We start from the raw sequence: 60948 nt of genomic DNA, 5'->3' as shown, positions 1-60948 counted from the left end.
TACATCACGGAGTGCCCATAAAGTTCGATCGTTGCACATACCTCCTACAACATGTTACATGATCCAACACTCCAAAATAGCAAAAACCTCACTTGAAACAGATTTTAACCGTCCAATATCCAGAAACAACTTACCTACATTCTTCATTAATGTGCATCAAATCTCTACAGTTTTTCTACAAAACTCATTTATGATGAGATCTACAAGACAAACGGTCCAGATCATCACGTGGTGGGACAGAAGGCGGCGAGCGAGTAGATCGGACAAGCATACCTAAAGCTCCTTCCTCTCTTTCTCTACGCTACTGACACTATCACTCCAAAGGCAAAAAAGGAGGAAGAAAGCAGAGAGAGAGAGAGAGAGAGAGAGAGAGGAGAAAAGGGCAGAAGAAAGAAGAAGATGGGCCTGGGCTTGGGCCTAAACCTCCTCCTACTCCTAGCAATGGTAGCCACCAACATCCTCTCTCTCTACCATCTCTCCTCCTCCCAAAACCCTACCTCCTCCCTTTCTCCTCCTCCGCCCGTCCCCGACTACCTAATCCACCAGCTCTCCACCATCCGCGCCACCATCAACCACCTCACCCGCCTCCGCTCCTCCTCGTCCTCTTCCTCCTCCTCCTCCTCCTCCTCCACCACCACCCCTCCGCCTCCTCCCCCTTCCGAGCTCCTCCTCTACGCCCATCTCTCCCCCATCGGCTCCGCTTGCCGCGACAACCCTTCTCTCCTTCACCGCTTCATGAATTACACCCCTTTCTCTCTCTGCCCTTCCGACCAGTCTCTCGCAGAATCCCTCGTCCTCCGTGGTTGTCATCCCCTCCCTCGCCGCCGATGCTTCGATCCCACCCCTCGCTCACCTCCTTCTTCTCTACCCACTTCTCCTTTCCCTTCTTCCCTCCCCGATTCCGCTGTTCTCTGGACTCCCTACTCCTGCAAGAGCTTCTCCTGCCTTGTCCGCAACGACAACCTCGGCTTCAATCTCAAGCTCGAATCCACTAAATTCTCATCTTACAAAACATTTCTCGATTTGCCCATTTCCCAATTGTTCCAATATGCCATGAATTCGTCTTCCGTTCTTCGTCTCGCCATCGATGTGGGCGGCGGGACCGGGACATTCGCCGCCAGGATGAAGCAGCATAATGTGACCGTTATCACAACCACCATGAATCTTGGCGCGCCTTATAGTGAGACGGCCGCGCTGAGGGGCGTCGTCCCCCTCCACATCCCACTGCAGCAGCGATTCCCAGTGTTCGATGGGGTGGTCGATCTGGTGCGGTGCGGGCATGGCATCAATCGATGGATCCCGACAGTGGCGTTGGAGTTCTTGTTGTATGATGTCGATCGGGTGCTGCGTGGTGGGGGGTTCCTGTGGCTGGATCACTTCTTCTGCAAATTGCCTGATCTTGAAAAGGTTTATGGGCCGCTGATCGGGCGATTGGGGTACAAGAGATTGAGGTGGGCCACTGGGAACAAGACAGATTCCAAGAATGGGGAGGTCTATCTGACTGCACTGCTGCAGAAACCATGGAAGTGAGGGATGAAATGAGAAGAGAGGATTTTGTTGCTGATTCAATGGGGAAATGATCCAATGTTGTTGTATGTATCTCTATTTTTAATTTCCTGTGATGGGTTTGTGTTGGTTTGGGGAGGAAATTATTGGAGAATTTTGTAATGGTTTTGGATTAGGAAATAAGGAAATGGTGTTACCAAACATGTATTTTTGTTACCTTGCAATGTGGGATTCTAGTGTAGACTCTACATAGTTTCCAATTCTCACTCAAATTGTAAAAGGAATTACAGTTCTAGATTGTAATGTTAAGGGAAATACCATTCATCTGTTGGTTTCTTCTTCTTTCTTGTTTTTTGTGTTTTTGGGTTTGAGTTAAATCATTTGGCATGGTGAAATTCCTCTGCAGCTATGGAGATAGAATTCCATTTTGGAGAAGAGGTTGAGCAGCTGTAATTCCTCTGTGAGTTCGGATTTTGTTGGTGATTTCCTTTTTAAAGGTTCAATTTTCATCACATGTGGCCCACCTGATGGGTGGACCTGCCTGATTTTCATTCCACAACATATCTGACAATGGGGCGCAACTGGTGGATGGTCCAACGCACGACATACCACGGCAATCTGGACCATCAAATAACAAATTGTGGGGCTTGGATTATCGTAAATGTTTGATTGGACACCACAAATAGCTGCTTAAAAGGAATCAATGGCTACTCAAATTCTTAAGATTGTGCTGTCCTCCCACATATGGGGTTCATGATTTGGATGATCTAAAATGGAATGGCATGGTAACTTTCTTGCCCAAAGGTTCTATAAAAAGTGGCCAAGGTTTACATTCAAAGTAAGCATTACGCATACTCAATAAGCAGTCCAGCTGGAGGGCCCACCTTATGATTGGCAAGGAACTCCCACATTAGCATGGCTGTAGCCAAAAGGTTGTAATGTACGGTTCAGATTTTCAGATTGTAGTGTGGACAAGTTGGGCTCATGGTTGATCAATCCAAGTAGTTAATGGGGTCAATGGCCCATCCACCATAAACAAACAGTTAGAAGAATCCTAACCCTTCAATAGGTGGTCAACAAATATACAGTCGAGAGAGAAAATACAGCAACAGTTACAAGCTCAAACATAAAAGTCCAAATATCACACAGCTATGATCTCCCAACATGAGGGATTTTTGTTGCCTTGAACATGTCTCCCACTTGAAAGAAACCTCCTTTGGCATGCGTGGGCCATCATCCCTCTTCAAGTCCAATGTTATAGTCTTCCTACAAATTACAAATACACCAATATTCAATCCCTCTATCTGTTTTCAACTATTCCCAAGCAAGATGTCTTCTACACAACCTACCTCTTTCAACTGCAAACCCAACTCATCCAATAATCTATAAATCTCTCTAGCTTGAGGATGCAACTTCCCACCAGCCACAAACTCATGTACCACACCTTCTACTTCAATCAAACTACATCCGGGTTCCTTCCGGACCCATTTTTCCTTCATCATCAGCCGCACATCCACCGCATCGCTGAATCGACTGGCATCCGCATAAGCATTCGACAAAAGCACATAGCCACAGCTATCGCCGGGATCCAGCTCAATCATCTGCTCCACAACCCATTCACACATTTCAACATTTCCATGACTCCTGTATGCCGAAAGCAAAGACCCCCATATAACAATATCTGGTTCAATGGGCATGTTTTTCATTAGATCTTCTGCCTCTTCAAGATGCCCTGCTCGACCTAGGATATCGATCATGCAACCATAATGCTTTATCATGGGTTCAATTTTGTATGTTTCAATCATTAGTGAAAAATAGTGGCGTGCTTCATCGACCATTCCAGAATGGTTACAGGCTGTTAGAATCGCTAAGAAACTAACAGAATCCGGCTGCAAGGAGGATTTAAGCCTCAAGAAAAGCTCCATCGCTTCCTTCCCACGCCCATGCATCCCTAGGCCGGATATTACAGAGTTCCAGGATGATAATCCTTTTCTTGGGGCCGCCTCAAACACCTGGAGAGCCTTATTGATGCAACCACACTTGCAATACATGTCGATAATCGCTGTCAACACAATCACATTTACCTCAATTTGGTTCTTCTCTATATAAGCATGAATCCATTCCCCCTGTTCGAGTGCTCCCAAGTGAGCACAAGCACCTAACAAGCTCACCGTCGTAAACACGCTCACCTCAATTCCATCTTCCTGCATTTGATGAAAGAGATCCAACGCCTCCTTAAACTTCCCATTCCTAACATACCCACTGATCATAGAATTCCAGGATGCCATACTTCTCATTGGCATCTTATCAAACAAACGTCTCGAGCTGTCGCAATCTCCACTTCTAGACAAGCCCAAGATCATAGAATTCCAAGAAACAACATCGAAGCTCGAATCCTCATCAAACAACTGATGCGCAGAGGCCAAGTGACCACAAACTGCATACATGAAAATCAAGGAGTTGTGGATGAAGGAATCGGATTGGAGCCCAAGTTTGAGAATCCTCCCATGGAGCTGGGCCCCTTCATGGGCCAGACCCAATTGGGCATATGCTTTGAAAACAGAAGGGTAAGTGAGTGTTTGTGGTTGGGTAGGAGAGTGTAGCATTTGGTAGAGAAGAGAGATGGATTGGTAGGGATTGGAGCTTTGTGAGAAGCCTCTGATGATGGTATTGTAGGTGAAATGATTTGGGTTTTGGATGTGAGAGAAGAGAAGCATGGCATAGTTGATGTCTCCAAAGGGGGAAGTTGCACAAAAGGCCAGGACTCTGCTAATGGCAATGATGTCTTGGGAGAGGCCGGTTTTGATGAGTTGGGCATGGAGCTTTTTGAGGTCCTTCATGTTGTTGCATCTATTTTCTAGCATGGATAGAGATGGATGGTCAGAAATGAATTTGGAAATGGAGGGTGATGAGGGGAGTGCACAAACACATGGGTGCATCTTTTTTTGGCAAAGAAATAGAGGGAGAGTTGCTCTGGTGAACTTGGATACTAAGGTAGATAAGGAGGCAGCAGGGATCGAAATCTCGGTACTGGTCGGTTCTGTGGGCCCCATCATGGTGTATCTGTTTTATCCATGCCATCCATCCAATTTTCAGCTCATTTTAGATACCGAGCCTAAAAATGAGGCAGATCGAAATCTCATGTGGACCACACCACAAGAAACAATGGTGAATGAATGCCCAATCATTAAAAATTTCTTAGGGTCCAACGTAATGTTTATTTGCCATCTGACCTGTTGATTAGGTCACACAGACCTGGACCAGGAATCAAAAATATAAGCTTGATCCAAAACTTTTCTGACACCCATCATGAAGTTTTTAATGGTGTGTGTTTAATCACCACTGTTTCCTGTAGTGTGGTCCACCTGAGACTTGTATATGACTTAGTGTGGCCTAGAATGAGCTGGAAAAATGGATGGACGGCATGGATAAAACACATACATCGTGGTGGGGCCCATAGAACCGGCCAGGGTAACTACCCAAATCAGTCCACAGGAGGAGTTTTATCCGAGGAAAGTAAAAGAGAAAATGACCACTGTAGACAAAACCTTTTACCCAGCGGTTTTTATGAAGGAATACAAACATAAGTTACCAACTTAGACTAGGACGGGCGGACAGCGACTTTGAGGACGTAACTACCTTTACTTTTCACTGCGAAGACGAGCGCTGACACTCCTCCATCTGAGAGTTGTACGAACGGCTTAAAAGAGATCAAAGTTACATGGCCCCACAGCTATGTATTTATTATATCCACAACGTTCATCCATATTTCGAGATCATTTCGGAGCATTATAAAGAAAAGAAAATCATATCCAAAGATCAACTGGGCCACACCACACAGAGCAGCGGAAAATTGATTTTCATCGTTGAAACTTTTGTAGGGCCCACCATAACATTTATTTTCCATCTAATCTATTCATAAGGTCACAAAGACCTGGATGAAGAGGGAAAACAAATTTCATAATGGTCCAAAACTTGTGTGGCCCCTAAAAGGGTTTCAACGGTAGACGTTCAAGCAGAATGGTAATGGCGTATGCCCAAGGATACGGATATAGCTACGGTTATAATCCATAGCCAAAACAGTAGCTTGGCAATCATTTGCGGACCCCACAAGTCGCTGTCCCTATCGGCGATTAATCGCGGATTCCACGATTCCACCCCCAATCTATGGCTACGGATTATAACCGTAGCTATAGCCGTATCCTATGCTCTTTCTTTTTTCTTTTTTCTTTTTTACATGGAGAATTTTATTCTACCTACATTTTTTTCTAACACATATTTATATAAATATATAAATATAAGTACATAATAAAAAAAAAATTTCTCTTTTTTTCATTTCTTTCTTTATTCATATAACAAGAATATTTTCTAAACCAAAATTAGTTACTTGACGTACCATATATAATTTTAGGGCTGAAAGTTGGGCGGGCTCAACCCGACTAACTTGTGACTGACCCGACATTGGGTTGGGCTTGGGTTGAGATCTTGGGAATTGCTGGAAAATGCATGGAAATGACCGTGAAATGCATGGAAATGACCATGAAATGAAGGAAAATGACAGTGAAATGCATGGAAATGACCATGAAATGTATGAAAATGACCATGAAATGCATGGAAATGACCGTGAAATGAAATGGAATCGCTGGGATTGACCGTGAAATGCATGGAAATGACCGTGAAGTGAAGGGAAATGACAGTGAAATGCATGAAAATAACCGTGAAATGAAACGGAATCTCCGGGATTGACTGTGAAATGCATGGAAATGACCGTGAAATGAAACGAAATCGCCGAGATTGCCCGTGAAATGCATGGAAATGACCATGAAGTGAAGCAAATTGACCGTGAAATGCATAGAAATGACCCTGAAGTGAAGGGAATTGACCGTGAAATGCATGGAAATGACCGTGAAATGCATGGAAATGACCATGAAGTGAAGCGAATTGACCGTGAGCGAGGGAAGCTAGAAATTCAGCGAGGCAACCTAAAAATTGAGCGAGGCAACCTACGAATTGAGCAAGGAACGCTAGAAATTGAGCGAGGCAACCTACGAATTGAGCGAGGGAACATAGGATTTGAGCGAGGGAAGCTAGAAATTAAGCGAGGCAACCTAAAAATTGAGCGAGGCAACCTAGGAATTGAGCGAGAGAAGCTAGGAATTGAGCGAGGCAACTTAGGAAATGAGCGAGGGAACATAGGATTTGAGCGAGGGAAGCTAGAAATTCAGCAAGGCAACCTACGAATTAAGCGAGGAAAGTTAGAAATTGAGCGAGGGAACATAGGATTTGAGTGAGGGAAGCTAGAAATTCAGCGCAGCAACCTAAAAATTAAGCAAAGCAACCTAGGAATTGAGTGAGGGAAGCTAAAAATTGAGTGAGGCAACCTACGAATTGAGCAAGGAAAGCTAGAAATTTAGCGAGGGAACCTAGGAAATGAGCGAGGGAACATAGGATTTGCGCGAGGGAAGCTAGAAATTCAGCGAGGGAACCTATGGATTGAGCGAGGCAACTTATGAATTGAGCGAGGGAAGTTAGGAATTGAGCGAGGGAAGCTAGAAATTGACCGAGGGAACCTATGGATTGAGTGAGGCAACCTAAGAATTGAGCGAGGGAAGCTACAAATTGAGCGAGAGAATCTACGGATTGAGCGAGGTAACCTACGAATTGAGCGAGGGAAGCTTGGAATTGCGTGGGGCAACTTAGAAATTGAGCTAGAGAACATAGGAATTGAGCGAGGGAACCTAAGAATTAAGCGAGGGAAGTTAGAAATTGAGCGAGGCAACGTACAAATTAAGCGAGGCAACCTAGGAAATGAGCGAGGAAACATAGGATTTGAGCAAGGGAACTAGAAATTCAGCGAGGCAACCTAAAAATTGAGCGAGAGAACCTAGGAATTGAGCGAGGGAAGCTAGGAATTGAGCGAGAGAACCTAGGAATTGAGCGAGGCAACATACGAATTGAGCGAGGGAAGCTAGGAATTGAGCGAGGCAACCTAGGAATTGAGCGAGGGAACCTACAAATTAAGTGAGGCAACCTAGAAAATGAGCGAGGGAAGCTAGAAATTCAGTAAGGCAACCTAAAAATTGAGCGAGGCAACCTACGAATTGAGCGAGGGAAGCTAAGAATTAAGCGAGGGAACCTACAAATTAAGCGAGACAACCTAGGAAATGAGCGAGGGAACATAAGAATTGAGCGAGGGAAGCTAGAAATTCAGCGAGGCAACCTAGGAATTGAGCGAGGGAAGCTAGGAATTGAGCAAGGGAACCTACGGATTCTGCGAGGCAACGTAGAAATTAAGCAAGACCATAGGAATTGAGCGAGGGTAAGTGTAAGGTGAGATAGGGAAACTTGAAATTAGGCCGGGCAAACTAGAAGTTGAACAAAGCAAGCATGAAAGTTGAGCGACGGAAACATTTACACGTTATGAAATTTAATTCATTATAAACTTTCCTGAAGTACAAATTGTGGGGTAAATATACAACATTTCACAAAGTTATCATTCTCATCTCATGCCTACGACAAGTATCATTTACAGGTTACAGACAAACAATCATACGCTATCGACTTCCTCCAATGTATAGTGAATTTTTGCATGTCTGTTCCCTCCAAGGTGCGACCACTGCACAGTATATCAATGAATTTTTGCATGTCTGTTCCCTTCAAGGTGAATTAAACAACATTTCATTTCAATTAAATGCTCATGATATCTCACTTGAAAACTATCACGGAGCAAGCTAACAGCGCTTGTTTCCCATTCTCGTAGGGTGAGTTCATAGTTCTTTATTAAGATAGTCTGCAAAAGAACCCAGACTGATGTTAATATACAGAGTGTAAGTGTCAAATCAAGCAAAGTGAACAGCGAAAAAATACATATACTTATAGCTTCACTCTTAAAAATTGCATATATTTTGTTGTACCTCCAACCCTTTCAGCCTCAATATTGAATGAAGCGTGGAATCATTGGTCATTTTCAAGCATTTCATGGTCAATTCCCTTCACTTCACGGTCATTTTCACGCATTTTACGGTCAATTCGCTTCACTTCACGGTCATTTCCATGCATTTCACGGTCATTCCCAACCATTCCGTGTTGATTCATGGTCATTTCCAAGCATTTCACGGTTAATTTGCTTCACTTCACGGTCATTTTCACGCATTTCACAGTCAATTCGCTTCACTTCACAGTCATTTTCCTACATTTCACGGCCAATTCGCTTTACTTCACGGTCATTACCGTGCATTTCATGGTCATTTTCATACATTTCACGGTCATTACCATGCATTTCATGGTCAATTCTAGTGATTCTGTTTCATTTCACGGTCATTTCCATACATTTCACGGTCATTTCCCTTCACTTCACAGTCATTTCCATGCATTTCACGGTCAATTCCGGCGATTCCGTTTCATTTCACGGTCAATTCCCTTCACTTCACGATCATTTTCATGCATTTTTTCTAAACAAACAAGCTAAAATATAGGACAACTACTCCATTACAAGTCGTATTTTGTATCAAGCAATTTATTTGGGAGAGGAAAATCCGACATATCTTGTTAGCTTGAGGGGAGGCATTGGAATTTCCTTTGCCTTCAACACAAATGATTTGCACTCAATTATAATTAATTTATAAGGAACTTATATCTTAATCGAGTTCGTGTTGGGTCAATTTCCAGTTTGTCCCGCTTAATTTTCAGTTTGGCCTGCTCAATTTCCAGTTTGTCCCGCTCAATTTCCAGTTTGGCCTGTAGTATATCCACGCCGTCCATCCGTTCTTCCATCTAATTTAAGCAGTTTAGCCCCAAATTGAAGCATATCAAAAGATCAAGTGGATCATACCACGGAAAATAGTGGGCATAATGATTTCCACCATTGAAACCATAGTGGGCCCAACAGTAATGTTTGTTTGTTATCACATCTTACTTTTTTAAGAATTATATGAATGAACCACTTTGAACATAGAATAAGTAGCCTAACGTACTTTTTTATTGTCTATATAAATTGGCCTACCTAATCACTATTGGTGAAGAAAAAAGAGTCTATATTCTTTAGCACACATATAAATATCATGATCAAGTATACCTTTCAAATGATGCAAAATCTTTTTCCCTACTTGTAGATGAATCTAACTTAGAAATTGTATGTGGTAGTTAAGTAATTCCACAATATACAAGATGTTTAGGCTAGTATGAGTCAAGTATTTAAAACTTCTAATCGACAACTTGAAGCCCTTTAGGATCTATTAGATTGTTTTTCTTGTCGTTGCTCAATTTCAATGTAATTTCCATGAGTATGCATACTAATTTAGAATTTTTCATCTCAAAGATTTTTAGAGTTTCATGAATATACGTGTTCTCAAATATAAAAATTACATCATCTATTTAATTTATCCTGATTCAAGATAATATGCCATAAGACTCATATTTGTCATTTCAAATATACGAAGTAGCCTTTATAAACTCATCAACCATAACACTATCATTGTCTGTGAATATTAGATCACCAATGTATAAGGATGTCAATAATACATCACCATGGTCATTGTGTTAACATGGATAACATGCTCCTTGGGATAACTTGTTTGTTTGTTATCAAACCTATTCATAAGATCATACATACATTGTTTTCAATTATGTCTGATTTTGTCCACTATGTTTATCTTGTAAATTTTATGTTTGATATGTTTTTCAATTCATCTCTGCAGGCGACAAATATTCTGCCGTAAGGTCCAACCCAACATCTAGGTGTACACTAACATGGTGGTTTGACAAGGTGAAGGGTGGAGTGGAGAAGCACGATAGCGGTCCTATGCTATGTACAGAAAGAGGGAGCACCCCCTCTTTCGCCTAACTCTGAGGACTAGTAGGCCCTCATGCCGCCCCTTTTTGTGGCCCCATCCCTAGCATGGTGTCATCTTCTCCCTACGGGGAGTTCACGATATGTATTGCCTAAGTTTAGCTTCCCGTTATGTAATGAAAATGAAATCTCCTTTTCTTCATGTTATTAATGGTGTGGGCTGATAGTACTTCTAGATAAATTTTGCTTTCCATTTTGCACTGCATTATTTCAGCCATATGCAAACCGCTCATCTAGTGGACCATTGCTTGAAAAGCGGCTGGGTCACTTCCATTATCCTATTAAGTTTGTAAATTCTTTCATTGAAGAGGAGAAATGTTCTGGCTATGTGTAAGAGAAATTTGGGCCATTCATCATGCCAATCCAATCATATATACACAAGCACACTGTAGAAACAGTCAATCTGCGCATTTTGTGATGGACTCTTGTGCCGAACTTTATAATAGGAGATTACATAAGTTATGATTCATGCAAAATATGATGAGATTGCATATGATTTGGTCAATAATCCATTGAAAAATAAGGTAATGAGACATCAAATAAAGTCTTCCTATCTCTATCTGACTCATGTATGAACTAATTGATCGAGGTTTCACCATATTCCAATATGCTAGGTTGCATGGAAGTTGGGATAATGTTGCTGTAAATTGTAAGTACATGAGCACTAGTATAGTATTGTTTCTGTAGTAGGATGTTATTTGCAATGGTAACAGCTTCAATCCCTGCTTCCCTTCGTTGGAGTTCGAATTGAATTCCAATCTGGTTATTGGAGTTTGGATTATCATCCATTTACAACATGTATATGCCCATGCAGATTCTAGTCTAAAACTGCCCTCATCACTTATTTTTCATGTAGTGTGCTTGGATTGTATCCACTAGAATGAAACTTTCATATTTTATTGGGCCCTTTCTTCCCCAAAAGGACTTTTACTAGAGCAGATTAAATTTCTTTCATCATTCATATGCATCTCAAGAATATGGAGTACTTGGTGGAAAATGCCTTAAGAGTGGTTTGAGACATACCTCTCTTAGTTCCTTTTTGTACAAGAACTGCTAGTGAAGTAGCTTACTTGTTCAGGATACAGTGGAGGCAATTAAGTTTACCGTGTAATCAGAATGATTAGATGAAATATCTGTTAGTGATTGAGTTATTGTCCTTTTTTTAAATTTTTAAATTTTTAAATTTTTATTTTTAGAGCAAAAAATTTCATGCTCAAATGGTTGGAATTTTAAAAAATAATTAATAAAAAAATAAAAAAATCTTCCCCTTGAAATTTCTGGTATTGAGTGGGAGCAAAAATTTGGAAGTAACTTCTTTTGAGGAATTTGGAACCGATGGTGGGGCATTTAATTTAGTGATTCTTAAGTTGGGTTGTAGTGATTTTAGTTATTGGATGCTTTTAGCGGTGTGGTTGGTTGTTTATGGACAATCTTTTGGAATTTTCTTATTTTGTATACGGACAAATTTTAAATTCATTTTCGTGGATAATTAGAAATTGACAATGAGGTTTTTAGTGGAGTGGTTTTTGGAGATGTGTGTTTCTTCTTCTTCTTCTTCTTCTTCTTCTTTTATAATTATTATTATTATTATTTTAATTTATTTAAATTTTGTTTTGTTTTATTTATATAGCAGTGTGGGTTTTCAATCAAAATGTTTGTTGAGAATTCAGCATAGATACTGTTTTTAGTGAATTTTCTGCAGTAAACTAGTTGTTGTTGGACAATTTTTTTCCCCTTTCCTTCTGAATCTCTACTTTTGATGCTCAATTTCCAGTTAGTCTCGCTTAATTTTTCAATTTTCAGTTTGCCCCGCTCAATTTCCAGTTTGGCTTGCTCAATTTCCAGTTTGGCCCACTCAATTTTCAGTTTGTCCCGCTCAATTTCCAGTTTGCCCCACTCAATTTCTAGTTAGGCCTGCTCAATTTCCAATTTGTCCCGCTCAATTTCCAATTAGGCCCGCTCAATTTCCAGTTTGTCCCGCTCAATTTCCAGTTTGCCCTGCTCAATTTCCAAACCCTCTATTTTTCTAATTTCTCAACTTCCAAACCCTCTATCCACATCTTCCACAACCATCATTTCCATCTGGGAAGTCAATGTATATATTGTCCCCTGATGTGATGTTGACATGCAGGAGTCTACATGTGAGAGGAGTCATCGAAAATGATGTGGACCAATAAAAGCAGTCGGCATTTGAAATTTTCGTTGCTTTCAACACAAATGATCTGCACTCAATTATAATTAATTTATAAGGTACTTATATATTAATCGGGTTCGTGTTAGGTTAGGCAACCCGAGACCTCAACCCGAGCCCAACCCAAGTTTTATTGGGTTGGTGTTTGTATGGCCCAACCCCAAAACCAAACCCGATACATCCTGCCTAAGCCCTGAAATCAAATATGGTACGTCAAGTAACTAATTTTGGTTTAGAAGATATTCTTGTTATAAACATTTGAGAAGATAGAGACTCAATATTTTAAGTTCTCTAGGAGATTGCCTGCATAACCATGAAACCTAGGAACAAAACCTAGGTCTCCATTAAAAACTTTTAGAATGATCGTTTGAACTTAGAACCAAACTTAGGAATTATGGGAGAATAAATAAACTGCTATGATGTATATTAGATTAAACAAGAATGTTCCTTGAACTTGACCTTTGAATTTTTCCATAATTTTCCTTAGTTGAAATGACATTGTGAAAACACTCAATAGATAGTAGGTGAAACGAGTTTAGGCATTGTAAGCAGTTCCTTACCCATTACATTATACATTAGATCAAATTTAAGCACTCCCTAAACTTAAAACCCGCACTAGGAGTTAAAAATGAAAATTCGCTAAGAAATCTCATTAGTTAGAGATGATATTTCTCATAACTTTTAGTAATTAGCACTAACTAGAAGCGAATTTATAAAGGTTTGAGAAAAAATTTCAGCTCTAAATGGAGCATATTGAGACTAGGATTTTGTATTTTGAATCCCCAAATACATCTCGTTGATCAGAAACAACATCTCTCATATGTTCCAACAATTAGAAATAATTAATAGTGAAAATTTAGGTGAAATTTCAACCCTAGACTCTTCTTGTTGAGACTAGCTTTAAAAATTGATGTAAGTTTAAGATATTTTAAACCCAAATCCTCATGTAGAAATGTTAGGTTCGTATTTTATTTTTTTTTGAAAGTGTACTAGGCCATGATAGAATTGTCCCTTGTTAAAATAGAAGACTACATGGATATTCCATGATAGATAGCGTCGCTGAATTTAACAAGCACCACATGAAATTATTCGTATCTCTAAATTTGTAATCCATATAAGCTCTTCTTGTTTATTTAAAAAATTTAACGCATTACTTACTCTTTATTTCCTTAAGCTCTGTATCATCGTCATCTATTATGAAACGTACGTGAGTAATCGGTCCTCTATTATTTAATCGAGTTTTGTCATATGGCAAGCTTTCATTGCTTAATGATTCACTAATATAATGTCATTGTAATGGTTTGGCCTGCTCAATTTCCAGTTTATCCCGCTCAATTTTCAATTTGTCCCACTCAATTTTCAATTAGGCCCGCTCAATTTCCAGTTTGGCCCGCTCAATTTCTAGTTTGTTCCACTCAATTTCCGGTTTGTCCCGCTCAATTTCTAGTTTAGCCCGCCTCAATTTTCAGTTTGGCCCGCTCAATTTTCAGTTTGTACCGCTCAATTTCATGTTTGACCCACTGAAATTCATATTTGCCTTGCTCAAATGGATTTTCCACCATCGACCCAATGGAATCTTAGAAAATAACTAGGTTGGTTGGTCTAGTGTCGATAGTTCCAATCGACCAAATAATTCAGGATACTTTATAGGATCCATTAAAATATTTAGTAGAATCTCGATCATTAATGAATTACCATATAATACATTGCAAATTGAAGAATATCATGATTATCCCAAGTTAGAGAATGTTAGAATCATTAGCCATTTTCAAGCATTTCACGATCAATTCCCTTCACTTCACGGTCATTTTCAAGCATTTCACGGTCATTTCCACGCATTTCACGGTCATTTCCGGCCATTCCGTGTTGATTCACGGTCAATTCCAAGCATTTCACGGTCAATTCCCTTCACTTCACGGTCATTTCCACACATTTCACGGTCAATTCACTTCACTTCACGGTCATTTCTATACATTTCACGGTCAATTCGCTTCACTTCACGGTCATTACCATGCATTTCACGGTCAATTCCGGCGATTCTGTTTCATTTCACGGTCATTTCCCTTCACTTCATGGTCATTTCCATGCATTTCACGGTCAATTCCGGCGATTCCGTTTCATTTCACGGTCAATTCCCTTCACTTCACAATCATCTCCATGCATTTTTTTCTAAACAAACAAGCTAAAATATAGGACAACTACTCCATTACAAGTCGTATTTTGTATCAAGCAATTTATTTGGGAGAGGAAAATTCGACATATCTTGTTAGCTTGAGGGGAGGCATTGAAATTTCTTTTGCCTTCAACACAAATGATCTACACTCAATTATAATTAATTTATAAGGAACTTATATCTTAATCGGGTTTGTGTTGGGTCAGGCAACCTGAGCCCAACCCAAGTTTTATCGGGTTGGTGTTTGTATGACCCAACCCCAAGACCAAACTCGATACATCCTTCCCAAGCCCAACCCAATGTCGGGTTGGTCACAGGTTGGTCGGGTTGAGCCCGCCCAACTTTCAGCCCTAAAATCATATATGGTACGTTAAGCAACTAATTTTGGTTTAGAAGATATTCTTGTTATATGAATAAAGAAAGAAATGAAAAAAAGAGATTAATTTTTTTATATGCTTATATATGCATATTTATATAAATATATGTTAGAGAAAAATGTAGGTAGAATAAAATTCTCCATGTAAAAAAATTAAAAAATAAAAAAGGATAGGGATACGGCAATAGCTATGGTTATAATCCATAGCCATAGATCGGGGGTGGAATAGTGGAATCTGCGACTGATCGCCGATCAGGACAACAACTTGCGGTGGAATCGTGGCTCCCATGATTGATCACCGAGCTACGGTTATCTAAAAAGCAGGGGCTACGGATATAGCTATGGTTATGATTTGTAGCTATCGAAAAACCGTAGTCATGGGTTCCTGGTTTTTTATTTTTATTTTTTTTTACTGTTGTAAGCCCCACCGCCTTTTGTGGGTCCCATCATGAGGTCTGTGTTATATCCAAACCGTCCATCTATTTGGCGAGCTCATATCAAGCTTGAGATGTAAAATAAGACAGATCTAACTATCAAGTAGACCACACTGTAAAAGGCAGTGAGGAATTGAACGTCTACCATTGAAACCCTTTTAGGGGTTACAGAAGTTTTGGATCATTATGATTTTTTTTTTCCTCTTCATCCAGGCCTTTGTGACCTTATGAATAGATTGGATGGAAAATAAATGTTATGGTGGGCCCTACAAATTTTTTAACGGTGAAAATCAGTTTTCCCGCTGCTCTTTGTGGTGTGGTCCAGTTGATCTTTGGTTATGATTTTTTTATTTTTTATTTTGGATGATGCTCCGAAATGATATCGAAATATGGATGAACGTTGTGGATATAATAAATACATAGCTGTGGGGCCATGTAACTTTGATCTCTTTTGAGCCGTTCGTACAACTCTCGGTTGGAGGAGCGTCAGCGCTCGTCTTCGAAAGGAAGGGAGGGGTATTTTCGTCCTCAAAGTCGCTGTCCGCACGTGCTAGTCTAAGTTGGTAACTTAAGTTTGTATTCTTTCATAAAAACCGCTGGGTAAAACGTTTTGTCTACAGTGATCATTTTCTCTAACATACGTTACATTTGAAAGGGGAGAAATTGACCGACGCCACCTTTTACCCAGCGTCTTTTCAACACGCTCCCAAACTTTACTTTCTCAAAGTAAACCATTCTGTACGGACACACTATACAGATGAAGCTACTGTCCATTTCCAACTTATGGCTACGGATTATAACCGTAGCCATAGGTATTTAGCCACCATGAAGGCTCAGGCACTTTCATCTGCAAATAGTATGTCCGTACAGAATAGTTTGCTTTGGTAAAATAAAGTTTGGGAGCGAGTTGAAAAGACGCCCTCTAAAAGGTGGCATCTACAGTGGTCAGTTTTAAAGGATATTATAGAGCCGTCTCCATCGTAGGATGATAGATTCCCCATCACACCATCCCAGTGGCAGGGTAAAAAGATGGATGGATCGGGACGGTACACCTGGAGAGGCCCACCGTGTATGGACCATGACTTTATTCAAAATGAATTATAGATGAAATCCAATTAGTACTCTTCAAATGAATAGCAAAGGGCGAAAATCATTGTTGACATTAGGGACTTGATGTGAGAGAAATGGATGGCTATTAAGATGATCAAATTATTGTGGTTTCCGTACCATCGACCATAAGGAGGAGCCCAGTAGGTGGACAGTCCTAATCTGCCCTATCCCTACCATAGGACCCCATATTAAGATATGGGTTAAGAGTACTTTGATGGTCCACCCTTACTTTTTGGCTGTGGTGTCTCATCCATGTTAGAGACGGTACCCACGCACATCAATCAAGGTCATTCAAATTGACGGCTTCCATTGTAGCTAGAAATGCATGATTGTCAAAAGATTTTAACCATTGATTTTCCTTGTTGAATTTACATCATTACCTGTTTTAATTTTTAACCGTTCATTTGATATCCACCAATTGGCGCCTTCGATTGTTTGATCGTAGTATTTTGGGCCCTCGCTGCACCTATGGTAGGATTTAGACGGTCTGGACCTGAGGCAGCATATTGATAAATGCCACGTAACTGATGGTGAACTAACAGGGATGTCTTCGTCATGGACAGTGACGGACGCGGATTACCGACCTGCCAGGAGCGAGAACCTACTGGTCGACGCTCTGTGGGCCCATGATGTATGCGTATTTTTGCATATCATTTTAGTGGATGAGCCCAAAACGGAGGCAGATCCAAATTGCAGGTGGACCACACCACAAGAAACAGAGGTGGTTGAACGCCCACCATTAAAAAATTCTTAGGCCACGAGTTTTGGATCGAGCTGATATTTTTGCTTTCCCTTCATCTGGTCTGTGTGATCTAATCAACAGGTTGGATGGAAAAATTACAGTGGGCCTTAGGAAGTTTTTGATGGTGGGCGTTTATTTACCACCATTTTCATGTGATATGGTCCACCTGAGATGTGGATTTGCCTCCATTTTGAGCTGATGCAATAAAATGATCTGTGAAAATGGATGGACGGTGTGGATAAAACACAAAAATTATGACAGGGCTCACAGAACACCAACCATGCAATCCGCGTCTATCAAGGAAGCCTCGAGCAATCGGTAAAAGTGGATGACTAACCTGTACATGTATATTTTTAAATGAAGTGCTCGGTGCAGTGATGAATTACAAGGAAGATAACATGAATTTTTTAGAATCAGAGTCTATAAAGTGTGGTACGGAGTTATATGCAATATGGCTTCTAAGACAAAAAATAATAATAATAATAATAATAATAATTAATAAATAAATAAATAAATAAAAATCCATTTCATTTGCAAATATATAAATATCATTTTTATATAGAAAAGTTTTAATGGATCTACAGTGGCTGATTTAATTGAATTGATTGAACTTTTGATTTAATCAGAGACGAGATGATAATGTTGATTAGATTGTCAATTTGGCCGACAATTCACTGATTTAACTATTTTGTTCGTTGGATAGTTTTTACAGTTCTCAATTGGATTTTCAATTTGATAGGTAAGACTTGTTGATTCAGTGGACTCAATTTGATGAATTGCCAATTTTTATTTTTATTTTTTGTTAGCTTTTTAGTACACTCCACTATCAGTTGACACTTCACTGTTAGCCACCCCCACTAGGGAACAATACCGAGACCTCAAGTGTCAATTCAATCGACAGTCTTTAATTTCTTTTATTGGGTGAATCATTTAAAAATATGTTGTTTTGGAACAAAACAAATCTTTAGGATTAGGTTTGCTATGCACCTCAATTTACTTGTCTTCAAGCTTGATGATACAAGTCTTCAAATTTTCAATTATATTTATCTTCTAATGATAGACCAAACAACTTAAGACACAAACTCACGTCATTGACAAATCAAGACTAACATATACATGTGTTTCATCTACATGATCGGTCCATTTTGCCTGCTCATTTTAAGACATGAGCTCAAATATAAGGCAGATCCAAAGCTCAAGTAGACCATATTACATGAAACAGTAATGATTTAACACTTACCTTTCTAAACTTATTGAGGACCACGAGTTTTGTATCGAGCTGATATTTGTGTTTTCCCTTCATCCAGGTTTATATAACCTTATGAACAGGTTGGATGACAAATAAACAACACCGTGGTCTATCGGAAGGTTTCAACAGTTAATGTCATTATCCCCACTGGTTTTTGTGGTGTGGTCCACTAGCTAGTGTGGGTTCGCCAACCAAACCGCCTCCGCTTTTATCTATGGTAAACCCAAAGATATCACTTATTCCTTTGTGTAACTAGCAGATTGGCGGATGGTCACATCCTCTAGCTTGTCTTCTAGCAATCCGCAAAAGCGGATTGGGTACTACCCTGCCTGTTCCGAGCTCAGGACGGGCTCGGGCTCTGAGGGGCTACCGTGATTCGTGGATTCTATCCACACCATCCATCCATTTTTCCATATCATTTCAGGAAATAAAACTAAAAATAGGCATATTTAAGGCCCAAGTTGACCACATTAAATGAAACAGCTGTGATAATAATACCCACCATTGAAACTTTCCTAGAGTCCACTGTGATATTTATTTTCCATCCAATCTGTTCATGAGGTCATATAGACCTGGATGAACGTCAAAAACAGATATCAGCTAGATCCAAAACTTCTATGGCTCCCAAGAAGTTTTCAACGGTAAGCATTTAATCCCTACTGTGTGGTCCACTTGAGCCTTCGATATATCTCATTTTAGCATTTATAACCTATAATGATATGAAAAATGGCCGGACAGTGTGGATGAAATCCATACATTACGGTGGCCCCTCAGAGCCTCAGCCTGTCCTGAGCTCATGACATGCCAGGGTAGTACCCAAACAGAGAGCTGAGATAACTGTTGAGTTATTCAATGTATTGCCGGGCTGGCTATTCAACGGTCCGGTAAGAGAGAACACCTAATTATTACCAAAACAGAGCCGAATTTAAATTTGGATTTTGGACCATACAGAACTTGCCATACCCTAAATGCTTGAACCCATTCAGGCCTCTCTCATGGGATGCGGATTGTGTACCATCCCTGCCTGTCCGAGTTTGGCACAGGCAGGGGCTTTGACCGGCCACTGTGATGTATAGGTTTTATCCGCACCGTCCATCCATTTTGCCATATGGTTTTAGTGTGGAAGCCCAAAATCGAGGCAAATCGAAGGCTCAAGTAAAGCACAAGGTGGAGAGTAAACGCCTACCATTGAAAACTTCTTCAGGACCACAGAAGTTTTGGATGAAGAGGATGTTTTCCCTGCATCCAGGTCTATGAGACCTTATGAACAGGTTGGATGGAAAATAAACATCACAGTCAGCCCTAGGAAGGTTTCAACAGTGGGTGACATTATCACCACTACCTGCAGTGTGGTCCACTTGAGCCTTGAATATACCTTACTTTTGGGCTTATGCCCTACAATGATATAGCTAAATGGACGACATGGTGGCCACTCACAGCCCCCTGCCCGTACCAAACTTGGGACAGGCAGGGGTAGTACCCAAGCTGCACACTCATTGATGAAAGCCTTTTAGCCTCTCTTTGGGACCATGAACAATGTGTACAACACCAAAAATCCAACGTTCATTCTTCTCGACCATGCCTGTCTGCGAATGAGGCAAAGACTGGGTCCGGCTCCGGCTCCGGCTCCTTGACTCCGTGGTAGACATATTCCTTTCAAAAACTGAGACTAGAGATCAAGTGCCCATGTGGTGCGAGTGGGTGTGTGAGCTTGAAAAACTCATGGGAATGTGGCGATTGGTGAGCTTGCAACAAGTCGTCTAGTAGAGTTCTAAGTGATAGAAGTTCTTATTTGATCATGTCGAACATACATGACACCACAGATAAGCAGAAGAAACTCATGACATGTTGGATGAGATAGGTCAGAAGTTGAAATCTATCAACATTGATGAAGATTTGTGCCATTCACCGAGGTACTGTGTAAACATTCCACAGACCAAAAATAATATTGATCAGCTGATCAGGCAGGTCAAACATGTACGAGAAAAATGAGCGAATAGAAAAATGTGCAATGGTCCAATTCAACATAATGTAGCTCACTTGATTAGAGTACTAACCTTATTTTCAGTATAGAGCACATTCGCAGGGAGCACAACCTGATGAATGGCCAGGATCTCTGACACATGTTCCGCCAGAGCCCCTCGTTGAATCATGAGCCTTTCAAATATAAATACACACAAGATAGAACTTCCATTGTCCTAGTCAAATTCATTCACTACAAATATATATCCAGAAATGGCTACATTTTCAACCAAGATATTGGGTGCACTAGTCATACATGGACAACTCATCAAAGAAGAAAAGAACTTGCACAAGCAACCATGCTGTCCTTTTTTTTTTTTTTCATTTTTGGGTCTGTAAATTGGGATTGAATCTGCACCTTGAGTTTACCACGTGGATGCCATCTGATTGATCAAGGGTCTTGACCCTTCAACATGCGATCCCTTTTTAGTTATCGAAATTCTGCGATCTCAAACACTCGAGCAGTCCTATCTAACGAAACTGAAACAAGGAACTCCCCATTGGCAGAGACAGCCAGCGACTGAATGGCATCAGAATGGCCATTGAATGTTTTCTTGCAATCCCCGGAGAGGCTGTCCCATACTCGTACTTTCCCATCTACGCAGCCTGTAGCTACATACTGAGATGTACCCAACCAAGACAAACACGCCACACCTTCCTATCCATGGCAGAAAACCAGTATGTCGAATTAGTACTGGGAAATAAGAGTTCAAAAGACAATAGAGGATTCCCAACAGACCTCATGTTCACATGTGCAGCGTAAAGCTGAATGTTGCAGATCCCAAATGATGAGTTTCTGGTCCATGCTTCCTGTTGCAGCCCAAGGGGAGCTGCAAGACAGATTGAAATGATAGTTAGATGTAGGTTGAGTCGCACATGAAAATTCACGAAAGAAGACAATCCAGGCCAGGTTTTATTAATTTCTTTCATCATCATTTAAGGTCTTTTGAGTTCGGAATAGGACCTCTAGCATTTTTGGACATTCAAAATACCACTTTCATTATACAATTACAAATTATATACCTATTCCTAAGCACAAATCTTGCTAAAGTTAATTTTTGAAAATATGATGGCTGTGTACAACTTATGTAACCATATGCATGTAGATCGTATGAGTTAATGCCTGACTTATAATTTCTAAAAATATATATGTGCTAAAGTCAAATTAGTGTCTTCATCTCAACTTATAAGATCTTTTTTTTCCTTTTCTTTTTGAAACATATAAGACCTTATTTATTATGGATAAATAAATCGCATGGACAAGATTCATTATAATCTGAGAAATTGAAAGTACATAATGCTATGGATAACATCTCAAGGACTATGACCAAAAACCAAGGGAGAAGGGTGTTCGATTGCAGGATCCGAGATTTGGGGAAATGTCTGCTAGTGATATTAGGATCAATTGGCTCAATCTAGTGGGGTAACCCTTTGTTTCTCCCTTCAGTTAAAACACTTAACTAAAGGAGGAGGATGTTCACGGGTTTCCAGCTTTTGTTTTAATTTTGCTTTGCTAGCGTTGTGTGCCAGTCGTTCGGGCACTTGCTCTTATGAAATTTCATTATTTGCTCAAAAAAAGGGGGGGCCTATGAAAAACAACTAACATTTGTTGAAAAGAAATTAAAGATATACTTACCTTCATCAACTATAACACTTATAGAATTTGAATGTAAATTATCATAAGACATGTTATCAGTTCAAGATATTGAACATACCTTAGAGATGTCCAAGATGTTATCAGTTCAAGATATTGAACATACCTTAGAGATGTCCAAGATGTTATCAGTTCAAGTTATTGAACATACCTTAGAGATAGTCCAACACACTCGATGGAGTCAGTGTGACCAACTAAAGAACTAATTACCTGAGAAGAGGAAAATGTAGTACCCATTAGAGACCATTTTTATGTGCAACACTTTAAACAATTTTCAATATTCTAATTGGAGATTGCACAATGCAGGCAACTTTCCTACTATATAATGATACATGTAGGTTGTATATAGAAAAGAAAAGATATGGTAATGCAGTTCTTTCAGATGAGAACATCCACTTCAGCATGTAGAAGTTTCACAAAGAAGGTGAAAAAGCAACAGAAATCAAACTCAAGCACCTCAATAAAGACGATTAAAGAAAATTTTGGGAAACTCTGAATATTAGATCAGACATAATCTTCACTGCTGCTGTTTCCTTCCTCGGCCCACACTGCCATGGCACTGATAGCTCCACCTTACAAACCCCTCAACTTGGTGCACAACACAGGTCACTTGTACGTGCAATTCATTCAGTACCCTCTGCAACAAAGATCTCTTTCAAATCAAGACAACAGCAATTACAATTGACATGGACTGACCATGCCACAAATAAAGGTTTGACTATATACAGATTTTGCCTTCCAGCAGTCATGATTGAAATTTCTATTCCAACTAAGATCTCTTTCCCCACAATTTATGCTTTCCTACTCTGACGAATTAACGAGCCAACCGTCTTCAACATCACTCAAGTAGCTCCAATCTAAGAAATGAAATTTCAGCATCCAGAAAATAAATTGCCACTTATTGGATCAATTCTCAGGAAACTGTCCTTCCAGTGACCCCCCTTGCTGACTCTGAAATAACGGTTCGGGATTGGTAGGACAGGTGTTCCCTCATAAACCATGTTTCATATATCGCCATTTAGTAATGCTCGTTGTGTTACTGTGATTGATGAAAAATCTTCTTGGTCCATTGTCTAAAATATGAAGATACCAGCTCCCAAGATTTAGAGGGTGGTCCAGCATCATGCAGCTCCAGGAGGTTATAGGGTCACTGCATGCTGAGATGTGGACTTGGTTAGGCAGATAGGGAACACTAAATGGGTTGAAGATCTGTTGACAAGAGGTGCTTAGGTGATCAGGTAGGATTTCATGGCTGTGCATGTGATCTGCAGATGATCAGGTAAACATGTCATTTCTTTTCATGCTACATGTTCAGGAAGCAATTCATTTGTTTTCATCGTCAAACCAGCAGGACTCAATCCCGGGGGCTTTCCCTCTAACAAGGTCACGCACTAAGCACCAACTCAATACCCAAGCAGGAGACCAGCTGATCTGCAAATTTCTAGGCCAGATTATGAAATGTTACACATTTGCATGACTCATGTGCTAGTGCTAGTAGTGAGATCCTCTTTTCTTTTTTGGAATTATTGATACTCTCACCAATTCACCCACAGATCTTCACATTTGGCCATTAACACTTTGATATATCAAGTAAAGCAGAAACTTTGCTTCTAGAATATAGGGATTTCCCAGTGTCCAGAGTGAATAATGTTGGGACAATGTGGGATCCCCTACCAATATGCTGGGCCGCTAAGATCTTGCAGGGCCATCCAAGGTACCACCTAACAAACAAAGCTTCAACAAAGGTGTACTCTGTACTGTTGTCGTTAAAAATAATAATAATAATTAATTTTAAAAAAAAAATTGAAAGTGTCTACTGTTTTTGCTAGGTTGCATGTTGTAGCGTCTCATGCTCTCCAGTGTGACAGTTCCTCGGATAACAGCCCAAGTCCTCCAAAAGTGAGATTTTTGGGGTTAATTTAACCCCTGAGATATGTCTTTCCCTTGCTGATTCTTTTGGTTGTAAGGTGGGGATTCTTCCAACTCTTTATTTGGGATTGCCTTTGTGTGTAGGAAATGACCCCTGTATCTTTGGGACAAGACTATTGAGAGAATGGAGAGGAAACTATCTACCTGGAAAAAAAAATTGCTTTCCCTGGGAGGGAGAATTAATCTGATTAAGGCTTCTCTCTCCAATCTCCCAGTCTATTTGTTGCCCCCTTTCCTCTGCCCTAGGTCTCTGATAGTTAGAATTGACAAACTCAGAAGGAATTTCCTGTGGCAAGGAGGCTCTTCCACTAGGAAATTCCCACTGCTTAAATGGTCAGATGTTTGCACTGCCTGCGATGAAGGGGGAGTGAATATAAGAAATCTTGAATTGATGAATAGAGCCCTCCTTGGTAAATGGATCTGGAGATTTGGAAATGAATCTGACAGCCTATGGCGTCAAATTATAGCTGCAAAAATACAGGCTAACCCCAAGGATGGTGGATAAAAGGATCCTCCATTTATCGAGCATCCTTCACGTGGAAAGGAATAACCAGGGACGCCCCAATAGTTTTTGAAAGGGTTTCCTTCTTGTTTGGAAATGGTTTTGAGAACCAGATTCTAGTTAGATCAGTGGTGTGGCTCACCTTCTCCAGTTGTCTCCTTCCCAGGGTTATTCACCATCGCCCCTAACCCTAACATTCTAGTGAAGGATTGTTTTGCCGGTGGAGGCGTGTAGCTTCCCCCCTTACGTAGAAACCTCCGATTCGGAAACCAACGAATTCATTTCCCTTCTCTCCTGCCTGCAGGATTTTGTTCCAGATTTAAACTCGGAAGACACTCTCTGCTGGTCACTGGGGGGCTCAGGCATCTTCTCAGTTAGATCTCTTTACAGATCGCTGTCTATTCCAGAAATCTCTTCTAACTGCTGCCACACGAGATCCATATGGTTGTATGGAGTTCCCCCGCAGGTAGCAGCATTCGGATGGCTAGTGGGGCAGAATAGAATTCTAACAATTGACAATTTAAGGAAAAGTTCTCCCAAATGTCTTCTTTCTCTAAAAGCAGAGGAAACAGTAGATCATCTTTTCATCCATTGCTCTCTCCTTGGAAATATGGTGGAGAGTGCTTCGTTTAGCTGGAGTGTCATGGGTTATGCCCAAACCAGTGGACCATCTCCTTTGTACTTGGCATGCAGATCCGGGAGGAGCTTTAGGAAAAAGAAAATGACGTGTCATCCTTTTGGCTATTTTATGTGTTGGCCAAAAGGAATAACCGTTGTTTCTGGAACCAGAGCTCCTTGGCAGGAGTGTCTTCGAGGGTCTTAGTTTTGTTCAGGGATTGGGCTCTGTGATTTGTTTGTTTGGGAGTCTTGCCAGTCGTGGGTTTGGCTAATTGTATTTTTCTTTTTTCTGTTTTCTTTTCCTTTTTGTCTTGCTTTTTAGTTTTCTGTTTTCCCTTTGATTAATAAAATTATCAGCTTTCAAAACAAAAACAAAAGCAAAAAAAAAAAAACTGCAAGAGATCATCGGGAGAAGAGGATCAATGAACTAAGAGGGAAGTGAAGCCCACTGGAATATTAGAATCAAAGGAGGGTTGCATTGAGGGTCACCCAAATCCAGCAATGGAATCCTCATCCTCAAGGTTACCAAAATGGGCAGATAGATTCAAGAAAGGTAGAAGGTGAAGGGTCCCAAAGTACAGGGGCACTCAAAGGACGGTGGTCGGCTCTCTTAGGTGAAGTGAATCCGAAACATCAGGAGGCTAACCAGATTATCGGTGACCCTCGGGATGATCTCAGCCCTAAGAAATTTCTCTTGAATAAGGGTCCACATGTGAGTACCCCTGGATGCCACACAAAGCATTATCATTCATAGGGCACTAAAATAAATTCAAGCAATCAACATCCACATTTGTGCCCACAGACTGGACTTAAAAAAGCAAGAAACTGCCAAGTGAACCATTCTCAATTATTCAATTATTTCTGACTAAATGTGATTCTAAGATCTTAGCAACTTTGGACATGATCAGGTTAGTACTCATTACTTAATCAAAATTTGTTAAACTATGTTATTAAAACATGTGACATCCTTGTGAACAAATTATTAATTAGTTTCTTCATGTGATTGATTTTGAATACATTAATTATTTTGGTAAAATCAAGCCACACATTTCCAATAGAATTAATTTAGATGACGATTTCATTTAACCATGTGCTTGAAATCCACATTTCAATGTAACTTGAGAGAGAAGATGAGAAGATGATGTTGGGTGACACACTGCTGACATCATCAGCCTCATCATAGACCTGTCCAAGCTATTTGGAGTTTCCTTCCTGGTTCACCATAAACCAAGCCTTGAAACATATAAGGAACCACTACCTCAACATGTCTGTAATATTGAGATACTAAGAGCAAAGATGATTGATGCAATACAGATATTAGTGACGCTAATGGATCAATTCAAGAAGGTCATATTAAGGGAAAGGAAAAACAATATAAGGGTTTCAATGGGAAAGAGAGATGCAGACCTTCCCAGTTATTATATTCACAATATGGACAGAGCCATCCTTCGAACCAGTGATAGCAAGGGTAGAATCGGAGGTTATTGCCAAGCATGTTAGTCCCCCAGTATGATACGGATGGCCTAAAGAAAAAGGAAATAATTAAAATCTAGAAAGTCGGGGAAAATGACATTTCAAGATAATCTTAAAATTTTCCCAATAACTAAAACAGTTCATTCCAAGTATAACATTTGTGCAATATAGCATACGTTAGCAGATAGATTTTGATATGGTGTATGAAATGTAGAAGAATATTCAACATATCAAAACTTGAGTTATTGTATCAGGAAAGTATCCTGATACTCTCCCTTGTTGATATGAACAAAGTACCGGATGTATCAAAAGCATCTGGACATTCACTTTTTGCCATTTTAATTTTATCACTATTTTATAACCTTTGAAATCATGTCAGGCATTATTCTATGTTTTATCAAGGTAGATAATTTAGTATGTAAATATAAAGGTGTGTTAGTTTAAGTTTTACTAGACTAAATTTTCTGTTTTTTTTTTCATATTTTTCTGGATTTTTTTCAATTTAGAGATACAACACAACCAAGATGAAAGCATCAAACAAACCATAGTAACAATAGTATAGGTCCATGTTTCATATTGTAGAAGGGGTCAATATGATATGCAAAAATAACTACTTGAACACACAGGGACTAATGCTATTATACCAAGTAAAAATATCACGATCCTAACTTCATAATAGTTCTGATAAGCTGGTAGCTAGAATCAACTCCTGATTGTTTTTCATCTCTTCAGAATATTATAGAGAAGCAGGACCTAACAAATCCATCGAACAGCTGAATTGTGAATGTCAAATAACCAATGTATAGTTCCTTTTATCACTTCGAGAGGACAATGGGAAAGCACTAAATAATGTAAACTGCTTAATTAAGAGTTTTTAACAAGTCAACAAGATCAAATCATGCAAGTTACAAAATAAGTTGTTTTAAGGACCGTATAATAGCAATATAAGGTAGCAGTCTGCATGCTAAGAAAAACAGGAACTTCTACTCTTATGATATGAATATCAGTCAAGAGTTACATCGCTAGTGAAGGATAAGAACCAGTGAACTAGATAGTTGTCAACAGGAAAGTCAATAATTACCTGTAACAACATGGATATTCTCCCCACTTTTGGGGTTCCATATCCTCAATGATGCATCATCGGAGCCAGTACAAATAGATTTGCCTTTACCAACAGGGGAAAAAGATGAAAGAATATAGATCAGGAGCTATAAGGAAAAAACGCTCAATAAAATGAAAACATCAGCCACTAGGAGTAGCATACTACCATCAGGGGTAAAATCCCCACAGGTGACAGAGCTACCATGGCCAGAGAACATATTGAGATAGGCACTTTTGTCAGCATTCCACATCCAAACAGTGGAATCCTCCGAACCTGCCAATATCAAATGCCCCCTTGGGTGCCACCTAAGCCACTGAAACACAAAAAAAAAAATCCAGATCCATTTGCATCGGAACATGAATAAATTGTCACGCCATCCATTTCCAATTAAGACCTGTTACAGTATAATCATCACAAGCATTTGCAAGGTTTCACCTCGATGCCTGCTCCAGGCCCTTCAAGCATGCACTTGAGACTACCAGAAGATGCGTCCCACACTTGAATAAGTCCATCAAAACTTCCAGAAGCAACCAGCTGTCCATCGGCACTGAAAGATATAGCAGAAACAGAATCCTTGTGACCTGTGGAAACAAGAGAACGCTTTGAACAATTTCGTTCAAATGGATGGTTAAATTGGACTTGATCGAAGTAAAAGTTGGTGTTGGAAAAGAAGACTGATTCAATTATCACTTAGAGCGAATTTCTCTTAATTGTAACTGCCAAGACCCAAAAGTAAACAATGTGGTAAGATAAGCATTCCAACATCCCCCATTGCTGTTTCATACTGTGACAAAATATGCAGACTTTAACAGCATCCATGATGAGTGAGAAAATTTGGGTCCGAGTTGTCCAGAAAGAAGCACTTGCAAAATAATGGAGAACTCTCAGCAGCAAACACCTGAAACAACTGGCTAGCTGTTCAAAAGGGTACATGTTGGGATGCAAAGGCCTAATGCAAAATAAGTCTACTTAGAAAATTCCATTAAGAGGATGATTATATGAAACTGGGAGTGACCTGAAGTTAAAATCGTCACACAAACTAACATCAGTTTCTCGCGCAACCTGAAAAGATTCACTAGTGACAAATCATGCAGAATTCACCATATGGTAGTAATCCTATCTGCTTGATTGGGTGGTTGGGTCCTGGAGAAGCAGAGATTCACATTGCTAGCATAGCTACTCAGTTTGAGAAAAACCCGTTCACATCTGAACAATAAATGCACCTTGGAGTTCTGCGCCCCAATCTGCTCGTTCAATCTTCCACAAAAAGCCCTTATCATCTCCACCCCCTGTTGCCACCAATGCAGCATCTGTTGGACTGCATGCAACTGTGTACAGTTCACCTATGCCAACAAAGAACGTAGGAGGAAACCTTAAGAAAAATTTCTTACTAAGTAGGATGAACAAACAAATGCAAATATTAAGAAACTAACAAAATAATTAGAAGGAAATGAGTAGAGCTGATATTGAGAGAGAGAGAGAGAGAGAGAGAGAGAGAGAGAGAGAGAGAGGAAAAATGCACAGATAATGGGTTGATTTTTCAAATGAAGAAACGGGTAATTGAACAGTTACAATGTTATTTCAGCGAAACCCTCGTTAATAAATCTTTGAAAGAGGAAAAAGCAACTAGGCTGCATGGCGGGTCATTAAGTTGTGAGACAAGAACAATATCAACAAGTCCCCAAGATCCATTGCCTCAGTTACAGCTTCTCAGAGTTGGATCTTCTGGGTAAAATAAATAAATAAATAAAAAACATTACCCATATGCATCAACTGAACTTTTGTCTTTGCAACTCTTGTCAATACACAAGACCTTTGTGGATTCCCCAATTTCATCATTGTCATTGCCATCATAGCCTCGCTTCAGCTATTTGGGATTGGCTACCTAATGGTTGTTTGGAAAAAGTTCAACTAGCTGCTTGTCTAACACCAGCTCTCCTTTACCTAGGCTTCAGAACAACTAGCACATTGCCACCAGGCAGAATTTTCCAACATTCATTTCTTAAGAAAAATGCAAGTGATTTGGCTAACGCACATATGATCAACTTTTGGCAAGATATCCCCCATTTAGATTTAACAAACTGCTTGCTAAAAATATGCATGCTATCCACTTGCAGTAGATCTAAACTCCCAAATGTATATTTCCAGCCCCTTTGCATGGACATGTCTGCTTGTCCTGAATTTGCATTTTGGTGAAGTCTAACTGCCTTGTCTGTAATTGTATTGAATCTTTGTACTGATCCCTGTTACCATAGGTTAGGAGAAAAATATAAGAGCAAACAACTGGTGTTTCTTCCTCTGTTGACTTAATTGCATTGTATGTTTATTTCTAATTATTGGCTGTTGCATAAGTCTCATAACCACTACTAATGATGCAACCCATGACAAAATATATGTCCATCACACCATCAAAAGACAGAGCAATAACATGAATGATAGTGTGAATGTGAAGAAAGAACCATCAGAGTATTGTTCCATAGGAAATTTCTAGAATAAACTAAAAAGATGATTGCGTGTTACAGAGACCCACGTATCTGCAAGGCTTATTTTACGAAATAAATACCCTAAACAGTAGAACAAAAGCTAAAAGATTCTCGCAAATGATGCACTAGCATGTAGTAGATCATGAAATATTTGCAGTTACAACAGAGACCTGTGTTTAAGAAGAGACTCCTGAAAATCTATGGCGTACACATCATCCGGATCAAACAACTCAAAAGAAAATCTAAATATAACAGAGAATATGACAGGTTCATTTTGGGGGTTACAAACATAGAAACCATGGTTCACTGATTGAATCAGTTTGGATATGGCTTGCAATTCATAATTGCAGGATGCTTAATGGGATCAAATTCCTAGGGTTCAGTTCCACATTATTTTGTTCAATTTACATTATTGCTTCATTAAGTTCAAAGATTCAATTTGTTCAACGGGTTAATCTAATTTACTTAGGCTGAATTTGAACAACTTGTTCAAGCTCTAATTAACTAGCAAAGTTTGGTGACTTTAGGGATTGAGAGCTACTAACCAACAAGAAAATTTTGGTGAATTTTGGGGCAGGGAATAGTGAATTCAGTTCACTCAATTTGGAGCAAGTGTCAAACTTGCAGTGGATTGTGAATTCAGTTCCTTGATTCAAGACATGAAAGGCAATCCATGAAAATTGGTATCTATGAGTTGAAATAACACAATATGTTTCTAGAACATCGCAGCAAGTAAATAGAGCAGATGCTTGCAAAAAAAAACTCTGTACCATAGAACAAAGTAAAAAAAAAAAAAAAAAAAAGCATCCAGGTAGTTGTATGAGGTAAATAATATAGGCGAAAAACCACACATCAAAAACGTAAAGAAAACTACTTTTTGTGTGAGTATCAATATTTATACAATCTGGACAACAACATGATGCACTTAGATACAAAACTTACCAGTATGACCAGTGAATATGTGTACTGAATCATCAGCTTCTTCTGCAACCACAATAGAATCAAAAGTTAGTAATGGATAGTTGCACATAAGCTGGCCACACTGTGATGCCAATCAAGTGGGTTCGCACAATCCAGGACATGTAAAAGTCTGTTTTTGCATAATATGGTAATAGAACAGTTTGCAAAATTGCCCTTTCAGCCCCTCCCCTTGCCTCTTCTCAATGAATCAGAAAGTTTAGGAATGGAAAATGGATCTAAATCCATTTGTGTGGAAGTCCAATCCATAGGTTTCTTTCTCTATTTTCATGGTATCATTTAGTCATCAAAAGTTATGTCTATGGTTTGAGGGTCAAACAATGTCAGAACAACATGAAAATGGACATGTTAGATAGCTTCGTTTTTTTTTAGAAGTAACGATAGTTGTAGTGAAGAAAATAGGGGGAAAATACAGAGAAAAAGGGGAGAGTCTGCTGAGGGAGCAGACTCAGCTACGCTCCTAAAAAGCAAAGGTCAAAGTCCTTCAAAAAAGAAACATTTACAGCCCATTCAAAAAGAAGACCCTTGTCCCTGGAGGAAACAGACTCCGCGGAATTGGAGATGTTTCTAAAGCATCTCTCATTTCTTTCTTCCCAAACAGACCACCAGATAGCCATAATAGCCATTCTCCAAAGACGCGTTCTTTTCTTTCCTACCCTGATCCCATGCTAGGCTGACAAAAGATTATCTACCGAGCCAGCAAAACACCAACTGATTTTGAAACACTTGCAAAAGTCAGACCAGATTTTCACAATGAAGGGACAGTGGATGAGCAAGTGGTCTACCGATTCTTCATCATTCATGCAGCATAAGCAGATGTTGACAATCTGCATCCCCCTTTTTCTCAGATTGTCCACCATAAGGATTTTCTTCTTGCCAACCAACCAGCCGAAACATATAATTTTTGGGGGAGCCGAATACTTCCAAATGAACGGGGTGGTAGTGCCGGTAATAGCATCTTTAGAGTGGAGCTGGGAGTAGAGCGAACTAACAGAGAATTTGCTGGACTTATCCAGTCTCCAGATAAGACTGTCAGAAGATAACTGGTTGGGCATTGCTTTGCAGATGCAGAGGATAAGGTCCCCGTATTCATTGATCTCCCAATCTTGGAGGTTTCTTCCGCACTTCACGTTCCATTCAATCTTGCCAGCAACAACAAAGTAGCATTCAGCAATGGAGATTGCTTTGTTTGGAGCAAGGAGGAAGATGTTTGGAAAATGAGTTTTCGATGGCTCCTCGCCCACCCATAGGTCTTCCCAAAACCGAATGTCGTCAACCTTTCCTAACTCGAACCCAATGCCTTTGAGAACTACCTTTTTCATATGAAGGATGCCCCTCCATAGATATGAAGCCCTATAATAGGAAAACTCTCTTGTCCACCACCCACCTTGAGAAGAGCCGTATTTACTTTTAATGATGGTGTTCCAAAGAGATCCTCCTTCAGCCCCTAACCTCCATATCCATTTGCCTAGGAGGGTTCATGATCTTAAGGTCTTTGACCCCTGCGTCGCCTTCATGGAAATGTTTGCATGCCTCTTTCCAAACAAGAAGGTGAAATTTCTTTTGATTCTCCTTCCCAAACGAGAGAAACTCGCGTCTTAATTTGTCAATAGTAGCCAGCACGGAAGATGGGCATCTATATAGAGACATGAAGTAGAGGGGCAAATTGGAAAGCGCCGCCTTAATGATAGTAAGATGGCCTCCCAAAGAAAGGTAGCGACATTTCCACCTAGCAAGATATTTCTCAAATCTGTTAGAAATCTTGTCCCAAAGAAGTTTTGAGAGCGGGCCTATACAAAGAGGAAGCCCCACAAAGGTGGTCGGGAAGGCGGCAGCCGAAGAACGCTGTGTAGCTGGATAACTCCTCTTCTTCCAAGTTGATCCCAAACATCTTAGATTTGGCCAAGTTAACTCTCAGCCCAGACACAGCCTCAAAGAATTAGATCACAGTGCGCAGATTATCAATCTTGTTCGAGGACGCTTTAGAGAAAATCAAGGTGTCATCCGCAAACTGAATGTGAGAGATCTGGTTAGGCATACCTGGATTGATATACCTCGGAGAATACCCTCTTCTTGGCCTTTGTGTAACATTCTAGAAAGGGCCTCCCCCACTATAAGAAAGAGGAACGGAGATAAGGGATCACCTTAACGCAGCCCTCTCAAACTTTTAAAGAAGCCCTTTGGGGATCCGTTGAGAAGGATAAAGATATGAGCCGAGCTGATGCATTCTCCCATCCATCCTCTCCACTTAGCACCGAAACTCATATGAATTGACATATATTGGAGAAAACCCCAATCCATGTGGTCGTAGGCTTTTTGGATGTCCAGCTTGCAAAAGATGCTCTTTGATCGTGATATGTGACTAGAGTGAAGACATTCATTTGCTATGAGCGTGCAATCCACAATTTGTCTACCCTAAATAAACACACTTTGATTTGCTGAGATGATCTTCCCCATGACTTTCTTTAAGCGAGAGGATAGGACTTTGGCTAAGATTTTGTACGGCCCCCCCGATCAAGCTGATTGGTCTGAAGTCAGAAAATGAAGTTGCACCCGCGACTTGAGGGATGAGGGCAATGAAGGAAGCACCGAGACCTGTTGAAAGTCTACCCCTTTCGTGAAATTCATGAATAAAATCCATGACATCATGGTGAATGACTTCCTAATATTTTTGGAAGAACGAGACTAGGAATCCGTCAGGGCCAAGCGATTTGTCTCCACCAAGCGAATCTATAGCCTTCTTCACTTCCTCCTCTGTGAAATGAGATTCAAGAGACAAGGAGTCTACTTCGTCTATACTGTTCATTTGAAGAAGATCTAGTTGTGGTCTGTCCCATTCTTCAGAAGAGAGGAGAGATCTGAAGTGTTGAATGGCCTGAGCAGCTATCTGGTCTTTGTCTTCAATGCGTACCTCATTCACGATGATGCTGGCATGCTGCTGATTTTTTTGGATCGAGCGTGCATGTTGGCGATACTGTGAAAGTAGGTGGTGTTCTTGTCTCCCTCTCTAATCAATTTAGCTCTAGATTTTAGTTTCCAAGAGATTTCATTTTCCAAGGGCCTGGCGGAAATAGATTGGATGAGGTGGATTCTGCGGCCCAATAATTCGGAAGACATAGGGCTGGTTTCCGAGTCAGCATCGATCTTTTGAAGCTCAGAAAGCAAAGATTTCATTTCAGATTCCCTTTTGCGTAGCTCTGAGTTTTTCCACTGTTTGAGATTTTCTTTGAGAAGCCTGAGCTTGCATAGGAGCCTATGTCTTACGAACCCTTCCACCTGAAATCCCGACCACCAATTTGCAATTAATTGGCTGAATCCATCTATCATTAGCTGGGAGGAGTCGAACCTAAAAGGTTTGGTGTAACACCCCGTATCTTTGATACTCGGGTGTTACCCCTGATGAACCCGATTATAGGGATTAAAGACGATTAAACTTAAACTCTACACGTGTAGGTTGGAGCTCCCGTTCGACGATAAAAGCCGGCCACCATGATCCAAATGAGCCAAGTCGAACACAATACCAACCCGGAAGGTAAAACTCAGAAAATCCTTAGATTAAAGCAAATTTATGGACAAAATTTCTAAGACACAATGACACCATACACCTTAACACGATAAAATGGCCAAACCCCTCAAAATATCTATTCCACCATGGAGGCAAAATCTCGTGCCCATCTGACCACTGGAAGGCGCCGCATGGGCAAAGTAAGGCCCCAAATGTAATAATACGGCCCACCAGGGCCTTGGCTCTGCCCCAAACCTGGCTAGGACCTTTAAGACTGGACCCCAAGACAATTGATCGGAGCAGATCAGACACCGGAGCCGTGATGTGCCCTAAAGCCAGGTGCACGTACACCCCAAGCTCTAATGCACGATGTGCATTGGACAACTCCCTGTGGTCAAGCAGCGGTTGACCGAACCCAAAACACTAAATCCCTCAATATCGTTCCCGCCAACCCCTGTTTAAAAATGTTGGACTTTGAGCCTCTAAGTGGCCCACTCTGGCCGCTTTCCGGACAATCCAAACCATCCATTTCACTCACATGGGTCCCCTAATCAAAACCTTATAAGGGTTTTGACCCGCTCATAGGAACAAGTGAGATGAGGATGGACCGTCCATTCCCTCATCACGAGGCTAGGCAGAAACGTCTGAGGCTTCTCCTTTTTAAGTTAGGGAGGGCGGCGACGCAGCTGCTGTCTCCCGAGGCCGCATTAACACCTACCGTCAGCCTCCTCTCTCTCTCTGCCTATATAAGGTGAGGCCAGCTCTCACGGACTCCACACATAAGAGAGAGAAAACTGAAAGGAAGAAAACAGATGGTGTTCTTGGTGAGCTTGGAGCACACTGCCCCAACTCAGTTCGTGAAAACTGGACCGAGCCGAGTAAATGTGGAGCCATAGCAGCACCGCTTGAGTGACAGAGAGAAAGAAAAGAGAGAAAAGAGAGGAGGAGGAGGAGGAGGAGGAGCAGTGGGTGCGTACGAGTTAACCCATGTACGGACCCAACTGTGGAAGGTAGAGCCCTTCCCTCCATTTTTGTTAAGAAGAAAACTCTAGAAAACCTACACTAAGCTCCATTACACCTCACATTGGCTGAGAAACACCAGCAGCAAGGATTGTGTATATGGCCAAGGACAGGCTCTGTTTTGAAGATAAGTACAGTCTGCGTTCAGGCGCTATTTTAAGGACGAGCATCGCCTAAGTTTCAGGCCCTGCTTGAGGCCAAATAACGTCATGCAAATAACCTCAGCTAGGGGCTGGAACACCGCCCAGAACCAACCCACAAACAGCCTTGCTTGAGCGGCAACGAGCGGACTGACAGCAGTCTAGAAATCCAAGTGGAAACGCCTCGTTTCGGACCGTTTTCTTGGCTGAAAGAAATGGCAGCCAACGTGCCTTATTGAACATTGAGATAGGTTGAAAACGGCTTGGTTGGATACTGTGCTTGAGCCAAGATCAGGGCCGGAAACGGCATCCAAAAATGGTCTGCAACAGTGGTTGTTTCCACATTGTCAAGGAGTAGGGCGCTAAGCACGTTGCAATGAAGGAGGATTGCTGATGGGCTTCACCAAAATGCAGGTGGGCCTCACCCATAAACAGATGGCTAACCCTAAGTTTTGGGCCCTGCACGAGTGCAGGTGGACCTCACTCTACTCGGTCAGTGGGCCACGTGTGTGGACCCCACCTTGATGACGTGAAACATCCATGCCGTCCAAATCGGGGTGTGCCTAAGCACATACATTACAGTGCCCCTATCTTATCCATCCAGCCTATCTGGATGGTATGTATACAGCATATACCTCGTGGTCGAGGACACACACGTGTCACAGTGGTCCACACTGTCCTCAACCGGACGGTGTGAAGAAAACACACACCCAGGTGGTCCTACGTCCAGACCTTAGGCAGTCTGGGTTTAACATGAGTATCAGGTGGGTCCCACATGGGGCCACCTCATACATCAAGTAATTACATCAACCTCACATGTACCCCATATATGTTTAAATACGTGCATCTGATATGTATTTAAATAGTATACATCACATGTATCTTACATGTATTTCAACGTGGGTCCCACATGGGGCCCACCACATGTATCTAATATACATACATCTAAGATATATTAAAATATTATATCATGCATATGATATTTAAGTATTATATGCATCTGATATATATATGAGCATGACATCAGCGTGGGTCCCACATGGGCTTACCACGTGTATTGCTATAAGTATTCTTACATCGCGAATTAAGGGGCCCAGCGCTGGAGTCCATGATGGACGGTCAGGGATAAATAGTGGTCCAGGGCTGTTTGAATGGATGGACGGCCTGGATGCAGTCCACATATACCATGCTGTACATTTGTCAGAGGTGCATCTATATAATATAATATTATTTAAAAACTCACATGTACGTGCTATATATATATATATATATATATATATATATATATATATTGTTTACAAAAACGTCCAGGCCTGACGTCCTCTGATGGACGGCCTGGATGTTTCACGTCATCAAGGTAGGGTCCACACACATGGCCCACTGACCGAGTAGAGTGAGGCCCACCTGCACTCGTGCAGGGCCCAAAACTTAGGGTCAGCCATCTGTTTTTGGGTGAGGCCCACCTGCATTTGTGCAAAGCCCACCTGCATTTTGGTGAAGCCCATCAGCAATTCTCCTTCATTACAACGTGCTCAGCGCCCTACTCCCTGACAACGTGGAAACAACCACCATTGCAGACCATTTTCAGAGGCCGTTTCCGGCCCCGATCTTGGCTCAAGCACAGTATCCAACCAGGCCGTTTTCAACATATCTCAATGTTCAACAAGGCATGTTGGCTGTCATTTCTTTCAGCCAAGAAAACGGTCCGAAACAAGGCGTTTCCACTCGGATTTCTAAACTGCTGTCAGTCTGCTCGTTGCCGCTCAAGCAAGGCTGTTTGTGGGCTGGTTTTGGGCGGTGTTCCGGCCCCTAGCTGAGGTTATTTGCATGACGTTATTTGGCCTCAAGCAGGGCCTGAAACTTAGGTCACGCTCGTCCTTAAAATAGCGCCTGAACACAGGCTGTACTTATCTTCAAAACAGAGCCTGTCCTTGGCCATATACACAATCCCTCCTACTGGTGTTTCTCAGCTAATGTGAGGTGTAATGGAGCTTAGTGTAGGTTTTCTAGAGTTTTCTTCTTAGGCTCCACCTTCCACAGTTGGGTCCGTACTTGGGTTGACTCATACGCGCTCACTGCTCCTACTTTTCTCTTTTCTCTCTTTTCTTTCTCTTTGTCACTCAAGCGGTGCTGCTATGGCTCCACACTGACACGGCTCGGTCTAGTTTTCACGGACTAAGTTGGGGCAGTGTGCTCCAAGCTCACCAAGAACACCCTCTGTTTTCTTCCTCTCTCAGTTTTCTCTCTCTTATGTGTGGAGTCCGTGAGAGCTGGCCTCATATTATATAGGCAGAGAGAGAGAGGAAGCTGACAGTAGGTGTTTATGCGGCCTCGGGAGACAGCGGCTGCGTCGCCGCCCTCCCTAACCTAAAAAGGAGAAGCCTCAGACGTTTCTGCCTAGCCTCATAATGAGGAAATGGACGGTCCATCCTCATCTCACTTGTTCCTATGAGCGGGTCAAAACGCTTATACGGTTTTGATTAGGGGACCCATGTGAGTGAAATGGATGGTTTGGATTGTCCGGAAAGCGGCCAGGGTGGGCCACTTAGAGGCTCAAAGTCCAACATTTTTAAACAGGGGTTGGCGGGAACGATAATGAGGGATTTGGTGTTTTGGGTTCGGTCAACCGCTGCTTGACCACAGGGAGTTGTCCAATGCACATAGTGCATTAGAGCTTGGGGTGTACATGCACCTGGCTTTAGGGCACATCACGGCTCCGGTGTCTGATTTGCTCCGATCAATTGTCTTAGGGTCCAGTCTTAAAGGTCCTAGCCAGGTTTGGGGCGGAGCCGAGGCCCAAGTGAGCCGTATTATTACATTTGGGGCCTTACTTTCCCCATGCGGCGCTTTTCAGTAGTCAGATGGGCACGAGGTTTTGCCTCAATAGTGGAATAGATATTTGAGGGGTTTGGCCATTTTATCGTGTTAAGGTGTATGGTGTCATTGTGTCTTAGAAATTTTGTCCATAACTTTGCTTTAATCTAAGGATTTTCTGAGTTTTACCTTCCGGGTTGGTATTGTGTTCGACTTGGCTCATTTGGATCATGGTGGCCGGCTTTTATCGTCGAACGGGATCTCCAACCTACACGTGTAGAGTTTAAGTTTAATCGTCTTTAATCCCTACAACCGGGTTCATCAGGGGTAACACCCGAGTATCAAAAATACGGGGTGTTACAGTCTACCCCCCTAAAAAAAAAATTCGTCCTCGACCTGGGAATGGACAGTGTGTGGACCACCACGCTGCACATATTTCGTCCACATCATCCAAAACGAGTCAGATTCAAATCTCTGGTGAACCACCTCTGTGGGCCCCACACTAATGTATGTGTTTCATCCAAACCATCCAACCATCTGTGGAACTTGTCCTAAGGGTTGAGGAGAAAGATAAAGGCAAACCCTTGTCAAATGGACCACTCTGCCGTGAACAATGGTGGGTTAAACATCCACTAATCCCTTGGGGCCACCTTGACTGAATAAATACATGGTGGGCCTAACAAGCCTTGTGTTACATTCCTTTGAACTTCTAAACAAAGCCCTGGCAATACCTGACAAATGTAAATTATAATTTTAGGAGATTCCCTGAGTAAACCCAGACCACAAGAAGGCTCAGACCAACTTCAAGAACACTATCATACAGGTGATGACCTTCCCCTTGAGCTTTCCATTTCCAAATTAGCTAAACCTAGTTTGTACTATATCACCATTATTATGATACTTGCTTTCACTAAATAGGCTCACATGCTAGATAATCCTTGATCACTATTCACATGACTTGGTAATATAATCCTCATTAGTTATTAACTCATGATGCTTCCTTACATGCCTTATTTGAAGTCATATATGGTCACATGATAATATGATTTGTCTCTGCACATAACCTTTTGATGCTACACATGGAGGATTCCATGATCGTATGCAAGCCACACTTGGGATGTAATTAGACAAAACGTGTGGGAAATAGGGACCTTGAACTGGTGTCATTTTGATCAAGGTATCCTATTAAAACATCCCAAGGTAAAGGACCTCATGAGCCGGGGATGGTGGTAATGGGACACTATGCTCGAGCTGTCGGCCTACGCTGAGTGACAAGCCCCCTGTAGTGACCATTGAGTTACTTAATTTGCCTGATTGTAACTGGATTAATAACAGCTGGCTAATCATGCATTCATAGCATATTGGCGATAACGGATGGTTATTCTGGATGCTATAGCACGTGCCCTAGGGTTGTTGGGGTATCGTTTCGCTAGCTCCCAGACCATCGACTATCGCCCCTTGTCCGACTGGATGATCATTCCCAGGTCGATGATTGCATGGGTGACGAGCCCAAGTCCGGCTGGATGTGCATCCCCAGGCCGATGTGCATTCATGCATCCATGCATCTAATAAGATTGCATATTGCCTGTTTTGGATTACTGTTTGGTTTCCTTTTAACTATGTTTGTTAAGGCGGCGATGTGTAATCTTGAGGGGAATTCACACTGAGCTGGCCACTCATCCATCAACTATCCAACCGTACAGAACATGCAAGGACGGATGTAGAGGGCGTCGGTGTCGGCCTTGATGATGCCACCATGGAACAAGAGGAGGAGTATCATGAGGACGAGCCGCATCAGGACGTAGCGACGTATTTTGGTGTTAATCAGTAGCTTTATATTTTATTTCCAGTGGATTAGTATTTTGAGAACTTTTGGAATTTTGTAACTAAGACCCCTAGCTGAGCGGGTCAAATTTTGGGCTCTCATGAATATACATGCTTTTTTTTTGCTATCGCACTCTAAGTTTATATTCCGCTGTTTCTCTGATTTATAAACTCTCGGATTTCTGAAAACGAGTCTCGTACTCGGGTTTTAGAAATCGGGGCTTTACATTTGCGACCGCAATTATCTTCTTCCACCAAAAGCAGTACCGGACAGTGATCAGAGGTTGTTCTCGAGAGGACTAGTTGAGAAACAGAGGGGAATGCTTCTAGCCACTCGGGGGAGACAAGGAATTTGTCCGGTCTAGAGAGGATTGGGTTCCTTCTCCCATTAGACCAAGTGAGTTTGACCCCTAGTAATGGGAGATCAATGAGCTCGAGTTAGCTTTCCAACAAGCCTAAGATCATGCGATTCTTCTTGAGCACACTATAACCAAAATACAATCTCGGTATCACATAACAATTTGAATCTAACAGATAAGGCAATGTTGTCACCTTTAGTGGGTCCCACATTGTAATGGGTCCAATGACAGCCCAAATTGGACCATTCACGGGTTCGCAAAAGATTTCCTAACGAGTTTTGTTTGAAGATCTAGGCATTACTAATTGTAGGAATTGTCAATACTAATTTAAGTAGTTCCAAAAATATGTTTCTATGTACGTCCATTTTTATTTTTATTTTTGAGATGTAACAACAATTTATTAGAAGACCTGCAGAAATGGGAAAAGAATGCAAAGGAAAGCAAAGGAAAAAAGAGAAACAAGCACAACAAAATGAGCCTAAACATGGGGCACCCAATCCGACAGTAACCAATTGACCCTATAAACAACCTCATTCACCGAGCAACACTTATTGGATAAGCATCTATCGTTCTGCTCCTTCCAAATGGTCTAAAAAATGGCCATGATAAGGAGCCTCCAAACGACTTTACCATCTTTACCCGGTCCACCCCCATGCCACATCCAAAGGAGATCCTCTACTGACTTCGGCATAACCCAAGACATCCTCATAGCCGAGAAGAAGCAGTCCCACACCCCTCGAGCAAAGAAGCAATGAATAAGCAAATGGTCGATAGATTCCGCTTCACTCATACACATCAAGCAAATGTTAGGGAGGATGAGAGATCTCCGTTGAAGATTATCAATCATTAGAACTCTCTTCCTACCCACTAGCCAGACAAAGACCGCCACTCTAGGAGGAGCCCCATAGGACCAATGTTAGAAAGAATGAGATAGACCGGAACCTGTCACTGTAATGTGAAGAGCGGAGAAAAAAGACCGCACAAAAAAAATCCCGGAAGAGTGCTCTTTCCAAATGATGGAGTCAACTTGTAGGGGAGATGGGATTACTAGCTTCAAAGGATTCAAAAGATCTAGCAGTCGCACGCTTCTCTATTGTACAAATTCCTATGACAGGGGAGATTCCGCACCACCGCTCTGCTAATAATAGAAAAACATCTATCAACCATAATGGAGCGATCGGAAGCAAGGAGGGCTAATCTAGGGAATGCCTCTTAGAGCGTCACCTCACCAAGCCACAAATCGACCATAAATGAATGCGAGTTCTATTGCCCAATACGTACCCAATCCTATTTCGTAGTCGCTATACCTTTCCAAATACCCGAGGTGATAAAGCGACGATCTCTTCACACATGCCTCCACGGCCTCTCTCCACAATCTTCCTCCCCCTGTCCCGAACCTCCAATGCCACTTACCAAGAAAAGCAGTATTCATGAGCCCCAAACTCTTGATTCTGACTCCCCCCTGATCCACCACTCTACACATCTCCCCACCATCGGAGATGGAATTTCCTCCCCTCTCGACCCTTTCCAAAAGAAATCCCATCTCGTTTTTTCCAACCTATCCACCACCGCTCTTAAGCACTTGAAAAGCGACATGAAATACAGTGGCATGTTGGAGAAGACCGCTTTGATAAGAGTCAACCTTGCATCATAAGATAAATATCAACAATTCCAAGTGGAAAGCTTTCTCTTGATGTTTTCAATCACCCCGCCCCATAATTGTAAAGCCAATTTCCCAATGCAAAGTGGCAGCCCTAAATACGTGGAGGGAAACACCCCCATCTTGCAACTGAAGACTCTCACAATAGAGAGAAGCTCATATATGGACTCTCGGCATCTCACTCTTATTGACATAAATCTTTAGCCCCGAGACCGCTTCGAAACAAACGATTATTTTGCACAAGTTATCTACTGAAGTCACATTTGCATAATAGAAAAGCAGGGAATCATTTGCGTATTGAAGATGACTTATTTAAGTCCCATTCTTTGCTACTTTGAATCCCTTAACCAGACTTGTAGCCTCTGCTCTAAACATCATCCTACTAAAGGCCACACCTACCACAACAAACAGATAAGGGGATAGAGGATCGCCCTGCGTGAGACCCCAAGAAGCATTGAAAAACCCTTGCAGAGATCCATTAACCAAAACGGAAAAGGAAGTCGCTCCATTAGTGAGTTGCTTTAGAAATAATACTATAATTGGTGACTTCTTAGTCAAAATTTTGATTTATTAGCTTTAAGAAAAAAAAAAATAAGAATATATTACCTTTAGCGAAGTTTTAGAAACATACATAATATGAAGTCTAAATGGGTGCTAGGTTTTATAAAGTCTTTATTTGGTAATAAGTTGATTTAGGTGAGTTTCATCATTAGAAAATTGTGTTTTGGAGGTGTCTGGGTGGTTGTAAATACAGGTCCATTGAAAATTACAAATTTAGACCTTTCTTTATAATTTTAGTTTTTTCCTTTCTTCAACTTCTTGGGATCTTTTCTGTGGTAACCTGGGCTAAATCCTTAAATGCATTCATAAATTGTCCTTAGAATCTTTTCAATTCCTGGACTTTGAGAGTGATTCCTAATCATCGTTCCCTCCATTTCTGTGCCTTTTTTGTAATAAAATTTTGATTACCTCTCAAAAAAAATATTCATCTTCTTAACCTACTATGGCAACCTTTCCTTTCAAAATTCTTTCAGTCCGTTGATCAAGTAAAAGAAATCTACTTATGAACACAGATATAGAAATAGGGGGCAAGGGCAATGAGCTCCCCTCTTGTCATAAACACGGAATTTAGCAAATTATTCAAATACATCAACTTCAAATTTCTCAATAGAACATCTAGATAAGATAATATTCCAAAAGCAATACAAGATAAAACATAGGGGTGGACGGGTTTAACTTGCAACTTTTCAGTAGGGAATGCTAATAATTTCAGGAATGTCCTTAAAAGAGAGATCTTGGAACATTCCTACTACAAGTTGTTCAGAGCTCAATATTAATGGTTTGGGAACCCTATGCCTCTATGGGTAACCGGGATGGGATTGCGGAATTTTTAAAGGATGTCAATGGTATCATCAAGTTCACTTTTTCTTCACCAATGGATTCAAGAAATTAAAATAGACTGCTCTTTGTGCGAGCAAGATGAGGAGACCATAGATAACCATTTTGTGCATTGCCCTTTTGTGGGGCAAATTTGGGTAGGTATCTTGGGTCACTTTTAGGTGGCATGGACTGCTCCAGAATCGATGGACGTCCTCTTGATTTCTTGGCATGGGATGAACTTCGGGGGAGAAGAAATCGCATTGGAGAATGGTTCTGTTGGCTATTTTTTGGGTTGTTTGGGAAGAAAGAAATGTCAAGTGATTCGACAATGCTAGCAAATCAACCCAAGGCACTTCTCAAAGAGCTAGAGCATTGATCATTGAATGGGCGTCTTGTACTCCAAATTTGAAGGGTTGTAATCTGTTTTTTCTTGGATTGTAGTTGCGTGGTTTGCCTGGCGCCCCTTTTATTTTAGCTTTTGTTGTTTTTGTTGCTTTCGAATATCCAGTCCACCTAGATTCCTATGCTTTTGAATATCCAGTCCACCATGTTCCATGTATTTTCCTTTTACTTGCTTTCCCATTGCAGCTTTTGCTTATTATGTAGGGCACATTATCTGTTAGCTATTTCTCAAGTCCATCATCTTCAATGTATACACCAGCACAAATACACTTTTCCAGTTCGACACCCATGCATGCCAAATTCACAATATGCGTGCAAGATTCGAGCCACTCATCATGTGGACGCATCTGACAAAAAAATGCCAGTGTACCCATCAGTCGGTAGGGTCATATGTGTGCAGAAGAAACACACAATTTAAGAAAATCACCCAACTGTCCACATTCCATGTGCATTTGTGGCCTATCAGATGAGCAGACCACAGTCCAATTAACTATATGCCTGTAAGAATTCATCCTTTGCCTAAAAATTAAAAATAAAAAAGAAACATTCAACCATGATGTATGCTTGAGAAACAGTCATAGCATGCTCTCTGAAACACAGGCAGTATTATCGCATAGCTCACACATGAAGAAAACCAAACCAATATCTGACACGGAACCCAAACAAAATCAGATGCTTCTATGGAGGGAGTTATTCGATGCTCTAGCAGTATATGACACTTGATGCACGGGCATTCTAAACCGGTACACGTGCCATAAATTAACTCAAAGTAAATCGACTAAATTGTGGAACACATTGTCATTAAGGGCTCATTTGGATCGTAAGTTGCTTAAGATAAGCTACTTATGCCACAAGTAGCTTATCTTAGTTTCTACTTACTAAGAAGATAAGCTTCTCCTCTCTTTCGATGTCTCTCTTCAGCAACTTATGAAAAGTAGAAAAGCTTTTTTAAAAAACTAACTGAAGTGATTATGTACTTTTAAGTAAAAAAGCCTGTTAAAAAATTAACTGAAGTGATTATGTACTTTTAAGTTAAAAAAGTTACTTATAACTAATCATAAACCAAACTTACTTATCTGATAAGTCACTTATCTACTGCTGTAAGTAGAAAAAGTTACTTATTTGGTGGTATCCAAAAGGGCCCTAAGTAACCATCCCAAAATCAGAATGGTTAAGCAACCCCAACCTCTGATTCGTGGATACTTGTTTGTAGAGATAGGAACATCGGATATCTTCATTTGAAACCGTCCAATAAATGCCCACCAATTTGCTAACTAGACAATCATAAATATAATTTTTGGTTCATGAAACATCTAAACTGGGACCCATGATTTGGACAGTTCAATTAAAACTCATGGCATGAAACATACGCAATTACTAATTTCTAAGTGCCTGCATATCATCCATTACACTCATCCGGAGTATCATAGTTTTTCTCTTCTACAGAATCGTCCATGTGTAATTCGCTGAGGAAAAGTGAAAGATATCATTTCGGTCGATGGAAATTACCGAAATCTGCATCTGAACCGGCACCGTCATCCGCATCAGGGAGGTCTGTTTTGATGGAAGAAAGAGATTGGTTGTGTTAGATGCGCACGGAGAGGGAGAAGGGGGGCAGGGAGAGAGCAGGGAGGGAGGGAGAGGGAGAGAGAGAGAGAGAGAGAGAGAGAGAGAGAGAGAGAGGGGACCTTCTTCATCGACTGTGATTTCTTGGATGACATCATCTTCGTCGAGGAAGACTTCGCCATGATCGTCTTCGTCGTCGCCATGTTTGTCCATGTCTCTGGCTGGGGAAGAGAGAGGGGAGGTTTTTGCAGGGTTTTCCTTTTTGATATGGCCAAGGAGCTCTGCTCCTCTGGAAATGAATTGCGCTAACCTGATTTGCGGAGGCAGCCAAGGGCCTTACATGCGCTAACTGAGGGCTACGTAGGTAAAAAATGCATCAGATCCACCCCGTCCATCAGCTGCACCTTCGCGTTTTCACCTGGAACGTAAAACATCGGGCAGATCCAAGATTTAGGTGCGTCACACTATAGGGAACGGTGTAAAATCAGGGCGCCGCTTGGGTGGATCCCTGATGTGGGGCCCACCGTTATGTATGTGCCTTACATCCGTGACACCGAATTTGAGGACGAAAATACCCCTGCCTACCACTGGCTGGCGTGCAGAGACGAGCGCTGACGGAAGGTGCTGCGATGGGAACTCAGGTGGGGCCTACTGTGATGTTTGTGAGAAATCCTTCCCGTCTAAGTTCATTCATAGGGTCTCAAAGACCTTTAAGAGGAAAAACAAATTTCATAATGATCCAAAACTTCTGTAACCCGTAAAAGGGTTTCAATGGTAGATGTTCAATTCCCCACTGCATTTTACAGTGTGGTCCACTTGATAGATAGATCTGTCTTATTTTTCGTCTCAAGCCTTAATATGAGCTCGCCAAATAAATGGACGGTTTGGATATAACACAGACCTCATAGTGGGACCCACATAAGCAACATAGTAAAAAAAACCGTACTGACTGCCGCGGCACGGCCGCTGGCAGATTATTACTATTGTTATTATTATTTTATTTACAAGGAGAACTAATTCCCTTAAACATGTATATATGAGTATATAAAAATATTTTTTTATCTTTTAATTCATTTCTTTGTCTATTTATTTGACAAGCATATCTCCTAAACTAGAATGATTTACTTAAGTACCACATATGATTTTGGGGTAAGAGAAGCTAATTTAGCCAACCAACCTAGTTATTTTTCAAGATTCCATCGGGTCGATGGTTAAAAATCTATTTCATTCACTTCACGGTCAATTTCAATCAGTTTGTAGTTAAACTGGAAATTAAGCAAGGCAAACCAAAAATTGAGCGGGGCAAACTAGAAATTGAGTGGGGCAAACCGAAAATTGATCGGGGCAAACTAGAAATTGAGCGGGACAAACTAAAAATTGAGCGAGGCAAACCAGAAATTGAGCGGGGCGAACTGACAATTGAGCGGGGCAAACTAAAAATGAGCGGGGCAAATCGGAAATAGAGTCATAGGGTCTGCATATACTTGGTTGGCAGGAAAAAATTGGGGCCCTAAAATTTTATTTTATTTTTTGAAAGATTGAAGTTTGGTGATGCTGGTCAAATAAAAAAAATTGCTTCATTCAGTTGGCAAGTTTTGGACCAATTAAGCATTTAATCAAGCTATAAAACTACTCTTTACAACAAAAAAGAAAGAAAAAAAATTAAAGACAAGAACAGGGAAGTTTTGGCTGTATATTTTGGTGAGAAAAAAATATTAACGATGAAAATGGATAATAGAGTTTGGGAAAAGATTTGGCAAAGAGCTGGATCATATCTTATCCAAGCTAAAGTATAGTTTGTTAAACTGCTTTCAGTCAATTCTCTTTACGCTGTACTAAGCGAGGGGGCAAACTAGAAAATGATTAATTGTTGATTATATAGTTGAAATGGCTATTTTAGAGTTGAAGACAGATACTTTTCCTATGCCATCTATCACTTAGTTACTTTTCCTATATCATCTATCACTTGCAACTGCAACTGCAGCTATGGCATCATTTCGAGACTTGATTAGGTTAAAATCAAACAAATGTTAGGTCTAGGAAGGGTAGATAAAAAGTAGGATTGATCCAATGTTAGAATGACCTAATCAGTTGCATCTTAAATTCCAACCATGAAATTTGGCGTAGTGAACATGAAATTGAGCAGGGTAAACTGGATATTGAGCGGGGCAAACATGAAATTCAGTAAGGCAAACGAAAAATTCAACGAGGCAAACATGAAATTTAGTGGGGCAAACATGAAATTCAACGGGGCAAACGTGAAGTTGAGCAGGGTAAACACGAAATTGAGCGGGGCAAGCTTGAATTTCAACAGGGCAAACATGAAATTCAACGGGGCAAACATGAAATTGAGTGGGGCAAACATGAAATTTAGCGGGATAAACTGAAATTTCAGTGAGGCAAACATGAAATTAAGCGGAGCAAACTTGAGTTTCAGCAGGGCAAACATGAAGCTGAACGGGGCAAACATGAATTTCAGCGGGGCAAACGTGAAATTCAGCGGGGCAAACTGGAAATTGAGCGGGGCAATTTGGAAATTCCTCGATTCCCTCGCTCAATTTGTAGTTTGCCTCACTCAATTCATAGCTTGCCTCACTGAATTTTGAGCTTACCTCGCTGATAATATGAGAGCTACAATTCTAAGAGATCGGAAGTAGAGATGAAAGCAACTTTACTATTACAAAATGCATAGTATAGATGAAAAGAGACTCTTCTTATCAATTGCCCCACCAGAATAACGGAGTATCCTTGTTGTGCAAGCCATTGGAAATCTCATTGATTCAAGTTCGTCAATCTTATCAACTTCCAGAATAACCATCTCTGAATTTAAAAAGTAGAGATGCTAAAGCACTGTGGCCCTATCTCTAATTCATTTAAATTCAAAAACATCAAACAAAGCACTAAGGTTGCATTTGGAGACGTGCAATGAGGTGGAATCACAATGTGTTTTATTTTTTATTTTTCCTTTCTTTTTTTGGAATTGCTTCTACACAAATTAGATAGAATAACTGAATAAAAGAATACTTATTTCATACACGGACCATGGAATTACTTCTACCCAAACAATAATTTTCTTGGGCATTTATCAAATATCTAACAAGCATCATCTAAACAACCAAACTTGACAAGCCCATTTCATCAATACACTACATGCCTGATTTTTATTATTTATTTTTTTTCGGTGCTTTCTTCTATAAAAAAAATAATAATAATTCAAGTAGACAATAGTACTGGTAAGCAAACTAGTAAGTGATTATATGTAAGGCTAACCTACACGGGACTATATATATAACCTTCAAACGTGACAAGCTTGATGTGTGGTGTGTGTGGTGTGTACATGAGCTTTATTGCACAAGTGTGTGGACTTAGCAAGGCTCATCATCATTACCTGTTTCAAGCCAACTGATGCCCATTCATCCATTGTTGTTCTTTTAACTTATAATTTTTGATACTGATAACTTAGGTATTAGTGAATCGAAGATGGACTAGCCTCATACACTGAAAGTAGCACTTGGAGCAGTGAGGGGCCTTGCATATCTACACTCGAATTCAGCACTCGGCATGTAACAAAGATATGTCTAGGGTGATTTTGCTGACATCGATTCAGGAAATTTTTCATGATTTGTATGCCATTGTAGCCTTCTTAAATGGGAGTCAGAAATTATATGTGAATGGTATTGGCAGAACTTTAATTTATGAGTGGAAACAAAAATATGCCTTGTCAGTATCATCTGCCTACTGATTGACCGTTGTCTTGGGCTAGGTTCTGGGAAGTTTAGTTTGTCAAGTTATGGGTCTTGGGTCGGAAGATGTTGCCATAAATGAATGGGTCAGGCTCGACTTGAGCTTATCCCAATCCTACCCACCCATATAGCTTGCACACATGCACATATAAGTGCATATACATACATATATGCATAGATATACATATACCCATGTGCACACACATACATGGGTTTTGCTAACACCCCCAACATTCTACAAGGTTTTAAATGGCACATGGGGCGACCTATTGTCAATGTAAACCATTCAGTGCAAATGAGCATACACTAAGGTTCTTTAAAAGAAAGATGATCTGTAATCGTTAAATATTGTTTGTAAATTCTATTTGATAACATGTTCAGTGCGAGTACAAATATTAAGTTCGCATATGCATTTCAGTAAATTAAGATTTAACCGTTGGTTCAAGTTTCGATTTTTATTTATTAAGATATACTCATTATGCATGCATAAGGTGAAATGAACAGTTATGAATGGCTATGATTGAAGCTAAGGCATCTCTTGATAGAGATGATTGGACCACTTAGAAGTGTGCATGCCAGTTACACCTAGCATGAGATTTTCATGTTTTACACTAATGTTTTCAGTATTTATGTCGTTGGAAATGTTGACATTGTGATCACGCCTAGTCCCACTTTGATAAATGAGGTGATGATTGCCGTGGTCTAATGTCGATAGTTCCAATCAACCAAATAATTCAGGATACTTTATAGGATCCATTAAAATATCTAGTAGAATCTCGATCGTTAATGAATTACCATATAATACATTGCATATTGAAGAATATCATGATTATCCCAAGTTGGAGAATGTTAGAATCATTGGACATGCATGGCATGTTTTCATCTGGTAATGCAATGATTGGTTTAAATTAATCACATTGGGTATATACGATTTTATAGGCATGAGTACTATAGACAACTCAAGATAGAATTGTATTGAAGAATGACTTCTCTCCTTGTAAGTGAGAGATTGAGAAGACGTAGGTAAGTGAAAGAGTTATACAATGGGTGGACTTTCTCCCATAGCCACTCCCCTATATAAAATGCATTTGGTCCCTAACATAAACCTCATGTTTGTCCCGCTGAATTTCTAGTTTACCTCGCTCAATTTTATGTTTGTCCCGCTGAATTTCTAGTTTGCCCCGCTCAATTTCATGCTTGCCCTGCTGAATTTCATGTTTGCCTCGCTGAAATTCATGTTTGCCCCACTGAATTTCTAGTTTGCCCTGCTCATTTTCATGTTTGCCCCGTTGAATTTCATGTTTGTCCCGCTAAATTTCATGTTTGCCCCGCTGAAATTCATGTTTGCCCTGCTGAATTTCTAATTTGCCCCACTCAATTTCATGTTTGCCTCGCTCAAATTCATGTTTGGCCCGCTCAATTTAATGTTTGCCCCGCTCAATTTCATATTTGCCCTGCTCAATTTCTAGTTTGCCCCGCTAAATTTCATGTTTGCCCCACTAAATTTCTAGTTTGCCCCGCTCAATTTCTAGTTTGCCCCACTTAATTTCATATTTGCCCCACTCAATTTCATGTTTTCCCCGCTCAAATTCCAGTTTGATCGCGAAGTGATTGAAATTGACCACGAAGTAAATGAAATGAATGTTCGACCATTGACCCGATGGAATCTTAAAAAATAACAAGGTTGGTTGGCTAAATTAGCTTTTCCTACCCCAAAATCATATGTGGCACGTTAAGTAAATCATTCTAGTTTAGGAGATATGCTTGTTAAATAAATAGACAAAGAAATGAATTAAAAGATATAATTTTTTTTTTATACTTATATATACATATTTACATAATTATGTATCAGAGAAAAATGTAAGGGGGAAATAGTTCACCTTGTAAAAAAAAAAAAAAGACTGCCAGACTGCTGCGGCACTGCCACTGTACCAGTGGTAGTACCGCAGTAGTCTATAAATTTATTTTTTTTGTTTTAACTGTGTTGCTTTTGTGGGTCCCATCATGAGGTCTGTGTTATACTTATATATACATATTTACATAATTATGTATCAGAGAAAAATGTAAGGGGGAAATAGTTCTCCTTGTAAAAAAAAAAAAGACTGCCAGACTGCTGTGGCACTGCCGCCGTACCGGTGGTAGTACCGCAGCAGTCTATAAATTTATTTTTTTTTGTTTTAACTATGTTGCTTTTGTGGGTCCCATCATGAGGTCTGTGTTATATTCAAACTGTCCATCTATTTGACGAGCTCATATTAAGGCTTGAGATGAAAAATAAGATAGATCTAACTATCAAGTGGACCACATTGTAAAATGCAGTAGGGAATTTAATGTCTACCATTGAAACCCTTTTAGGGGTTACGAAAGTTTTGGATCATTATGAAATTTGTTTTTCCTCTTCATTCAGGTCTTTGTGACCCTATGAATGAACTTAAATGGGGAGGATTTCTCACAAACATCATAGTGGGCCCCACCTGAGTTTCTAATGGTTGACGCTCATTCAACACTGTTTCTGTAATGTGGTACACTTGAGATTTGGATATACCTCATTTTTGGTCTCATACCATAAAATGATGTGGAAAAATATATGGACGGCATGGATGAAAAGAGTACATCATGGTGGGACTCACAGACCACTGATGAGCCACCATTGGCGGGTGGCAGGGGGAGTAGCCAATCCATTTCCGTGCAAAGGAGGGGTATTTTCATCCTGGAATTTGTCGTCCGTCTGGACAAAGAGGTCTAAGTTCGGAAGTTAAGTTTGGAAGTTAAGTTTGTATAGCTTCAAGAATATCCAATGGATAAAAGGTGGGGTCCATGTCGTAAATTTCTCTCCTAAAAATGAAGTAGATCCAAATCTCAAGTGGATGACACCACAGGAAGCATTGGTGATTGATGGTTAAAAACTTCTTATGGGCCACAGAAGTCGTGGATAAATTTGATATTTGTGTGTCCCTTTATTTAGATCTTTGTGACCTTATCAATGGGTTAGATTGGAAATAAACGTTTCGGTCGCCCCAGGAAGTTTTTAATGATGAGTATTCAATAACCACACTTTCCTATGGTGTGGTCCACCTAAGATTTCGATCTTCTTCAATTATTTCATAACATACTAAAATGATTTGTAAAAACGGATGGATGGAGTGGATATAAGGAATATACATCACAGTCGCCCAATAGGCAAGGATCCACCCACTTCGGTGGACACGGGATCCACCGAACCCGCTTACGTAAAATCAGGACGCGGATTTCCTGCAAAGGCTACGCTGTAAACTTAAGTGGGGCCCACTATGATGTTTGTCAGGAATCGGCTCAGTTCATCCGTTTTGTGAGATAATGTTAGGAAAGTAGACCAAAATTTAGCAGGATCCAAGACTCAAGTGAGTCGTACTAAAAGAAAAAGCAGTTAGGGAAATTTATACCGTTGAAACCTCCTTAGGTTCAACAGTGATGTTTACATGCCATCCATACCGTTAATAACGTCATTTCTATTGGGATGAACTGAAAACACAAATATTAGCATGATTAAAAACTTCTTTTGGCCCACGAATATTTCACCAATGGACATTCAATTATCACATTAACTACTGGATACAGTTCATTTTTGGTCTAATAACATAAAATGAACTCACAAAACAGATGAACAGGGAGAATTTCTCACAAACATCACAGTGGACCCCACCTGGGTCCCACCGCAGGAACTTCATGCGAGAGCCTTTGCCAGGAAATCCGCATCCGTAAAATCATTCCTAGAACCTCTCACATGGCGTGGCCCATGTGAGTCTTGAAATGTACGGGGAATCCAACTATCCTGATGTGTTTTGTCAGATGAGTGGATTGGTTGTCATGTATACACTACAGTGGGGCCCACACTAAATTTAAACGGTTTTAATAGTTAGGCCATGATGTTTCCCCCATTTATTCGGCCTAAATGTTTTTTTAGGCTAGTGGAATTTCACCACCTATGGATACTTGAACCCTTGATCGGGTGTTGAAACTCCTGGGAGCCTACCACCCGGGCAAGAGTAAGGATCCAGCCTATCTGTTGGATTGGCATAATTATCTAGCACTGTTTCCAAAAGTGTACTCCACGTTATTCGTGAATTGGCTTGTTTTTCTAACACTGGTACGAACGGGGGCCGGTTAGGTACTACCCCGCCTGTTTGGAGCTCAGGACAGGCAGAGGTTCCGGGGGCACTGAGGGGCCACCGTAATGTACGACTTTTATCCACACCGTTTATCCCTTTTTTCGTATTATTTTAATATACTTGACGAAAAATAAGTCATATACAAGAATAAGATGGACCACACCATATGAAGCAGCAGTGCTAAGGATGCCTACTGTTGAGACCTTAGGGCCCACCGGGTTGTTAATTTTCCATTCAACCCCTTGATAAACCTGGATGAAGTGAAAAAGCAATTATCATTTTGATTCAAAACTTCCGTGGTCATTAAGAATTTTTCAACAGTAGGAATTCAATTCCTTACTAAGCAATGTTTGATTGAGACAGCTCCATGAGGAGCCACCCAATTGCTAACTGAACCAACTATTTTCAAAGATGTTTTAAATGGTTACATCTCTAGACAGCAGTACATGGTCCAATTAAATATAATGGACCTCATCATAGAATTTGTTCTTCCTTGATACTATTCCAGTTAACCACTTTCAGGCAAAAAAGTATATTTAGTGGGACCCACGTGACAAAAGGGCTTAATATTGAGATATTTGATTGGACATATACAGACATAAAAAGAAGTTGAGAAGTAGCATGTTTGAAAGTGATTTGGCTGAGTATGGATGTCACAGTCAAGTGGCCTGGTCACATCAGTCACATCTCATCACATCATGGCCTCGCCATGTTTGCTTCACCTAATATGCTTTTAGGGCCTGTTTGATTCCGAGGGAATAGGGAAATTACCTTGAAAAAAGTCATTATTCCTTTTCCCTCCGTTTGAAATTTTAAATGCATTTTCATCTCGAAAATTAGTTCGAAAAATTTGACTTGCATTTGTCGATCCTATTATGATGTGCATGATATATCCACACCATTCATCTATTTTATCAAAAGATTTCAGGGCCCAAGTCCAAAATCAAGACAAATGCAATGCTCAAGTGGCCCATATCACAGGAAACAATGGCTTTAAACTTCCGCCATTAAAAGTTATTTTGTTTATTGGGCCTACATTAATGTTTATTTGTCACCTAACATGTTCATTAGGTCATGAAAACATTAATAAAGGGTAAACACAAATATCAGCTTCATACAAAACTTCTAAAGGCTACATAAATTTTTATACGACAAGCATTCAAATTTCACTGTTTCCTGTGGTGTGGTCCATTGGAGCTTTGGATCTACCTCAATTTTGGATTCATGGCTTAAATGAGGCTGATGTATAGGATGAACGGTGTTGATACATTACTTACATCATAATGGGCCCTATATTCTTTTGACAGCCATCCTCAATTTCAACGTAAAAAAGTTGAGCAGTCAATGCAAGCGCAGGAAACGATGGGGTAATTCCCTAATAAGTAATTATTACTTATTTACTCGGTAATTACCATTTCCTTCAAAAATCAAACAGGCCCTAACATTTCAGGAGGATGGACTAATCAAATGTCACCATGTCATGGCCTTAGAGAATCGGCTCCTATCTTATACATGGGTGTGGATCTCCATATCTCATTGACATGCCACATCAGCAAAAGTAACACCCTCTATGTCCACAAGGAATACTGATGAGATGGGACTCCAGTACAGCCATATGGGTGCGCAATGGCTGTGGAGGCCACCCTGAGATATGTGTTGTATATTCACATTGTCTACCCATTTTGCCAGCTCACCTTAGGGCATGGTCTCAAAAATGAAGTAGATGAAGATCTTAGGTGGACTCCACTGTAGGATATAGGTCATTTGATACCCACCACTAAAAACCTCCTTTGATATTTATTTGCCATCCAACCTATTGTTAATATCAACCAGGTATGGATGAAGGGAAAACACAAATAATTACTTGACTCGAAACTTTTGTGCCCCTAGCAACCTGTGTAGGGGTGTACACGAGTTGAATTGAGACGAGCTTGGCATAGCCCGACTCGGCTCGACTACTAGCTGACCCTACCTCAAACTCGGCTTGGCTCAGTCCTTGAGCTTGACTAGCCAACTCGCTCGGTTTGGTCCACAGCTCGGTCTAGTTCAAGCCAATATCAAATCTACACAGCATTTTCACAAACGTATGAAGTGCACTTTCAATTTCTTACTGTATATAAAACATCAGCACCTATTCATAGGTATTTTATCAAACACCTTGTAGACAACATTAAAATAAAAAATATATCCATAGAATTTGTTTTATATACAGACCTTCCTTGCCACCAACTGACACTTTGTTGAGTCATTTCATCAAATACTTGGTGAGCAACATTAATATCAAAGTCACTGAGTCACTCAATTGGTTCGATTCGAATTGAGTTGAGATTGAGCAAGCTTGAACTCGGTTTGAAATATTTCGAGCTCAAAAAATCAGCTCGGCTCGGCTCAGCTCAGCTTGAACTCAATTTCAAACCGAGCCGAATCAAGCTTTTTCGAGTTGATTTGAGTGAGCTAATCGATCTAACACGGTTGTGTACAGCCCTAAACTTGAGATTTACATATTTTTCATTTTTAGGATCGTATCCTAAAATGAGTTGTCAAACCTGATGGACAGCATCATATACAACATGTGAACCCATGGTTAGGTTCGCACCACTTGACTACATCCGGGGTTGGACGTCATCCGTGTAGTGCCCCAGGGAAAGCATCTTCGTGTCGAAATCGCGCTATAATATCGTGTTTTTCGAACTTCGGGAAAGTGGTGGTGACTCATCATCTCTACAAGTGACATGACATGCATATAAATCTATCCAGATAATCTGAATTATGGGGGCGGTCTTAAATCCAGACCATCTTATATTGGTCATTCAGTTTAAAATCGTGACCGTTTTCTTTTGACTATCCATTAATGGCCACCAATTGGATGGTTATGATCATCCTATAAGTGTGCCTTTGGAGGTATGCTCCGTTGACAAAAGACCCAATTTTTGGACAGATCGTATTGATTTTCTTCTAGGCACTTTCACATTCGATGAGCATCGCGGGTGAGGTTGGCTTGAGCCGTCTCTCTCTATCACTTGATCAACTGACCATTTTCTTAAATGGTCTCTTTGCATACCGTACAAGCAACACCTGAGACGGTCCAACAATGTGATTACGAGCATTGGACCGTGCATCTGGTGACCGGCAAGCTGCCTCTGTGGCAGCCAGAGATGGCTGGCTAGCTTCCAGAGCCACCGGAAGCGGATAGGTTGGTGTATTGACGTTAGCAAGTTCTGTGGGTCCTATCATGAGGCATGTGTTATATCCAAACTGTCCATCCATTTGGCGAGCTCGTCTCAAGACTTGAGCCGAAAAATAAAACAGATCTAAAGATCAATTTAACCACACTGCAAAAAGCAGTAGGAGATTGAACGTCTGCCATTGAAACCCTTTTGGGGTCACGTTCGGCTCAATATGAAATTTGTTTTTACTCTTCATCCATGTATCCGTGACCTTATTAACAGATTGGATGGGAAAAAAAAAAAAAAACATTACTGTAGGCCCTACTATTTTTTTAACGGTGAAAATCATTATTGTCGCTGCTATTTTTAGTGTGGTCCATTTGAGCTTTGGAAATGATTTATCTTTTGTCTAATGCTTTAAAACGATCTCGAAAAATGGATGAACGCGGTGGACTGTTCATACAACTTGGAGCTTGAGGAGCGTCAGGGCTCATCTTTGCACGACATGTATCTACACCACCTGTATAGTTGGTGTGTGGTACGGCAACCAATCCGCTTCCAGAGCCACCACTTTTGCCCATAAACTTGGCCAAATGGCTGAGCCCAGGACAATTATGAATAACCTGTCTATCAAGTGTAGATGCTTTAGAGACATTTGTCAGCCATTTAACTTCAACATATGAGATTACATTTAACTAGAGGTGGGCATGTTGGACCGATCCGGTGGATCAGAGTAGAGCCGACCTGATCCGACCAATTTCGAACAGAACTGACGGCCAAGATCGGGCCTGATCGAGTCAGTCCATCCCGATCCGATCGTTTTTGGGGTCGGGTTCGGATAATGGTGTATCCAAACAGATCTGGTCTGATAACCCGAACCGAAATGACCCAGACCGACCCGATCCGACCCGACTCGGAGCGGGTAGTATAAGTACTATTTTTACCCTAAACCCTAACCCACCCAAATTGTTTTTACTTTTTACCCCTCACCTGCCCGTGCTCGATCTTCTTCCTCTCCTCTTCTTCGTTGACGTCGAATCGACTCTCTCTCCTCTTTTTGGCTCGAAATACGTAGAATGGACTACAAGTGTATGGATAAGGAGCGGAGAAGAAGATAAGGAGTGGGATGGATTTCTTTGGGAAGAAGATGCAATGGGAGCCATCTTTGATTGCCCAACGTTCGAAGCTTCTAATGTTTAGTATGAAGAATAGGGTGATTCCAAGAACCGGAGTTTGGGAGATTTTGAAATGCAAGGAGTTGGCAGTCATATTCAAAATCTGTGTGATGTCGTTTGGCAGTGATGGTGATCTTCTATTTACTTGTGTTGTTTCTTATGCTTCTTGTTTTGTAGTTTGTGTCTCTCTTCTTTTAAAATTATTATTTTTTTCTTTAATCCGCAGACCTTTGATGGATCATCCCTCATGGTTTGTAGTCGCCCATCTATCGAACAGGACGACTCTGATTTCTTTTCTTTCTCTGGTTTTGTTTCCTGTCCGAATCTTGCCCAATTCGATCCAACTCGGTTTTCCTGATCGAGTCGAACTCGAATCGGCTCAGGACAGCAGGGGTTCGGACTGGTCCGAGTTAGATGACCCAGACTCGGTCCTAGATCGGTCCGAGTTCGGGTTGGCCCATGTAAAATCCAGACTAAGTCAAGTTGGACCCAATCCGATCCGACTCGGTTCGATGCCCAGCTCTACATTCAACTTACATGTGTAGTTTAGGGCCTGCTTGGATGGTAATAAATAAGTTTTTTAAACTTATATAAGTTAATAAGTTACTTTTCTTAAATAAGTTGGTTGGTTATTAAGTGTCGTTTAGACTCCAACAAATAAGTTATTTTTTTTACTTACAGCAATAGATAAGTAACTTATTTCAGATAAGTATGCTTGGTTTATGATTAGTTATAAGTAACTTTTTTTAACTTAAAAGTACAAAATCACTTAATTAATTCTTTTAGCTTTTTTACTTTTTATAAGTTTGTTAAGGAGAGGCATCAGGAGAGACAAAAGATGGGACAAGTTGATAAGTATATTGTTGATGCAAGAATCTGAAACGCCTTCCACCGCACCCTAGTCCTGCAAGGTCCTGCACAAAGTGGTTAACAAAGGAGACCCTGGCTTAAACAGGAGACCCTCCGATGCCAAAGTCAGGTTAGAGAAACTGGGTCTAAGTTGTGTAGAGTAGATGAGGGGTGCAAGATATTGTGTACATGTTACAATGGGTTTCTCTGGTATTTATACCTGTGAGGCGAAGAGATCATGGCCGTCAATCTCAGCGCAATTTGCTCAATCATGAGGATGTCGCGCGTGCGGAGATATCGACTGTTATCTTTGTATCATGCGCCAGATCATTCTCCCACATGCCTTAATGGGGTGTATCTACGGGCATGATCTCCGGCCACATCTATGTTTGGGTTAGTCCCACAACTCGGTCCAGAGAGCCTTTGTTCGGATCTTATAGTTGAGGTCCGCGATCGGAGTACGTCTCCAGCCTCCGGGCCACAGGTATGGCTCAGCTCGGCTCGGCTAATCTAGGGCCGTAGGTCTTCGGATGGGAGCTTATAAAGAAAGCTCGGCTCGACCGATCTATGGCCGTAGCTACTCGGATGAGAGCTCCAGACGAGAGCTCAACTCGGATTGCCTTGTCTGCCTCTCTCCCATAGCCCTAGTTTTGGACTCGTAGTTCAGAAACATAATTGGGACTCTCCTTCCGAGGTCCTGTTAATCAGCTTCGTTTGCTAGGGTCGGGTTTTATTCGTTCTACTCAGATTTCCTTATAACAGAAGCCCCCTACTCTCTTGGTCCGAGCTCGGACTTATAGAGTAAATACCTGGGGAAATGATGCGTCGCTTCTACTCATGATGATGGGTTGGGGTAATCGAAGCGCAACCGTTGCGATGATTACGCTTTGAGGTATGTGCACAGTACGACGACCGCAACCTTTTGAGTCTTGACCTCAAGCCGAGGGACGCGTGGCGACAGTTATGAGTCATAATTAATGGAGTAGGCGAAACGATGCCTCATGCTCATGGGGGGAGGGCGAGAGGTCACTTGCGGCATGTAATGCTGATGGTACTCGGGCCAGGTTACATGGGTTCGGACGTATAACTCCCCTCCACGTGTCCCGTTAGGCTCGGGGCCGAGCCGCTTTAGCTTCGGAGACAGCTATCTGTAATGATGACGTTGTGCTGGTGGAGGTTATACAAACCCTTCCCCGCCCTCACTTGAACTCTCCTGCATTTGAACTTTCGCTCCCCATATTTATATTCTCTCATCCCTTCTCAAATCACCTTCTGCTGGAAAAGGAGTTCTAGTTGCCGAGAAAGGGTTTTTGTTGCCGGACAAAGGGATTTTGTTAGTCAGAGAAGAGAGAATTCCTGCCAGAGTAAATCACCTATATTGCTGTGAGTCCTCCATTCTTTTAACCTTTTCTTTCACTATGTCGAATAATTCGGATGAAGTCCAAGAAGTTTGAGGAGTGGGAGTGGACTCCGTGCCAGAGACTACCGACTCAGAGCTCGGAGACTCCGAAGGCCCCTTGGAGGCTATGCCGCTACACCTTCTGGCCAAGAAGACTGCGGGTCCGAGGGCCAAGAGCCGAGGTGCGAAACCGAAGAGGGCGCCTCAGGACTTGATAGGAAGGTCCAAGGCCGGTCCTTCAGGAGGCGGGTCTCAAGTAGTAGTTCTTGGGGGTTCGGTTCTAGTCGAGTTTTAGATGGCCCAGATCCGTGCCAACCACCAGATCCCAGACTCGGTGCATATCCAAGCCCCCTCTCCTACAGATCAACCAGGTCCTCCCGCTGATGGGGAGATTGCCATATTCACCA

At 41.0% G+C, this 60948-nt stretch overlaps 3 protein-coding genes across 3 annotated transcripts; 1 reads left to right on the top strand and 2 right to left on the bottom strand.

The window, feature by feature from the left end:
- Nucleotides 1-312: 312 nt before the first annotated feature.
- LOC131245647 (probable methyltransferase At1g29790) lies at nt 313-1830 on the top strand. Its single transcript, XM_058245236.1, has one exon. The coding sequence runs from the start codon at nt 400-402 to the stop codon at nt 1528-1530; it is 1131 nt and encodes a 376-aa protein (XP_058101219.1). The 5' UTR covers nt 313-399; the 3' UTR covers nt 1531-1830.
- Nucleotides 1831-1956: 126 nt separating this feature from the next.
- Nucleotides 1957-4460, bottom strand: LOC131245646 (pentatricopeptide repeat-containing protein At2g42920, chloroplastic). Its single transcript, XM_058245235.1, has one exon. It carries the CDS (start codon nt 4443-4445, stop codon nt 2817-2819), a length of 1629 nt encoding a protein of 542 aa, XP_058101218.1. The 5' UTR covers nt 4446-4460; the 3' UTR covers nt 1957-2816.
- Nucleotides 4461-20800: 16340 nt separating this feature from the next.
- On the bottom strand, nt 20801-46360 carry LOC131245645 (uncharacterized). Its single transcript, XM_058245234.1, has 11 exons — nt 46183-46360; nt 46004-46048; nt 31355-31396; nt 29153-29272; nt 28365-28510; nt 28095-28242; nt 27909-27992; nt 26762-26877; nt 22457-22515; nt 21391-21481; nt 20801-21309 (listed from the first exon to the last, which is right to left on the bottom strand). The coding sequence occupies exons 1-11, from the start codon at nt 46271-46273 to the stop codon at nt 21082-21084; spliced, it is 1170 nt and encodes a 389-aa protein (XP_058101217.1). The 5' UTR covers nt 46274-46360; the 3' UTR covers nt 20801-21081.
- Nucleotides 46361-60948: the final 14588 nt, after the last annotated feature.

The sequence above is a fragment of the Magnolia sinica genome, chromosome 5 (genome assembly GCF_029962835.1).
Source record: "Magnolia sinica isolate HGM2019 chromosome 5, MsV1, whole genome shotgun sequence".
In the NCBI taxonomy this organism is placed as follows: Eukaryota; Viridiplantae; Streptophyta; class Magnoliopsida; order Magnoliales; family Magnoliaceae; genus Magnolia; species Magnolia sinica.
The sequence above is the reverse complement of the archived record's forward strand: the minus strand, read 5'-3'. Positions and strand labels throughout refer to the sequence as shown.

Bases quoted from the DNA above. Each gene is read 5' to 3' on its own strand.
- LOC131245646 (XM_058245235.1), bottom strand. From the start codon at position 4,445: ATGCACCCATGTGTTTGTGCACTCCCCTCATCACCCTCCATTTCCAAA.
- LOC131245647 (XM_058245236.1), top strand. From the start codon at position 400: ATGGGCCTGGGCTTGGGCCTAAACCTCCTCCTACTCCTAGCAATGGTA.
- LOC131245645 (XM_058245234.1), bottom strand. From the start codon at position 46,273: ATGGACAAACATGGCGACGACGAAGACGATCATGGCGAAGTCTTCCTC. The intron at 28,243-28,364 runs GTGAAACCTTGC...TTTGTGTTTCAG, and splicing joins GGCCTGGAGCAGGCATCGAG to TGGCTTAGGTGGCACCCAAG. The intron at 22,516-26,761 runs GTCTGCATCTCT...TCCTCTTCTCAG, and splicing joins TGAATATAATAACTGGGAAG to GTAATTAGTTCTTTAGTTGG.